General features: G+C 39.9%; 1 protein-coding gene across 6 annotated transcripts; it reads left to right on the top strand.

Annotated features, from left to right (window-relative positions):
- Positions 1–8,800: 8,800 nt before the first annotated feature.
- Positions 8,801–58,788, top strand: zbtb44 (zinc finger and BTB domain containing 44). Of its 6 annotated transcripts, none has more exons than XM_061918775.1 (8): positions 8,830–9,168; positions 10,096–10,161; positions 28,207–28,302; positions 30,824–31,924; positions 33,436–33,520; positions 50,767–50,918; positions 55,223–55,523; positions 57,466–58,778. In XM_061918775.1, exons 4-8 carry the CDS (start codon positions 30,862–30,864, stop codon positions 57,866–57,868), a joined length of 2,004 nt encoding a protein of 667 aa, XP_061774759.1. In that variant the 5' UTR covers positions 8,830–9,168; positions 10,096–10,161; positions 28,207–28,302; positions 30,824–30,861; the 3' UTR covers positions 57,869–58,778. The 6 variants fall into 6 exon arrangements, with proteins under 6 accessions (XP_061774764.1, XP_061774759.1, XP_061774760.1 ...); XM_061918778.1 differs by having other exon boundaries at positions 8,842–9,168; positions 55,223–55,306; positions 57,466–57,629; XM_061918776.1 differs by lacking the exon at positions 10,096–10,161.
- Positions 58,789–60,948: the final 2,160 nt, after the last annotated feature.

Below are 60,948 nucleotides of genomic sequence, written 5' to 3'. Positions count from 1 at the left end.
ACATGCGGAAGGCTGGCTGGATCAGGCCTGCAAATAGGTTCAATCCGGTCCACAAGATGAGTTTGCTAAGTGTAAAATCGTGCTGTATTTTTAAATTAAAGAAACTGCTGTACTAAATGTGTCCACTGGATGTCGCAATAGCAATTCTGTCAGGAAAGCAAAATACCGGGGCGAGCAAATATACCAAGCAAAAGTTATATGTTAATGCGGTGCTGCGACTACTACTGCTTGACCCAATGTAAAATAAACAATTGGTTACCCCACTTATGATGCTGCTTTAGACACTGCACATTGATGTAGTTCTGTGAAAATGATTGTCTTCTGTGCAAATTTAAAGAAAGCAAACAGTGTGTGATTAACTGCAATACAGTCAGTCTTTTAAGTTTTTATTTTTGGTTTGTTGAAATTGTTCACACATTGCACAGCTTTTATTTTTCTATCAATACACAGTGATGCATAGAAGTCAGGGAGTACTTCAACCCTCTTGAATAATTTGTACCTCAATTTGTATGTTTTTTTTTTGTTATTTAGTACAGGATTAATATGTGGAAATGATAAATGAGGTAGTTGATACATAAAATAGTTTTTATTTATACTTTATTTATTTTTGTTCAATCCTAGATGGGCTGTGACTTTATTTGCTTTGTAGATACACTGAGATTAACTCTAAATTCATTGTGTTCGTCATGGGGTTTCTGAAACTGCACCAATTTACTAACTCCATTATTACAATCACTGCGGATTACTACTCACTGCAGACTTCATGAAAGCCAACAAGCATAACAAAAAAATACTTACTGCACAAGGTCTGCTCTCACTAGAATGCCCACTGATAGGATGTTGTTATATTGCAGTTTAAATGAAGAATGACACATAATCCTCGTGATGAAAGGGAAGGGGGTGAAACCACTAAACTGGATGCCAAAGTTACCAACTTGTCAGATTACGCCCTCATCCTTTTACTATCAAGGTGAGAGGCATGATTTATGATCTAGAATAAACTTTCACGAGTACCTAGGCGAGTAAGCAGCTCACCAGCCACAGATGTCAACATAGACACATATGTTTGTGATCACGATGCTGCTATAAGTAGTTTGTCTGTTTTAGCATTCTAATACAAATACCACTAATACTTGGTTAATATTCAAGTTGTGAAATGTAAATGGAGTATTGTGGGCGGAATAGAGGACCTCCCTTTAGCTCCATTGTAAATTGTGTTAGACGTAAATATAAACGGAATACAATGATTTGCTAATTATTTTCAACCCATTTTTAATTGAATATGCTACAAAGACAACATATTTGATGTTCAAACAGATGAACATTTTTTTTTGCAAATAATCCCGATTGTAGCTGAGATAGGCACCAGCGCCCCCCGCGACCCCAAAGGGAATAAGCGGTAGAAAATGGATGGATGGATGGCATTAACTTTAGAATTTGATACCAGCAACACGTGACAAAGAAGTTGAGAAAGGTGGCAATAAATACTGATAAAGTAGAGGGATGCTCATCAAACACTTATTTGGAACATCCCACAGGTGTGCAAGCTAATTGGGAAAAGTTGGGTGCCATGATTGGGTATTAAAGCAGCTTCCATGAAATGCTAAGTAATTCACAAACAAGGATGGGGTGTGGGTCACCACTTTGTAAGCAAATTGTCGAACAGTTTTAGAACAACATTTCTCAACGGGCTATTGCAAGGAATTTAGAGATTTTTCCATCTATGGTCTTTAAAATCATCAAAAAGTTCAGAGAATCTGCAGAAATCACTGCACGTAAGCGATGATATTACGGACTTTTGATCCCTCAGGCGGTACCGCATCAAAAAGCCACATCAGTGTGTAAAGGATATCACCACATGGGCTCGGAAACACTTCATAAAACCACTGTCAGTAACTACAGTTGGTCGCTACGTCTGTAAGTGCAAGTTAAAACTCTACTATGCAAAGCCAAACCCATTTATCAGCAATATCCTGAAACGCCGCCGGCTTGGCTGGGCCCGAGCTCACCTAAGATGGACTGATGAATAGTGGAAAGGTGTTCTGTGGTCTGACGAGTCCACATTTCAAATTATATTTGGAAACAGAGGATGTGGTGTCCTCCAGAACAAAGAGGTAAATAACCATTCGGATTGTAATAGGTGCAAAGTTCAAAAGCCAGCATCTGTGATGGTATGGGGGTGTATTAGTGCCCAAGGCATGGGTAACTTACACATCTGTGAAGGCACCATTAATGCTGAAAGGTCCATACAGGTTTTGGAGCAACATATGTTGTCATCCAAGCAATGTTATCATGGACGCCCCTGCTTATTTCAGCAAGACAAGTGTTACAACAGCGTGGCTTCATAAAGAAGAGTGCGGGTACTTTCCTGGCCCGCCTGCATTCCAGACCTGTCTCCCATTGAAAATGTGTGGCACATTATGAAGCGTAAAATATGACAGCGGAGACCCCGGACTGTTGAACGACTGAAGCGTTACATAAATTAATAATGGGAAAGAATTCCACTTTCAAAGCTTCAACAATTAGTTTCCTCAGTTCCCAAACGTTTATTGAGTGTTGTTAAAAGAAAAGGTGATGTAACACAGTGGTGAACAAGCCCTTTCCCAAAAAAAAAAAAGTTTATGAGTTTGAACTTAAAATATATTGTCTTTGTAGTGCATTCAATTGAATAAGGGTTGAAAAGGATTTGCAAATCATTGTATTCCGTTTATATTTACATCCAACACAATTTCCCAACTCATATGGAAACAGGGTTTGTACTTACATTTTTAATTAGCCTAACTTAAGCTTAGGCTGGTTAAACTTAAATTTGAGAATATTCTCAATGATTAACATGTGGTTTCATATCTTTGACATGGTTTATCCTGTTAAACTGTAAGTAGGTTAGATATTATTATTGACTAGGATTAAAATCAAGAGTAAGAATACTATCCATCCATCCATCCATTTTCTACCGCTTATTCTCTTTCAGGGTCACGGGGGGCGCTGGCGCCTATCTCAGCTACAATCGGGCGGAACTATTTCAGTGTTAATATTTGATTGGACACCAAGGCACTCTTTAGTAGAAAAGTTGGGCATCGAGGTCAAAAAGGTTAAGAAAGCTTGCTGTTTTTAAGGAACATCTTGCTTCACAGACCTTTACCATTGTTGTCTTACACCAAATAAATAGATAACAAATATCGCCAATACTTACACAGTACTGAAGCATTTTCAAGATCATTAAAGGATTGTGTAGTTTTGCCTTAAATTTGTTGATCATAATTACATAGGGAATGACAAAAAACATATTCTTATTAACAAACGTATATGTGAACAATTAAATAACATACAGTATAAACACAACAATAGGAAATATTGTAATAATATCAACGAAATAATAACTACAATATTTCCATTTTATTACCTACAATTGTTGGATCAAAAATAAATATATATATTTTTTGCTATTTGGTGCTTTTTTGTGAACTTTTGGCTCGGCTTGTGGGGAATCCTTTTGGCGATGGCCATTTTGGCACCGAAGACCAGCTGCTGTCTCTCTGCCTCACCAGAGTCCACGTGGAGAGACCGGGGGAGATGTGGCGGAAGAGACGGGGCTGCAGAGCTAGTGTTATGCAAGTGGATGGACGAGCTTCACGCAGCCCTGGCTGAATGAGCATGTACCAAACACTGTGATCTCCCTTGACGAATTTTCGCTCATCCTCGCGGTCCGGACATTGGTCGAAAGCTAGTGGGCAGCCTAGGACATCTGCGGTCCCCTCCAAGGTTTCTCATTGTGATCCCATTGGATTGAGTTTTTTCTTGCCCTGATGTGGAATCTGAGCCAAGGATGTCGTTGTGGCTTGTGCAGCCCTTTGAGACACTCGTGATGTAGGGCTATATGTATAAACTTTGATTGATTGATTGATATCTGCTTTGTGGGATATATAAAATCCATCCATTCAATAAGATCGACATTTTTACAATTAGCAAACATTAGATAAATCTATAATAAAATTGTTATTGCAAAAAAATAGTTAAACCACCTTTCACTATTATTAAAACAAACCAAAAACAACCAATAAGCATACAATGCATTAGTAATTATTAAATCAATCTAAACTAGAAAGGGCAATTCCTGAAGGACAGATTGTAGTATGAATGTAAGAATAGTTAGAATGTTGGAATTGTTTGAATGTTGTAGAGTTTGAATTTTCAGGAAAACAGTAATTTGATTTGGAACTTAGAAAATTGTCCCATTCATTTCAATGGGAATTTCATTGAAATGTGTGAATTTTGGGAAAGGAGGGATTTTTTTCTGAAAATGCTAAAAAAATTATGAATGTTCTGAATGAGTTGAAATGATGGGTGTTGGAATTTTTCAAATCGGTCGAGAAAAGTTGAAGTAGTGACATGTTGTATTGAGAAATTGTATTACGGAATTCCTGGAACTTTGGGGAAACCGGGAGTTTTTCCTGTTTAAAAAACAACTTTGTTTTTGTCCTAATTAAGAAGAATGTTTTTATTGTGGAACGGTTGAAATGTGTTGGAAAATGTGGAAGGAGTAGTCACCAGAAAAAAGGTGGAAAGAGGGCTTTGGAAAACTAGGAATTATGGAAAATCCTGGAAAAATGTTTAACTTGGAAATACATTAGTTTGAAATTCTAGAATGGTGGAATGTGTGGAAGGTGGAATGGTTTGAATGTTGAAGAGTTTGAATTTCAAGGAAAACCGTAATTTGGTTTGGAACTTAGAAAAATGTCCCATTCATTTCAATGGGAATTTCATGGAAATGTGTGTGTGAATTTTGGGAAAGGAAGGATTTTTTTGTTGAAAATGCTGAAAAAATATGAATGTTCTGAATGAGTTGAAATGATTGGTGTTGGAATTTTTCAAATCGGTAGAGAAAAGTTGAAGCAGTGACATGTTGTGTTGAGAAATGGTATTACGGAATTCCTGGAATTTTGGGAAAACCGGGAATTTTTCCTGTTTACAAAACAACTTTGTTTTTTGTCCTAATTAAGAGGAATGTTTTTACTGTGGAACGGTTGAAATGCGTTGGAAAATGTGGAAGGAGTAGTCACCAGAAAAAAGGTGGCAAAAGGGCTTTGGAAAACTAAGAATTATGGAAAATCCTTGAATTTTTTTTAAAACTTGGAAATAAATTAGTTTGAATTTCTAGAATAGTGGAATGTGTGGAATGTGGAATGGTTTGAATGTTGAAGAGTTTGAATTTCCAGGAAAACTGTAATTTGGTTGAAATGCGTTGGATAACGTGGAAGGAGTAGTCACCAGAAAAAAAGGGGGCAAGAGGGTTTTGGAAAACTAGGGATTATGGAAAATCCTGGAATTTTTTTTTAACTTGGAAATAAATTAGTTTGAATTTCTAGAATGGTGGAATGTGTGGAATGGTTTAAATCAGTGGTCCCCAACCTTTTTGTATCCGCGGACCGGTCAACGCTTGATAATTTGTCCCGGGGCCCGGGTGGAGGGGCAGGATGGGGTGTCCTTTTTTTTTTTTTTTTTTTTTCTTTGTCATGAAAAAGGGACGTTTTTGTCATGAAAAAGGGAGGTTTTTGTGGTTGGTGCACTAATTGTAAGTGTATATTGTTTTTTCATGTTGATTTAATGAAAAAAAAAAATATATATATATATATATATTTTTTTTTTTAATAAAAATTAATAAAAAATTATTCTGCGGCCCGGTACCAATCGGGCCACGGCCCGCGGCCCAGTGGTTGGGGACCACTGGTTTAAATGTTGAAGAGTTTGAATTTCCAGGAAAACCGTAATTTGGTTTGGAACTTAGAATAATGTCCCATTCATTTCAATGGGAATTTCATGGAAATGTGTGAATTTTGGGAAAGGAGCGATTTTTTTGGAAAATGCTGAAAGAAATTTGAACTTTCTGAATGAGTTGAAATGATTGGTGTTGGAATTTTTCAAATCGGTCGAGAAAAGTTGAAGCAGTGACATGTTGTATTGAGAAATGGTATTACGGAATTCCTGGAATTTTGGGGACAATTGGGAATTTTTCCTGTTTAAAAAACAACTTAGTTTTTTGTCCTAATTAAGAGGAATGTTTTTATTGTAGAACGGTTGAAATGCGTTGGAAAATGTGGAAGGAGTAGTCACCAGAAAAAAGGTGGAAAGAGGGCTTTGGAAAACTAGGAATTATGGAAAATCCTGGAATTGTTTTTAACTTGGAAATAAATTAGTTTGAATTTCTAGAATGGTGGAATGTGTGGAAGATGGAATGGTTTGAATGGTGAAGAGTTTGAATTTCCAGGAAAACCGTAATTTTGTTTGGAACTTAAAAAAATGTCCCATTCGTTTCAATGGAAATTTCATGGAAATGTGTGAATTTTGGTAAAGGAGGGTTTTTTTTGAAAATGCTGAAAAAATGTGAATTTTCTGAATGAGTTGAAATGATTGGTGTTGGAATTTTTCAAATCGGTAGAGAAAAGTTGAAGCAGTGACATGTTGTGTTGAGAAATGGTATTACAGAATTCCTGGAATTTTGGGAAAACCGGGAATTTTTCCTGTTTAAAAAACAACTTTGTTTTTTGTCTTAATGAAGAGGAATGTTTTTATTGTGGAACGGTTGAAATGCGTTGGAAAATGTGGAAGGAGTAGTCACCAGAAAAAAGGTGGCAAGAGGGCTTTTGAAAACTCGGAATTCTGGAAAATCCTGTAATTTGTTTTTAACTTGGAAATAAATTAGTCTGAATTTCTAGAATGGTGGAATGTGTGGAAGGTGGAATGGTTTGAATGTTGAAGAGTTTGAATTTCCAGGAAAACCGTAATTTGGTTTGGAACTTAAAAAAATGTCCCATTCATTTCAATGGAAATTTCATGGAAATGTGTGAATTTTGGGAAAGGAGGGATTTTTTTTGAAAATGCTAAAAAAAAAAAGTGAATGTTCTGAATGAGTTGAGATGATTGTTGGTGGAATTTTTCAAATCGGTCGAGAAAAGTTGAAGCAGTGACATGTCGTATTGAGAAATGGTATTACGGAATTCCTGGAACTTTGGGAAAACCGGGAGTTTTTCCTGTTTAAAAAACAACTTTGTTTTTGTCCTAATTAAGAAGAATGTTTTTATTGTGGAACGGTTGAAATGTGTTGGAAAATGTGGAAGGAGTAGTCACCAGAAAAAAGGTGGAAAGAGGGCTTTGGAAAATTAGGAATTCTGGAAAATCCTGTAATTTTTTTTTTACTTGGAAAGAAATTAGTTTGAATTTCTAGAATGGTGGAATGTGTGGAAGGTGGTATATTTGGAATGTTGAAGAGTTTGAATTTCCAGGAAAACCGTAATTTGGTTTGAACTTAGAAAAATGTCCCATTCAATTCAATTGGAATTTCATGGAAATGTGTGAATTTTGGGAAAGGAGGGATTTTTTTTTAAATACTGAAAAAATGTGAATGTTCTGAATGAGTTGAAATGATTGGTATTGGAATTTTTCAAATCGGTCGAGAAAAGTTGAAGCAGTGACATGTTGTATTGAGAAATGGTATTACGGAATTCCTGGAACTTTGGGAAAACCAGGAGTTTTTCCTGTTTAAAAGACAACTTCGTTTTTGTCCTAATTAAGAGGAATGTTTTTATTGAGGAATGGTTGAAATGCGTCGGAAAATGTGGAAGGAGTAGTCACCAGAAAAAAGGTGGAAAGAGGACTTTGGAAAACTAGGAATTCTGGAAAATCCTGGAATTTTTTTTTTAACTTGGAAAGAAATTAGTTTGAATTTCTAGAATGGTGGAATGTGTGGAAGGTTTGTATGTTGAAGAGTTTGAATTTCCAGGAAAACCGTAATGTGGTTTGAACTTAGAAAAATGTCCCATTCAATTCAATTGGAATTTCATGGAAATGTGTGAATTTTGGGAAAGGAGGGATTTTTTTTTTTAAATACTGAAAAAATGTGAATGTTCTGAATGAGTTGAAATGATTGGTATTGGAATTTTTCAAATCGGTCGAGAAAAGTTAAAGCAGTGACATGATGTATTGAGAAATGGTATTACGGAATTCCTGGAATTTTGGGAAAACCGTGAATTTTTCCTGTTTAAAAAACAACTTCGATTTTTGTCCCAATTAAGAGGAATGTTTTTATTGTGGAACGGTGGAAATGCGTTGGAAAATGTGGAAGGAGTAGTCACCAGAAAAAAGGTGGAAAGAGGGCTTTGGAAAACTAAGAATTATGGAACATCATGGAATTTTTTAAAACTTGGAAATAAATGAGATGAGGTGGTTTGGGCATCTGGTCAGGATGCGACCCGAACGTCTCCCGAGGGAGGTGTTTAGGGCAAGCCCAACCGGTAGGAGGCCACGGGGTAAGACCCAGGACACGTTGGGAAGACTATGTCTCCCGGTTGGCCTGGTAACGCCTCGGGATCCCCCGGGAAGAGCTAGACGAAGTGGCTGGGGAGAGGGAAGTCCGGGCTTCCCTACTTAGGCTGCTACCCCCGCGACCCGACCACGGATAAGCGGAATTATAGGTGGAAGGATGGAAATAAACTAGTTTGAATTTCTAGAATGGTGGAATGTGTGGAATGTAGAATGATTTGAATAGGTTGAAAAATGGCCAATTGATTTTGAATGGGAAAAATGTCCCGGAAAACCTAAAATTTTGGGAATTTTAAAAATTTGTCAAGGAAAAGCCCGCGATTCCCGAATGGGCTGAACAGTTTGAAGTTGGAACTGTTTGAATCGGGTGAAAAATGTGGAAGGTAGAGCGCTAAAATCTGGAGAAGAATAAGTTGTTTAATAATTATAATAAATACATGAATTTTGGCGTAGAAATCTATATGTGTAAATGTTTTGGAGCATTCGAACAATTATACAAATAAACAGAAGAAAAAAGGGAATTCCACGGCATGGCATAGTGGTGGTTGTTGTGTTGTTGGACACTTCCTGCTTCTTCGTCTAGTAAAGTGACAGATCCGCAGCGCACTGCATTGTGGGGAAACAAATAAGAGCGCCGAAAGGCTACCTGACAGCACAAAGAAAACGCAACAGCCAAAGTGACTTTTAATATGATAAAGTGATGAGATGTAAGTGCGTGGCCATCCTTGTCAGAGCTCCGAGTGTGCCTGGCTAAGTATGCTCGCCAGGACACGACGCTGCCTCGCCGAATAGCTTTGGCTCAGCGCAACTGTTTGCAGGCCCAGCAACTGGTAGCGACCTCGGTCTAAGAAGGTAAATATCTATCCTCCAGTTTGTGTGCCAGCGGCTGTCTCTCTGTATCTGCCTCGGTCCGACTACGGTGCCTGGCAGGCATTGTTTTCCAGTGTCGGTAGTCGTCTGATAGCCGGTAAGGTACCGGTAGCGTTCGGCTAATGCTAGCATCTTTCCGTCCGCTGAGGTAGTCATGGTTAAACACGGTCAAACCGGAAACTCAATCGAGACATACTTCAAAATTAAAGCTTTTGTCTTAAATTGTATTTAAAAAAAAACAAGTTCAGGTCAAGACTCCGAGTTCATTATTAAATATGGTTGATGACAGTATACAACAGGGGGGTCAAAGTCATTTTAGATCGGGGGCCACATGGAGAATAATCTACTCCCAAGTGGGGCGGACTAGAGTTAAAAGTTAAAGGCCTACTGAAACCAACTACTACCAACTACGCAGTCTGATAGTTTATATATCAATGATGAAATATTAACATTGCAACACATGCCAATACGGCCTTTTTAGTTTACTAAATTAAAATTTAAAATTTCCCGGGAGTTTCGTCTTCGAAACGTGTGTAATGATGACGTATACGCAGACGTCACGGGTTTTTAGGAAGTATGAGCGCTGTGCACATACACAGCTAAATGTCATCTGCTTTAACGGCATAATTATACAGTTTTTTTAGACATCTGTGTTGCTGAATCTTTTGCAATTTGTTCAATTAATATTGGAGAAGTCACAGTAGAAAAATGGAGTTGGGAAGCTTTAGCCACACAAACACGGTGATTCCTTGTTTAAAATTCCTGGAGGTGAAAATTTACTATGGATCAGAGTGCGGTCAAGCGGACATGGATCTCTACCAAATGTCAACCAGCAGGTTTCAGTGTGAAAATTGTGATTAAAAAGTCGCCACTCACCTGATATCAGCTGAGCTTGTGCCGTCCATACAGCTGCCGTCGACTCCCCTGAGACACTGCACGTCAACACACCTGTGGACGTACACCTCCGACTATCAGGTACTATTTAACTCACTAAAACACTAGCAACACATTAGAAAGATTAGGGATTTCCCAGAATTATCCTAGTAAATGTGTCTAAAAAAAGTCCGGAATCCGTCCCAATGCAGTCGCGTTTATTATATTTTTTAAATTATTTTTATTTTTTTTCCCAGTCCGTCGCTATAAATATCCTCAAACACGAATCTTTCATCCTCGCTCAAATTAATCGGGAAATTGTCGTTTTCTTGGTCTGAATAGAACTTTTTGTTGGAGGCTCCCATTAAAAACAATGTGAATATGTGAGGAACCGTCAACATGTGACGTCATCTTCTGCGACTTCCGGTAGAGGCAGGGCATTTCTCTTAGCACCGAAAGTTGTGAACTTTATCGTGGATGTTTTCTACTAAATCCTTTCTGCAAAAATATGGCAATATCGCGAAATGATCAAGTATGACACATAGAATGGAGCTGCTCTCCCCGTTTAAATAAGAAAAACTCATTTCAGTAGGCCATTAATGCTGAGTGCCACGCAGTGAGGTAATGGGTCCCATTTTTATAGTCTTTGGTATGACCTGGCTGGGATTTGATCTCACAATCTACTGATTTCAAGGTGGACACTCTAACCACTAGGCCACTGACTACGAAAATGACAACACAATAACTTTTGATTGATTGATTGATTGATTGATACTTTTATTAGTAGATTGCACAGTACAGTACATATTCCGTACAATTGACCACTAAATGGTAACACCCGAATAAGTTTTTCAACTTGTTTAAGTCGGGGTCCACGTTAATCAATTCATGGTACAAATATATACTATCAACATAATACAGTCATCACACAAGTTAATCATCATTGTATGTACATTGAATTATTTACATTATTTACAATCCGGGGGGTGGGATGAGGAGCTTTGGTTGATATCAGAACTTCGGTCATCAACAATTGTATCAACAGAGAAATGTGGACATTGAAACAGTGTAGGTCTTACAGTAGGATATGTACAGCCGGCAGAGAACATAGTGAGTTCAGATAGCATAAGAACAAGTATATACATTAGAAGTACATTTGAGTTGTTTATAATCCGGGGAGATGGGATGTGAATGGAGGAGGGTATTAGTAAAGTGTTGAAGTTGCCTGGAGGTGTTGTTTTAGAGCGGTTTTGAAGGAATATAGAGATGCACTTACTTTTATACCTGTTGGGAGTGCATTCCACATTGATGTGGCATAGAAAGAGAATGAGTTAAGACCTTTGTTAGATCGAAATCTGGGTTTAACGTGGTTTGTGGAGCTCCCCCTGGTGTTGTGGTTATGGCGGTCATTTACGTTAAGGAAGTAGTTTGACATGTACTTCGGTATCAAGGAGGTGTAGCGGATTTTATAGACTAGGCTCAGTGCAAGTTGTTTTACTCTGTCCTCCACCCTGAGCCAGCCCACTTTGGAGAAGTGGGTTGGATTGAGGTGTGATCTGGGGTGGAGGTCTAAAAGTAACCGGATTAGCTTATTCTGGGATGTTTGGAGTCTAGATTTGAGGGTTTTGGAGGTGCTGGGGTACCAGGAGGTGCAAGCGTAATCGAAGAAGGGTTGAATGAGAGTTCCCGCTAGAATCCTCAAGGTGTATTTGTTGACCAGAGAGGAGATTCTGTAGAGGAATCTTGTTCTTTGGTTGGCCTTTTTGATTACCTTGGTTGCCATTTTATCACAGGAAAGATTAGCCTCTAGAATGGAACCTAGGTAGGTGAGCTCATCCTTCCTGGTGATAACAATGTCACCCACTTTTATAGAGAAGTCACTGACTTTCTTAAGTTTGATATGGGACCCAAATAGGATGGATTCCGTTTTACCTAAGTGTATGGATAGCTTGTTGTCAGCGAGCCAGGTGCAAATATTGAGGAGTTCAGCACTGAGGATTTGTTCCACCTGTGACTTGTCCTTGCCGGATACCAGCAGGGCCGAGTCATCCGCAAACAGGAACAATTCACAGTGGCATGCTGATGGCATGTCATTCACGTATATTAGGAACAGTAAAGGTCCTAGTATACTGCCTTGGGGGACTCCACAGCTTACTGAGAGGGGAGGGGACATGGTGCCGTTCACCTCTACCACCTGTTTCCTCCCCTCCAAGTAAGATTGCATCCAGCTTGATGAGGTTTCGTCGAATCCGATTGCTCGGAGCTTATCCAACAGTATAGCATGGTTAACGGTGTCAAAGGCCTTCTGAATGTCCAGCATGACCATGCCGCAGTATTTGCCCGCGTCCACCTCATGTTTGATGTGGTCGGTCAGATAGAGAAGGCATGTGTCAGTGGAGTGGTTAGTTCTGAAGCCGGAATGGAATTTGTACATTAGTTTATTAGTAGCAAGGTATCTATCAACCAGTTCATAAACTATTTTCTCCATTACTTTCGAAATGGAACTGAGAATAGAAACAGGTCGGTAGTTACCAGGTTCTAATTTGCTTCCTTTTTTATAAAGGGGGGTTACTCTTGATACTATAGACAAACATCAGATTGTTTTCTTTGTTTAAAAACAGGAGTGCACATTCTGAAAATGTACAAATGATAATGCTTTTTTGTTTTACACTTACATGTTGTGGTTAATAGTATTCTACCTTTTATTTTTGTTTTTTCATACGATCAGAATTGATAAAATGGGACCCATTACCTCACTGCTTGGGACTCAGCATCAAAGGTTGGAATTGGGGTTCAAATCACGAAAAAGGATTCCCGGGGACAGCACTGCTGCTGCTATTGGAGGCACAATACCAATGTGAGCAATTTGCACAATGCGCAACCGCATTTTGCAAATTTGTATAATGCGCAATCTTTTTGCAAATTGCTTCCAGCTATATATTTGAATAATGTGTGGTGCACATTTTGCAAATCAATGGGCGCAATTTGTATAATGCACAATTTGTATAATGCACAACCTTTTTGGCAATTTTGGAAATCGCTTCCAGCTATATATTGATTGTGTTGGAAGTTCTGGCTACTAACCCTAACCCTAACCCTTGATGCCATCTACGCAGTGTTGGAGACTCTTTTGCTGTTCTTCTTCTGTTCGATGTAGCTTTCTGTGCAGAATTACGCAATTATTCTTCAGCTGTCCTCAAACCATCCATTTGTACGGTCGCGCCATTTTCAAACAAATCTCGTCTTGCGATATGCAAATTGCTTGCGCATAATGGAAATGACGTATCATTTGCAAAGTGCGCGAGATTGGTGAAATGCTTACAACACTGCCCACTGCTCCCTGCACCTCCCAGCGGGTGAACAAGGGTATTAGTCAAATGCAGAGGACAAATTTCACCACACCTCGTGTGTGTGTGTGACAATCATTGGTACTTTAACTTTATGTGATCATGTTCATCAGTCAACTCATTGGCATTAATTTTCAATCTACAAAGATAAAAAAATAATATCAAAATCAAATAACAGTACGTTGTTTATGTAGTTTGTTCATTTTTAATATTTTATATTTGTAGCTCATCTGCAAAGATATGAAGAATTGCCATTGCAACATCTAGTGGACACATTTAGAACAGCGGTTTAATTCATTAAAACATTTTGGCTCATTATTGTACTTGGCAAACTCATCCAGTGGGCCAGATAAAACCTGTTTGCGGGCCTGATCTGGCCCGCGGGCCGTACGTTTGACACCCCTGGTATACAACATCGCATTTGATAATAACGCAACGTCAATTTATATGATATATATTTAAGTAATGATCTCTCTTATTATTGTAATCACATAAGTGCATAAACAAAATGCATTACACATTATGGGAGGTGATTCAACATGTTGATGAGTCTTGCAAAAACATCATGTGATTGATAGCCAATAGTCATCAGAGTACAAATTATATTTTAAGCTGTATACACTTTCCACCAGCAGAACAGAAAGGAGGAAATCATGTGATCAATCATCTCAACTATCATGTTTATTTTTTGTCCACAAACTATTATTCTTCACATCTTGACTGAAAATAAACCGGAATAGCTGACCACACAATGGTTTTTTTTATTTTGCCAGCCAAAATGGGAAAGTCTTGTGTTTAATCTCCACCTTGATTAGAACTTGACACTGTTGTAGGCACAATACCAATGTGAGCAATTTGCAAAATGTTGCAAATTTGTATAATGCGCAATCTTTTTGCAAATTGCTTCCAGCTATATATTTGAATAATGTGTGGTGCACATATTGCAAATCAATGGGCGGAAATACATGTTTTTGGTGTCAAAATAATTTATTAAATACTTATGTAAATCTATTCATTTGTAGTCAAGACAATATAACTGAGTATTGCCCTCTAATCAGTCCAACCCTAACCACTATACAGTGTACATCCACGACTAAACTACTGACTAAACTACTACCACAACTTGGTTTACTATTTATAAAATATAATAATGTAGGGTTACTGACTAAACCATCCACAAAATATCATCTTAAAATCTCGTCTTGCGATGTGCAAATTGCTTGCGCACTATGGAAATGACGTATAATTTGCAAAGTGTGTGAGATTGGTGAAATGCTTACAACACTTCGTTGATATTTGCTAAACTGTATGGTTGGCAATATATATTTATTAGTTGAGTTAATTTGGAAAATGTATGTCTTCGTTGTCTTACATTTTACTTTAATTACTTTTCCTTTCTGTTCACTAGTGTGAAGCCCAGAGGTGTTTTGACAATTGTGTGTGGTTATAGTTAAAACAGTGACATGAAATGAGCAGGTTGTAACCTGGACGTCTCCATTGCAAGCAATTGAGAGGTGTAATGAAGACTGACTTTTGTTTTGTAATGTTGTTTCAGTGACCTAAGGTGGTTGTTGATCTAAAATGATATGTCAAGAAGCATCTACTGCAGGTATATTAATGTGCTCTATTTTGTCAACAAATAGATGTGCAGATGAAAATATCCTAAATGCACCACAATAGAAAATTAGTTAATCTATTCCATTGACTCAGGTTGTTTTATGCTCTTACAACTTTACCGTAAACCACACATTTAACTGCATTTCTTTCTTAATTTAAAATGATGGATTAGCACTATGATAGTATTTTCTATTCTTGTTTTCAGAGTCTATAATTCACTTTGCTTTTATTAGGCCATTACAGTCCAGAAGTACTTTTTTGAGTCTGTAATGCATGCTTTTCCCTGTGAGAGCCCCTTCACTCAAGCTTTTGTTTGATGGAAAATCTCATGGCTCTGAAAGTCCTCATGTCTCACAGACAGCTGCTAAGCATCCTGTAGTTCACTGGCCTCCACATGAATCTGGCTTTCCTCACTGTACATCTGCTTTGATTGCAGTTACATAACTTTGCATTTGGTCCTCTGTGAGCCTTTCAGCCTTTCACCCTCTCCTTCTCTATTATCTTACTTTCAGTCCTTAATGTTCCTGTTTCTGTCAACAATACACTGTTATCTCTGCAACCTTCTAAAGTTACCGCTAATTATTGCAGATTCCTTTGTAACATAATTACATCTTATTTAATTTTTTTTGTTTACGCAAACACCATTTTCGCCATTATCTATAATAATTTCAAGTATTGTTCTGATCAACCTTGTGGTTATGTTAACGTTATTTTGTGTCATGTCAGTATAAGAAGAAGTGAACTACTGTATAATGCAACTTCAACACAACAGTTTTGAGGTCTCACCCTTAATTTTGATGACGCAGGATGGCTTCGTAGCATATAGGGAGGGGCATAGATAGGATTATTGATGGCCAGGTAACATGGGTTAGCGCAGTACTTTATTTTAGGGCATCTGGAGGCGCCAACTTTTGGCTTTTGGAGGGTGAAACCGTTACATTTTGACTCTCAAATGTGCTGTATTGACCCGCATGTAAGAATACTTTTTCCCGAGAAAACAAACTGAAAAAATGCCATCCATCCATTTTCTACCGCTTATTCCCTTTTGGGGTCGCGGGGGGCGCTGGCGCCTATCTCAGCTACAAACGGGCGGAAGGCGGGGTACACCCTGGACAAGTCGCCACCTCATCACAGGGCCAACACAGATAGACAGACAACATTCACACTCACATTCACACACTAGGGCCAATTTTAGTGTTGCCAATCAACCTAAAAATGGTTTTCCTACAATCTTTGGTCTAGAGGTTTATAAATGAAAACCAGCAAGCTGACGGGACACGCAATGACTGACAGTGTGCACATGAACGGTGCATCTTGTCACACACAAACACACGCACAGAGAAGAGCACAGCAGAAAGACAGAATCTGATTTTCAAAGACATGTTAGACATACCCATTACAAAAAGGAAATTGGTCATTAGTTCTTCATTAAAAACAACAAATGTAACAAACTTAAAACATACATTTGGAAATCTTTCAGATACATCTCCGATCGGCGTTGGAAACATAACTGTTTGATAGAAAATGTCAGATTAAAATTTTACATTGTTGACATTGGTTGAAAATGTTCTTTCTTCGAAGTAGGTCCCCCACAGATCGCAGGGCCCTATGCATGGTGTGTGATCTGCGTATAGCAAGTAAAGATATGCATTAAAAAGTCAAAAAGAGGACTATGTCTGTTGGATCTGTCTACACAAGCCCACAGTGTGTGCATACAACTGCCATGCTTAGGCCCCAGAAGCAACCCAAGCTTTTTTACTACCATGAGTGCATATAAATCGGCCCTCAAATAGAGCTTAGAGACACGATTCTTTCCTTTGGCAATCATTAGTTGTCGTTTGGGGTACATTTCAGCTTTTCAAAGGGTACTTCAACACGTAAACAGTACACCAGTGGTTCTCAAATAGGGGTACGCGTACCCCTGGGGGTACTTGAAGGTATGCCAAGCGGTACATACGATTTTTTAAAAAAATATTCTAAAAATAGCAACAATTCAAAAATCTTTTATAAATATATTTATTGAATAATACGTCAACAAAATATGGATGTAAGTTCATAAACTGTGAAAAGAAATGCAACAATGCAATATTCAGTGTTGACAGCTGCATTTTTTGTGGACATGTTCCATGAATATTGATGTTAAAGATTTCTTTTTTTGTGAAGAAATGTTTAGAATTAAGTTCATGAATCCAAATGGATCTCTATTACAATCCCCAAAGAGGGCACTTTAAGTTGATGAATACTTCTATGTGTAGAAGTCTTTATTTATAATTGAATCACTTGTTTATTTTTCAACAAGTTTTTAGTTATTGTTATATCTTTTTTTCCTAATAGTTCAAGAAAGAACTCTACCAATGAGCAATATTTTGTACTGTTATGCAATTTAATAAATCAGAAACTGATGACATAGTGCTGTATTGTACTTCTTTATCTCTTTTTTTCAACCAAAAATGCTTTGCTTTGATTAGGGGGTACCTGAATTAAAAAAATGTTCACAGGGAGTACATCACTGAAAAAAGATTGAGAACCACTGCAGTCCATCCATCCATCCATCTTCTTCCGCTTATCTGAGGTCGGGTCGCGGGGGCAGCAGCCTAAGCAGGGAAGCCCAGAATTCCCTCTCCCCAGCCACTTCGTCTAGCTCTTCCCGGGGGATCCCGAGGCGTTCCCAGGCCAGCCGGGAGACATAGTCTTCCCAACGTGTCCTGGGTCTTCCCCGTGGCCTCCTACCGGTTGGACGTGCTCTAAACACCTCCCTCGGGAGGCGTTCGGGTGGCATCCTGACCAGATGCCCGAACCATCTCATCTGGCTCCTCTTGATGTGGAGGAGCAGCGGCTTTACTTTGAGTTCCTCCCGGATGACAGAGCTTCTCACCCTATCTCTAAGGGAGGGCCCCGCCACACGGCGGAGGAAACTCATTTCGGCCGCTTGTACCCTTGATCTTATCCTTTTGGTCATGACCCAAAGCTCATGGCCATAGGTGAGGATGGGAACGTAGATCGACCGGTAAATTGAGAGCTTTGCCTTCCGGCTCAGCTCCTTCTTCACCACAACAGATCGGTACAACGTCCGCATTACTGAAGACGCCGCACCGATCCGCCTGTCGATGTCACGATCCACTCTTCCCCCACTCGTGAACAAGAGTCCTAGGTACTTGAACTCCTCCACTTGGGGCAGGGTCTCCTCCCCAACCCGGAGATGGCACTCCACCCTTTTCCGGGAGAGAACCATGGACTCGGATTTGGAGGTGCTGATTCTCATTCCGGCCGCTTCACACTCGGCTGCGAACCGATCCAGTGAGAGCTGAAGATCCCGGCCAGATGAAGCCAACAGGACCACATCGTCTGCAAAAAGCAGAGACCTAATCCCGCGGCCACCAAACCGGAACCCCTCAATGCCTTGACTGCGCCTAGAAATTCTGTCCATAAAAGTTATGAACAGAATCGGTGACAAAGGACAGCCTTGGCGGAGTTCAACCCTCACTGGAAACGTGTCCGACTTACTGCCAGCAATGCGGACCAAGCTCTGACACTGATCGTACAGGGATCGGACTGCCATAATAAGACAGTCCGATACCCCATACTCTCTGAGCACTCCCCACAGGACTTCCCGAGGGACACGGTCGAATGCCTTCTCCAAGTCCACAAAGCAATGTAGACTGGTTTGGCAAACTCCCATGCACCCTCAAGAACCCTGCCGAGAGTATAGAGCTGGTCCACAGTTCCACGACCAGGAGGAAAACCACACTGTTCCTCCTGAATCCGAGGTTCGACTATCCGGCGTAGCCTCCTCTCCAGTACACCTGAATAAACCTTACCGGGAAGGCTGAGGAGTGTGATCCCACGATAGTTGGAACACACCCCCCGGGTCCCCCTTCTTAAAGAGAGGGACCACCGCCCCGGTCTGCCAACCCAGAGGTACCGCCCCCGAAGTCCACGCGATGCTGCAGAGTCTTGTCAACCAAGACAGCCCCACAGCATCCAGAGCCTTAAGGAACTCTGGGCGGGTCTCATCCACCCCTGGGGCCTTGCCACCGAGGAGCTTTTTAACTACCTCAGCAACCTCAGCCCCAGAAATAGGAGAGTCCATCACAGATTCCCCAGGCACTGCTTCCTCATAGGAAGACGTGTTGGTGGGATTGAGGAGGTCTTCGAAGTATTCCTTCCACCTATCCACAATATCTGCAGTTGAGGTCTGCAGAACACCATCCGCACCATACACGGTGTTGACAGTGCACTGCTTCCCCTTCCTGAGGCGGCGGATGCTGGTCCAGAATCGCTTCGAAGCCATCCGGAAGTCATTTTCCATGGCTTCCCCAAACTTTTCCCATGTCCGAGTTTTTGCCTCTGTGACCGCTGAAGCTGCACACCGCTTGGCCAGTCGGTACCTGTCCACTGGAGTCCTATGAGCCAAAAGAACCCGATAGGACTCCTTCTTCAGCTTGACGGCATCCCTCACCGCTGGTGTCCACCAGCGGTTTTCTAGGATTACCGCCACGACAAGCACCAACTACCTTGCGGCCACAGCTCCGATCAGCCGCCTCGACAATAGAGGTGCGGAACATGCTCCACTCGGACTCAATGTCCAGCACCTCCCTCGTGACATGTTCAAAGTCCCTCCGGAGGTGGGAATTGAAAACAGGAGACTCTGCCAGACGTTCCCAGCAAACCCTCACAATGTGTTTGGGCCTGCCAGGTCTGTCCGGCATCCTCCCCCACCATCGCAGCCAACTCACCACCAGGTGGTGATCGGTAGAAAGCTCCGCCCCTCTCTTTACCCGAGTGTCCAAAACATGAGGCCGCAAATCCGATGACACAACTACAAAGTCGATCATGGAACTGCGGCCTAGGGTGTCCTGGTGCCAAGTGCACATTTGGACACCCTTATGTTTGAACATGGTGTTTGTTATGGACAAACTGTGACGAGCACAGAAGTCCAATAACAAAACACCACTCGGGTTCAGATCCGGGCGGCCATTCTTCCCAATCACGCCTCTCCAGGTTTCACTGTCGTTACCAACATGAGCGTTGAAGTCCCCCAGCAGAACAAGGGAATCACCCGGAGGAGCACTCTCCAGTACTCCCTCGAGTGTACCCAAAAAGGATGGGTACTCTGAACTGTTGTTTGGTGCGTTAGCGCAAACAACAGTCAGGACCGTCCCCCCACCCGAAGGTGGAGGGAGGCTACCCTTTCGTCCACTGGGTTGAACTCCAACGTGCAGGCTTTAAGCCGGGGGGCAACCAGAATTGCAACCCCAGCCCGTCGTCTCTCACTGCCGGCCACGCCAGAGTGAAAGAGAGTCCAGCCCCTTTCAAGAGAAGTGGTTCCAGAGCCCTTGCTGTGCGTCGAAGTGAGTCCGACTACATCCATTCGGAACTTCTCTACTTCGCGTACTAGCTCAGGCTCCTTTCCTCCCAGTGAGGTGACGTTCCACGTCCCAAGAGCGAGCTTATGTAGCCGAGGATCGGACCGCCAAGTGCCCTGCCTTTGGCTGCCACCCAGCTGACATTGCACCCGACCTCTATGGCCCCTGCTATGGGTGGTGAGCTCATTGGAGGGGGGACCCACGTTGCCTCTTCGGGCTGTGCCCGGCCGGGCCCCATGGGTACAGGCCCGGCCACCAGGCGCTCGCCATCGTGGCCCAACTCCGGGCCCGCGTCCGGGCGAGGGAAATCTGGGTCTTTTGTTTTTACTTTTCATAGAGGTTTTCGAGCTGCTCTTTGTCTGATCCCTCACCTAGGACCAATTTGCCTTGGGAGACCCTACCAGGGGGCTTAAAGCCCCCGGACAACATAGCTCCTAGGATCATTGGGACACGCAAACTTCTCTACCACGGTAAGGTGGCAGCTCAGAGAGGAGAACCACTGCAGTACTATGTAATTTATTATCATCTATGTAACTCTCTGAAGGGTAATCAAATAATTTATGTAATATCAAAATATTCAGTTGAATACTTTTTGGCAACCAAGAAAATGTTGATTTAATGAATACATCCAAACACACTATTAATATTTAATATGTGCATGAACAAATAACAGATAATATCGTATGTAGCTTCTAAATAAGAAATAGGTTTCAGCACTTCAACATAGGATCAACAACTGTCCTCTTTAATCACATTAGTACCATAGATCTTTCATTTTTCGGACAAGATAAAGGCTTAAATAATTTCAAACACATATCTTTACAATAACCACAAATCTAAGTGTTTGTCTTGTTACATGTAGTAATCAGTAATGATGGTAAACCTGATTCTTTTTACTAACTCAGGTACCCATGAGTCACTCACCAAAGTGGATCGATTCACTTGATTCAATTATCACAAAGCGCATGCGCAAGAGCTCACACATGGCTAGTGACGCGATTCACTTGATTCAATTATCACAAAGCGCATGCGCAAGAGCTCACACATGGCTAGTGACTCGATTCACATGACTTACTCAGCACAGAGTGCATGTGTAGAACATTGCACATGACTGCCGACTACACAAGTCTCGCCGTCAACAGTTAGAAGGCGCATGCGTATTGACTCACACATACGTAACACTTAATCCCATTTAATAACACCAGCAAAAGAAGTAACAGTATTTATTCTACAATTTTGAAACCAATTTAAAAAAAGAACTTCACTTCGTCTTGATGAACTGCAGCCTTTATTCAATTATATCCACAGTTGCAACAGTTAACGGCGTTGTATTAGTGAGTGTCACTGAATAATCGTTTATTTTGTAGTTATTTCACTCAGGTTCGGCAGGGCGCAGTCAAAAAATGTATACTGTACATACATTTAAAACAAATTAGTATTAACATTTTTAATTTTTTTTTTTTTTATCATTTTGCCAAACGTTCAATTGTTGCTTTTTGTACAATGTACTTGTTTTACAGACTTTTAATGACTTAAACATTTTTTAAAAACAACTAGCAACACATCTATCATGATCTTCTGGTGTTAATATAAACTGTACTCTACTTTAGAGACTCTACTTCTGACCCTCAATGTCCCTAACAAAAGAGGCTAGCTGCAGCAAGCATGACGTTACATTTGCTTGGCAATGTTACCCGAGTCTTCTTAAAAGCCACCACTGTCCTCTTAATATTTGCACACTTTTGTAGATGGCTCTCCACGGATATATCTCTTCTATACATATTTGAAAATCACGTCCACATCGCAGACATGCTGAACGCTCCAGACAAGGGCGTGCATTTTATTCACATCCGGTAGCACAGTTTTTAGTGATCAAAGTCTTTTTTCGGTACATCTCTTGTCAATAATGCGCAAATAATAGGAGATATATACACACACACATACAATTATACGTGTGTGTGTGCACAAATAATAGGCTATATATATATATATACATATATATATAATAGGATATATATATATATATACACATACAATTATACGTGTGTGTGTGTGTGTGTGTGTGTGTGTGCGTGTGCGCAAATAATAGGCTATATATATATATATATATATATATATATATATATATATATATATATATATACACAGTCAAGAAAATAGATTTTTGAACACCCTGCTATTTTGCAAGTTCTCCCACTTAGAAATCATGGAGGGGTCTGAAATGTTCACGGTAGGTGCATGTCCACTGTATGAGAGATAACCTAAAAAGAAAAATCCAGAAATCACAATCTATGATTTTTTTTAACAATTTTTTTGTGTGATACAGCTGAAAATAAGTATTTGAACACCTGTCTATCAGCTAGAATTCTGACCCTCAAAGACCTGTTAGTCCGCTTTTAAAAGTCCTTCTCCACTCCACTGTATTATCCTGAATCAGATGCACCTCTGTGAGGTCGTTAGCTGCATAAAGACACCTGTCCACCCCATAAAATCATTAAGACCCAAACATTCAGCATGGCTAAGAGCATAGAGCTGTCCAAAGACACCAGAGATGAAATTGTACAACTCCACAAGGATGGAAAGGCCTACTGAGAAATTGCCAAGCAGGTTGGTGAAAAAAGGTCCACTCTTGGAGCAATCATTAGAAAATTAGAAAATGGAAGAAGCTAAACATGACTGTCAATCTCAATGGGAGTGGAGCCCCATGCAAGATATCACCTCGTGGGGTCTCAATGATGCTAAGAAAGGTGAGGAATCAGCCCAGGACTACACGGCAGGACTTGGTCAATGACCTGAAAAGAGCCGGGACCACTGTTTCCATGGTCACTGTTGGTAATACACTAAGACGTCATGGTTTGAAAGCATGAATGGCACGGAAAGTTCCCCTGCTTAAACCAGCACATGTTAAGGCCCGTTTTAAGTTTGCCAATGACCATTTGGATGATCCAGAGGAGTCATGGGAGAAAGTTTTGTGGACAGATGAGACCATAATTGCCCTTTTTGGTCATAATTCCACTATGCGTGTTTTGAGGAAGAACAATGATGCGTACAATCCCAAGAACACCATCCACACTGTGAAGCATGGGGGTGGTAGCATCATGCTTTGGGGGTGTTTTTCTGCTCATGGGACAGGACGACTGTACTGTATTAAGGAGAGGATGACTGCAGCCATGTATTGTGAGATTTTGGCCAAAAACCTCCTTCCCTCAGTCAGATCATTGAAGATGAGTCGTGGCTGGATCTTCCAACATGACAATGACCCAAAGCACACAGCCAGGAAAACCAAGAAGTGGCTTTGTAAGAACAATATCAAGGTTCTGGAGTGGCCTAGCCAGTCTCCAGACCTAAATCCAATTGAAAATCTTTGGAGGGAGCTGAAAGTCTGTCTTACTCAGCGACAGCCCAGACCCCTTGACTGATCTACAGAAGATCTGTGTAGAGGAGTGGGCGAAAAATCCCTCCTGCAGTCTGTGAGAACCTGCCGAAGTACTACAGGAAACGTTTGACCTCTGTAAATGCAAACAAAGGCTACTCTACAAACTATTAATGTTGGGGTTGAAATGCTTATTTTCAGTTGCATCACACAAATAAATTGTTAAAAAATCATTGATTGTGATTTCTGGATTTTTTTTTAGGTTATCTCTCATACAGTGGACGTGTACCTTCCATGAAAATTTCAGACCCCTCCATGATTTCTAAGTGGGAGAACTTGCAAAATAGCAAGGTGTTCAAATACAAACCCTGTTTCCATATGAGTTGGGAAATCGTGTTAGATGTAAATATAAACAGAATACAATGATTTGCAAATAATTTTCAACCCATATTCAGTTGAATATGCTACAAAGACAATATATATTTGATTTTCAAACTGATAATCTTTTTTTTTTTTGCTTTATAGTTTGATGCCAGTAACACGTGACAAAGAAGTTGGGAAAGGTGGCAATAAATACTGATAAAGTTGAGGAATGCTCATCAAACACTTATATGGAACATCTCACAGGTGTGCAGGCTAATTGGGAACAGTTGGATGCCATGATTGGGTATAAAAGAAGCTTCCATGAAATTCTAGGTAATTCACAAACAAGGATGGGGTGAGGGTCAGCGCTTTGTGAGCAAATTGTCGAACAGTTTTAGAACATTTCTCAATGAGCTATTGCAAGGAATTTAGGGATTTTACCTTTTACAGTCCGTAAAATCATCAAAAAGTTCAGAGAATATGGAGAAATTACTGCACGTAAGTGATGATATTACAGACTTTTGATCCCTCAGGCATGCATCATCAAAAACCGACATCAGTGTGTGAAGGATATCACCACATGGGCTGAGGAACACTTCATAAAACCACTGTCAGTAACTACAGTTGGTCGCTACATCTGTAAGTGCAAGTTAAAACTTGCACTTACTTGCACTTACTTGCACTTTGGCCACAAAGCCAAACCCATTTATCAACAATATCCTGAAACGCCGCCGGGTTGGCTGGGCCCGAGCTCACCTAAGATGGACTGATGCAAAGTGGAAAGGTGTTCTGTGGTCTGACGAGTTCACATTATAAATTATATTTGGAAACAGGGCGTGGTGTCCTCCAGAACAAAGAGGAAAATAACTATTTGGATTGTTATAGGCGCAAAGTTGGAAAGCCAGCATCTGTGATGGTATGGGGGTGCATTAGTGCCTAAGGCATGGGTAACTTACACATCTGTGAAGGCACCATTAATGCTGAAAGGTCCATACAGGTTTTGGAGCAACATATGTTGTCATCCAAGCAACGTTATCATGGACGCCCCTGCTTATTTCAGCAAGACAATGCCACACCACGTGTTACAGCAGCGTGGCGTCATAGTTAAAGAGTCCGGGTACTACACTGGCGTGCCTGCAGTCCAGACCTGTCTCCCACTGAAAATTTTGAAGCCTAAAATACGAAAACAGAGACCCCGGACTGTTGAACATCTTAAGCTGTACATCAAGCAAGAATGGGAAATAATTCCACCTGAAAAGCTTAAAAAATGTGTCTCTTCAGTTCCCAAATGTTTTATGAGTGTTGTTAAAAGAAAAGGTGATGTAACACAGTGGTGAACATGTCCTTTCCCAACTACTTTGGCACGTGTTGCAGCCATGAAATTCCAAGTTAATTATTATTTGCAAAAAAAAAAAAAAAAGTTTGTTTGAAAATCAAATATCTTGTCTTTGTAGTGCATTCAATTGAATATGGGTTGAAAGGGATTTGCAAATCATTGTATTCCGTTAATATTTACATCTAACACAATTTCCCAACTCCTATGGAAACGGGGTGTTTACTTATTTTCTTCACTGTATATATATATCGGTTATTATTCGCGCACATATATATGTATGTCTATATATATATATATATATATATATATATATATATATGTATATGTATATATATATATATATATATATATATGTATATATATATATATATATATATATGTATATATATATATATATATATATATATATATATGTATATATATATATAGACATACATACATCTTCTTCCGGTTGACCGAGGTCAGGTCGCGGGGACAGCAGCCTAAGCAGGGAAGCCCAGACCTCCCTCTCCCCAGCCACTTCGTCCATATATATATATATATATATATATATATATATATATATATATATATATACTGTAATGACAAATTAATGTTTTATGCCCGTGTGGTTAAATAAATAAATGGATTGTACTTGTATAGCGCTTTTCTACCTTCAAGGTACTCAAAGCGCTTTGACACTACTTCCACATTTACCCATTCACACACACATTCACACACTGATGGAGGGAGCTGCCATGCAAGGCGCCAACCAGCACCCATCAGGAGCAAGGGTGAAGTGTCTTGCTCAGGACACAATGGACGTGACGAGGTTGGTACTAGGTGGGATTTGAACCAGGGACCCTCGGGTTGCGCACGGCCACTCCTCCACTGCGCCACGCCGTCCCACGCGGTTTGAATTTGATGTCAGTTTTTCCCATGTTCGCAAACACACCGTCCATGCCTGAAAGGTGATTGGCGGAGAATGAGGAAGTGTTGTTTGTCTGGGGAAGCGCGGACTCTCGAGACGAAAGTGTTTGCACAGGAGGTCAAATTAATTGGAATCGTGCCGTTTGTTATCATAAGTTTGGTTATAAAAGTTAAAATTAGTGTCAGACTTTGTGTAATTTCTTCTGGGGTCAACATTATATTGTATTATTTCGATTTGTTTTCAAGTAAAAAAAAAAACAACCTTATTTTGAAGCTGTGGCGGTAATAATGTTTTGGCGTCGCACCACATTCAATTCCATTAAAACGGAAACCCTGGTCAGTCATCCTCTGTCTTTATGTCTGTGTAGGCCAGGGTTCGGCAACCTTTACCACTCAAACAGCCATTTTGACCCGTTTCACAAAATAAAGAAAACAATGGGAGCCACAAAACTGTTTTGAAATTTAAAATGAAATAACAATGCATACAGAGTTTTTTTTACTTGGTGCTATGTATAAACCAGGGGTCTCAGACACGTAGCCCGGACCTTAATATGAACATTTTATTATAGTGGGGGCCGCAAGTTTTATATGAATGCCGCTTGACAGCATCACATTTGCCAACCCTCCCGAAAATTCTGAGAGACTACCGAATGTTAGATCAACCATACTCGCGAAGGTTTGTAGAATTTCCCTCGATTAACAATAATAAGGGCATCCTATGAAGGTGCTGCCTTCAACGCTCTCAACAACACGTTCAATCAGCTTGCCATCCCAGTCACATGTCTTATGAGGGTTCTACAGACACACGCCAAAGATTGCAAGGCATACTTGTTCAACAGTCGTACAGGTTACACTGAGGGTTGTGATATAAACAACTTTAACACTCTTACTAATATGCGCCACACTGTGAACCCACACCAAACAAGAATGACAAACACATTTTGGGAGAACATCGACACTGCAACACAACATAAACACAAAATAACAAATACCCAGAATCCCATCCATCCCACTCTTCCGGGCTACATACACCCCGCTACCACTAAATCCCCCCACCCCCTTCGTGCGTCGGTTGAGGTGGGCGGGGTTGGGTGGGACGGGGTTTTGTGCTAGTGGGGGTGTATCATGTAGCCTGGAAGAGTAGGGATGCATGGGATTCTGGGTATTTGTTCTTTTGTGTTTATGTTGTGTTACAGTGTCGATGTTCTCCCAAAATGTGTTTGTCATTCTTGTTTGGTGTGGGTTCACAGTGTGGTGCATATTAGTAAGAGTATTAAAGTTGTTTATATTACAACCCTCAGTGTAACCTGTATGGCTGTTGACTAAGTATGCGTTGCAGTCTTTCTCATGCGTTAGCAGAGGCTGAATATGAGATAGGCCCGGTCGACACACAGATCGCGTGATGTATAAGCGGGCGCGATGACTTGTTGCAGAGGAGGTTAAAGGCATTGCCATCACTGTACACCCTCAGTATTGAAGTCCAGGTGAAAATTTGAAAATGTTATCCCCGGGTGATTTCTGAGAGGCACTAAAATCCGGAAACCTCACGGAATAATCGTTAGGGTTGGCAATTAAGCAGCTGAGCCACATCAGAGTGATCAAAGAGCCACATGCGGCTCCAGAGCCGCGGGTTGCCGCCCCCTGGTGTAGGTGATGCCGCTAACACACACACACACACACGCGCACGCACACAAGTTGAAGCTTGTAATGTAAACGTATGGTAACGTAGTACAAATGAACTGGATAAGCCTGCCCCCTCACCCATTGTTGCAAGTCTTAAGTTGTCCTAATATGTATATGTGCGTTGTTATGTTTTTTTTTTTTTCCTCATTCCAGATTTGGCCCACCTTCACCGGAGCCCAGTCTGAAATCAACTTTTTTTTTTACTCATCTTCCCCCAGCCTCTCCCTTTTTCCAATGTTACAGAACGCAGTAAGTGGCATCCCATCATCATTCTTGTTCGATGTTTGCCTAATAATGAAAGGGTTTAGGGTGAAAATGAAATGTTGTACTTGTACAATGACAATAAAGACCAAACAATATCGAAATGTAATGAGTTTTTGTCCCATTTTAGACATTTCCTGAAAAGAAATGAAAATACCCTAGTAACTTTTTGAGCTACCTGGACCAATAACAAATTTTGCTTGACGATATATTGACCGATGAATTAAATTATTGCCGATAAATATTATTACCAGTATTTTTATGGGTCAATGTCGATAACACTTAATGATAATACGTAATAATAATAATACATGTATATCTCTTCAAATGCGATAAACGTTGTGTGTTTTTAACATTGGAATGAAAGTTAAATAAAACAAACAAATAATAATAAAATATACTTTGTCTGTTAGCAAAATGTTGCACTTGAATAAAAATTACAACCAAAACCAATAAAATATCTTGAGGGGTTGGGCTAAGGGGCTCAAATATACACAACCTTAACAATAAATAAATTAGATAAATAAGGCATTGACAAACAAAGATGCACTTCAATATTTAACATACGGGCAGTGGAAGAGTTGTATATTACTAAACTGACAATCAAGAATTTTTTCAACAAAAGTGCAGAGTAACATTATAAACACAACAGCAGAAAGTTCTAAACAGATGTATTAACAGGTCATACGCAAAACCAAATTACGTTTGGCAGATTCCGAGTCAGGAACACCAACATGACATGACAACATGACAGCACTTAAAAAAAAATGCTATGTTTATAACAGTATTAAATGACATGATTTGTTCAACCACATTTTCTCTGAGTGCACACCATTTTGCACTGTTTTGTTAACACTGACCTGGCTTGTTCACCAAACTTGAAATGACAAGGTAGTGTGGACTGTGGAGTGCTTGTGTTTCAAGTAGGCTTGCAAGCTTGTTGTAGTCGCGCAAATCCAGCAAGCTGGCTTCTCGGTGTTGATAGGTACATCTTTTGTCAAAGGTTTTAATGAAAATATTCCCATACTGATGCGGTGGCATTTGGTTTGTGATCATTTTGTCCTTGTGAGCTGCTACATGCTAACGAGTGGCACTGTGTGTCGCTCGCGGGTCAGCGGCCCCACGTAGCTGCACAAAGAGTCAAAAACACTTAATGAGGACAAGATAATTCACCCCCTTCTTTTCATTCCGCTATGGTACAAATGAGCTTAGCTGCTAAAAGCGGCAAAATGCGTGAATGCTCTTATGGCGATTTATCAATGCTTTAAAACTTTTCGGCTTTAATTTTCATTTATTGTCGGTCAATTGACGTATCGAATTTTGGCCTAACCTCAAGCACAATGTAAGAAACAATGAAAGTGCACAAGCCTGCTTGTCTGTCTCTGCAAGGCTGCGAGCATACACACAAACACAAAGAAGTATAAACACAAGTAAGCATAGTACAGATGATCCCGATAAGACCCACAATTTAATCATCCATCCATCCATTTCTACCGCTTGTCCCGTTCTGGGTCATGGGGGGTGCTGGAGCCTATCTCATCTGCATTTGGGCGGAAGGCAATTACACCCTGGACATGTCGCCATCTCACCATGAATTGATTAACGTGGACCCCGACTTAAACAAGTTGAAAAACTTATTCGGGTGTTACCATTTAGTGGTCAATTGTACGGAATATGTACTGAACTGTGCAATCTACTAATAAAAGTATCAATCAATCAATCAATCACAGGGCCAACACAGATAGACAGACAACATTCACAATTTAGTGTTGCAAATCAACTTATCCCCGTATGCATGTCTTTGGAGATGGGAGGAAGCCCGAGTGCTGCTGTCGAAGTGGAGGGACGTAAATAATTTATTCAGGTTTTCCTTATTCAATTTGGGATATTTTTTAAATGTTTCATAAAAATCTGCTAAAACGTTTTTGGGGTAATTTGCAAACTAACTCACAAATCAACCCCAATATTTACATAACATCCTGGCAGAGGTTTAAAAATGTTTTGAAAAAAGGAATACTTTAAAATAACAATTAATAATAAAGCGTAAATATGTTTTTAATATTGTTATATCAGTGTTATTTTTTTGTAGTTTGATATTTTTCATGTAGTTTTTTCTAAAAAAAATTTTGTCAACCCATTGCCTCTTTAAATGTACAGTACTGTATTGAGCAGCCAGTCCAGCAATTTTTGGTTCTATGGATTTTATTACACCTATCCCTTCAGTGGAGTCATCACGAACACACTCTCACCAGAAGAAAATAGTTAACCATGTGACATTGCTTTATTTTCATTCTGCTGCCTTACAATATTTGCTGAGGGGTACTCATGTATGAGTGTGGCTCAACTCTAAATTTGTTATTAAATCAGACGTTGTTTACTTATTACTTCAGTAAATATTGTTAGTTATTCAACATATGATTATGAAAAGTAGCTAAGAAAAGATAAAAACAGATAAAGATGACAATTATGATCTCTCTTTATAAAAGTATGTTTTTCCCCTTCTTTGTAGGGCACAACTTAGCCACATGGTCAGAGCCTGACTCTATCATGGGAGTCAAAACCTTCACCCATAACTCGACCTCCCACAGCCAGGAGATGCTTGAGAAGCTCAACGCTTTGCGCAACCAAGGTCACTTGTGTGATGTTACCATCAGGGTACAAGACAAACATTTCCTGGCTCATAAAGTGGTCTTGGCTTGCTGCAGTGAATTTTTCCGTTCGAAACTAGTTGGTCGGCCAGAGGATGAGGACAAGTTTGTGTTGGACCTTCACCATGTGACAGTGAGTGGCTTTGCTCCTCTGCTGGAATATGCCTACACGTCCACGCTCTCCATTAGCACCGAGAATATTATTGATGTCCTTGCAGCTGCAAGTTATATGCAAATGTTCGCTGTGGCAAGTACATGTTCAGAGTTCATGAAGTCCAGTATTCTGTGGAACCCAAGTAACAATAGTAATGACACAATGGCAGCAGACAAACCCTGTGAATCAGCACCAGAGAGTGCTTCATCAAACTGTGTCCTTACGCCGCTTGACGGCAGCGTGTCACCTGTGTCGTCTGACTGTAGCATAATGGAGAGAAATGTTCCTGTTTGCCGCGAATCACGCCGGAAACGGAAAAGCTTTGTAACCATGGCGTCGCCTGAGAGTCCTCTCAAATGCGCCACACAGATGATCACGACCTCCCCCCAGGTCCCGAATCCTTCCCCGTCCTTCTCAGACAACACAGCCCAGCCTGTGGAGTCCTCCCTGGCCTTCCCATGGACGTTCCCATTTGGTATTGACAGGAGATTCCACTCAGACAAATCAAAGCTCCAAGAAAGCCCACGTTGCCAAGAGCAGACAGCCGCAGTTACTTCTGAAGTGGTGGTTGGTCGTCGACTCAGTGACTTTCTAACGTGTGAAAGTTCCAAGGCGGTGTCGCCACCTGTGCAAGCAGAGGAAGATGACGTGAGGGTAAAAGTGGAGCGCCTAAGTGACGAGGAGGTCCAAGATGCATCCTCACACCCTGTCAACGCCCCACAAAGCTCGCTGAATGATCAACAGACGGTGCCAGGAAGTGACCAGGTTCAGGAAGACCTCCTCATCAGCCCACAGTCATCCTCCATAGGTTGGTTTATTTTGGCTACAACATCGGTGGAACCTGCTTAATAGGTCAGGCTTACGTAGGCCACACTGTTCGTCATGTTACTAAGAATTCCTGTTTATGTCGGCATACTGTACATGATCAACCACTCTAGCCCAGGGATGTCCCAACTGATCTGTCACAATCAGTATCGGACAATTTTCTTGAAAAAGTACCTAACCGCAGTTGCCGTTTTAATGCAGATCACAAACGTCAATCTGACACTATATGTTATTTTCCGTTTCCCGGCTGACAAGCTGCTAGTGTTTCTATTAGGGATGTTACGATAAACCGTAATAATGATAACCACAATAAATCTTCACACTGCTACATGTAGCAGTGGTAAACATGCTACACACCAAGAGCAAGTCAAGAGCAGACCTGCTAACCTGCTAAGCTAGCTTTTAACAACAGCAAGAAATAAGTGCCTAGTAAACATTTAGAAGTGTAGCTGGAACCGCATTGTAGCAGAAAGTACACAACTATCAAAGGGAAATCAACAAGTAGACTAATGAAATGAAATGTTGGAATTGTCACAGCCAGTACACAACACATAAGGGAAGGGCAGATTTATCCATAAATTGGTGATGTCAGTACAAAGGTAGTATGATTGATTCCAGAGTGATTAGGTCAGTATTTGTATATTGTCAAAATGATTGTTTTTGTTCTTTTAGTTAATGTTAACAGTAGACCGAATAGTCCCAACCCTGGACACCGTAGGATTTTGGGGGAAGAAACTAAAGGATTTAAATGAGTAACATAATGATAGTTTTCCCATGTGTTTAGTTAGTGTGTGACATGGATTTGGTTTCACTCACACTATTGTATATAATTAAAGCAAATAATAGGAACTAGTATAATTATTGTGTTATTTTAAAATCTTAGTCGCATTTACCATAAATAAATTGACGAATGTATAGTCAATACAACATCGGTCGATCTCGCTCACGAATATTTGAAATCGGCAGCATAAAATCCTGATAAGAGCATCCATACTCTTGTAAGCATAATTTGAGATCCACAAGGTTCCGTTCTATGTTAATGCCGGTGTGCTGTATTATTGTAAACTTCATTAATATCGCTAAGCAGTGTGAAATGACAGTTATGAGGACTGCCTAACACATTATTAAAACGTGTGGCTAAAAACTTGACTTGCCTTTTGTTGCAAAGTAAGATTCAAAATAAGAACATGGCAGTATCAGGTTTCCAGCCTGCAATCCACTACAGCAACTAACCAAACAAAGTTCACCATTTTTTAAAAATGTTTTGTTGTTGTTAACCACTGGAAGAAATAGTTTTACATGTATGAGAGCTTTATTACCATTGTCGTCAAGACATGCAACTAAATTACCGCAACAGCTCTGTTCTTTAACAGTATAAAATATCACATTAAACAGAAATCTCAAAATTAAAATATGACAATTGGAGAAAAGCCTGGTCAAGTTTAAAATATTTTTTTTGCTCATTCTTCTATACATAATTTTTTATTCTTTCAGGATCCCTGGATGAAGGAGTGTCGGAGGGCTTGCCATCTCTGCAGGGTACATCTAATGCTGGAGGACATGCAGAGGATGATGAAAGGTATCATTTAAATTTGTTTAGACTTGCAGTAAAGGAAGTCACAAGCAGAACAGAACGTGAAACATGACGTAAAACCTGTAACTGCATGTAGAAAGCACAATCATTTCAACGTGCTGCTGAATTTGCAACAGCATGATTCATAGCAGTGGACCAAGGCAAGATCTACTTAGTGATGCATTAAAAAAATATAATAATAATGCAATGATTATTGTTTGAATTTATTTTGAACATGCATGCAATTACAACATGATATATCACAATTCCCAGTTTCTCATTTCAACATGTTTGAAAAGGAGGAGGAAGAAGCATAGCGTATTTAATCCTACATTACATAGCAATTGCTAAAGCTTTTGTTCACTTCCTGTTCTCAATTTATTCACGATATACTCCATGAATTATAACATAAATAAATAGTAAATAGTTAAGTAAATTGGATTTCATATAGTGAGATGAATAATACTATCAGTAAGTCAAGAATGTTTATCTTGGTTCTTCTTTTTTGTAGTTTGTGTTTACAGAGTTTGAATAGTTTCTTAAATTGGATCATAGTAGTACACTGTTTGATTTCTTTACTAATTCATTCCAGAATTTAACTCCACATTCGGATATATTAAATGTTTTAAGTGGTGTACATGCATACACATGTTGTATCTCTTTTAAAATGTATGCAAAATATCTTAACAAATTCCTAGAATATATTTTTTTATTTAGTCCTGGCCTGGTGGGCTGATCCAAGGGGGGTCTAGCTAATAGGGGTGCCCTATCCCACCCACATATTGGGGTGTGGGTGGTACAGGGGACAGCCTCCTTGGGGTTGGTGGCGGGCTCTCCCTCTGGCTTCAGGTCTCCTTAGGCTTCCTCCTTCCCCTGGGGCTGGGGGTTATTCTATTTTTTTATTTGTCTATTTTATGGGTTGGGCGATATATCGATATACTCTGTATATTGCGGGTTTGTCTCTGTGCGATATAGAAAATGACTATATCGTGATATTCGAGTATACATTCTCACGCAGTTACTCTTAGCCGTGGACATTACACTACAGGCTCTTTTCGCTCTTTGTTGTCTCTCCTCACAGAGACATAAAACAAACACACATTCTTACATATGTCGCATACTTACTGTATATGCCCTCACGGAACAGAGAAGTAGCGGCATGGGTAACGTTAGCTGTGATGCGAGTGGTAATAGGAGAAAAAGAAGGTGCGAATCTGGTAACAAATGAAGGAAGAATTAATTCCCAAGAAAAACAGCAAGGGGGCCGTCGTCTGGCTGTGGTTTCGCTTCAAGCGGGAATACAGGACTGTCTCAGATATTACAATATTGTGATAAAGTCTTTTATTTTCATTAATGCAACTAAAAACATGAAAATGCCATACATTCTGGATTCATTACACAACTGAAATATTGCAAGCCTTTTATTATGATAATATTGCTGATTATGGCATACAGCTTAAGAAAACTCAAAAATGTTATCTCAAAAAATTTGAATATTTCCTCAGACCAAGTAAAAAAAAAAAAGATTTATAACAGCAAAGCAAAATCAAACATTTGAAAATGTAAATTAATGCACTCAGTACTTGGTTGGGAATCCTTTTGCACGGATTACTGCATCAATGCGGTGTGGCATGGAGGCAATCGGCCTGTGGCATAGCTGAGGTGTTATGGTTTTTGATTGATTGATTGATTGATGGAGGCCCAGAATGCTTCAATAGCGGCCTTCAGCTCATTTGCATTATTGGGTCTGGTGTCTTTCAGCTTCTTCTTCACAATACCCCACAAATTCTCTATGGGGTTTAAGTCAGGAGAGTTGGCAGGCCAATCGAGGACAGTAATGCCATGGTCAGTACACCAGTTACTGGTGGTTTTGGCACTTTGGACAGGTGCCAGATCATGCTGAAAAATGAAATCATCATCTCCATAGAACTTTTCAACAGATACAGCTTCAATGGCCGTATTCCCATGGTCAAGCCACTCCTGAACTCTAGACAACGGAAGTTCCCTCAGTCAGCAATTTTTTTTGGGGCAGCAATGTCAGCTGCTGGTTTTGGTCCACTGTGTTTCATCAAGTCCAGAGTCAATGCAGCTGTGTACATGCTTCCATCTGTTGTAAAGCGCTATGGAGATGATGATTTAATTTTCCAGCATGATCTGGCACCTGCTCACAGTCACAAAACCAGCAGTAACTGGTGTACTGACCATGGCATTACTGTCCTCGATTGGCCTGCCAACTCTCCTGACCTAAACCCCATAGAGAATTTGTGGGGTATTGTGAAGAAAAAACTGAAAGACACCAGACCCAATAACCCAAATGAGCCGAACGCCGCTATTGAAGCATCCTGGGCATCCATAACACCTCAGCAATGCCACAGGCCGATTGCTTTCATGCCACGCCGCATTGATGCAGTAAAAGGATTCCCAACCAAGTACTGAGTGCAATAATTGACATTTTCAAATGTTTGATTTTGTTTTGCTGTCATAAATCTTTTTTTTTTACTTGGTCTGAGGAAATATTCAAATTTTTTGAGATAGGATTTTTGAGTTTTCTTAAGCTGTATGCCATAATCAGCAATATTAAAATAATAAAAGGCTTGCAATATTTCAGTTGATGTGTAATGAATCCACAATGTATGGCATTTTCATGTTTTTAGTTGCATTATGGAAAATAAAGGACTTTATCACAATATTCTAACTTTATGAGACAGTCCTGTATGTCGAACAGACAACAGTAATTTGTCAAGTGTGGGGCAAAAGCGTTGCTACAAAATGTAGCATTACTGCTAATATGTAGCATCATTTGAAAAGTCACCTGCGGGAGAATGAAGAGTGCTTACTCCGCATGTCAACATCTCCGTTGAGTGCCACACCAAAAAAATACCGAGGCAACCATTTCCACATCAAAACCGTACGAAAAGAATAGTCAACAAGAGAAGGAGATACCGTCCGCAGGAACCTACCAAATAGCGAAGGACATACATTATTTGATATTTCCTATTATGCAGCTCATTTTTATTTGACAGTTATTTAAATATCTTGTGTGACATCATGCACAAAAATGCATTTTATTTGTTTTAAACTATTGTAGTGACGTTCTGTACAAAAAGTGCACTTTAATTTAATGTTGTTTTGATATGTCATCTTAGTGACATCATGCACAAAAGTGCACTTATAGCTTGTTTTAAATGTCTCTGACAATTTTGCTCTTTCTGTGTTGAAATGACAGGAATGTTTGTGCCACTGCTTAATAACTTTAATAAATACAGTTTGGGTCAATTGCTGTAGTTGTGGTTTCCCTCTCTGCATGAAAGTTTAAAATGAGCATATTTTAATGCAATATGAAGAAGAATGTTCTAATGTAGATACATAGAAACATCATACTGCTGTGATTATATGCATCAAGTGTTAATTCAAAGCTAAGGCAAAATATCGAGATATATATCGTGTATAGTGACAAGGCCTAAAAAAATTTAGATATTAAAAAAAGACCATATCGCCCAGCCCTACCTAGTCTATTCATTAATAATTTTTTTATTATTTTTTTATTGTATGTATACAGTATGTGTGTTTGTATGTACTGGAATGTGTGTTTTAGGGTTAGGTCGATAATACGTTATCAATATATATCGCAATAGACAATTGATATCAATATAACGTTTTTTTAATGACATACAGACTTTACTAAATCAATAACGGAGCAGCATCTCCTCATCTGTGGCTCACTGGTGCAACAAAAATGCCGGAAATACGTCCCTTGAAAAACTGTCCAACTGGAACTCTCTAATAACTAAAGTTCCATGGGTGCATTAAGTAAACCCACTACACTGGTAGTTTTTAACGCTTCCAAAGTGAGTCTATTTACAGATATAATTTCTACTTTATATTAGAAATGGCAACAGCGGAGAATGAATGCCCCACAACAAGAAGATGGAGAAAAAGAAGAAGCTTATCGACTTCGGTGTCCGCACGAACTACAATGGCGGACTTGTGCAAATTTTCAGGACTTATGCAGATCCCAAATACGCATCAGCAGGTACAAATAGGAAAGAAACGTTGGTTTTGCATAATTTTGTGAAAAATGCCCGGTAATATGTCTGCTAATAGGTGCCATTTTGCGGTCCTTGGACATACACCATAATATTACTGTATGTTGAAGCAGAGTACGTCTGACTACAGTAGCCTTAATGCTTTGACAATCCATCAAGCAGAGCGGCTTCATAGCTTACCAAAGTTGTACTAAAAAAATGTTGATAGATTTTTGAGCGCTGTGTGTAATGTTCTATATACTCAATGGAACATTTAAAGTTTTGGTGGTGTTTACTGTTGTCATCTTGCAGTCTACACATCTCTTATGTGTGACTGCCATCTACTGGTCACAATTATCATTACACCATGTACCAAATAAAATACCTTCGGTAAGCACAAACAGAATTATTCTGTACATTAGGCGCACCATGGCAGTGAGTGGAATGGCTGGATGGAGTTGTTGTGTTAGGGATGGCCGCGGCTGACATTGTTGTCACGTTTTTTTTTTTTTTTTTTTGTGGCTAAGGAATGAATGTGCAGTTGTTTTGGCTTCCAGTTTGAAAGCCATCACGCAGGTTTCGCTTCGCGCTGTAGTGTTTGTGTCGGTGGCTTGGTGCAGGCGCAACGCAGCCCTTTGGTTTGGTGTGGGTGCTGTGGCTCGGTTGTTTTGGTGGTGGTGGTGTTTTTGGAGGTGTTTTAGTGGGTTGATTGTGTTGATGTCTCTTGTTTGCATTTGGACAGACTTGCGCTGGCTGGAGTCCATGGTCTTGTGCCCTCCCGTACCTTGTTTTCTGCTAGGCGCGTATGTCTATGGCCTGCCGCTGGCCTGCCGTTGGCCTGCCGCTGGCCTGCCGTTGGCCTGCCGTTGGCCTGCCGCTGGCCTGCCGCTGGCCTGCCGCTGGCCTGCCGCTGGCCTGCCGCTGGCCTGCCGCTGGCCTGCCGGGCGGCACGGTGGGCCTAGTTCTGGGGGTCCTGGCACTGGGCGATCTGACTGCGGGGGGCAAGTTGTCCCATGTTCCCTGGGCACCGCACCTGCTGTTATTGGTTGAGCTCTCTGAGTGGCTGGGGCTGTACTTTGGCTCCCACACATACTGGAAGACAAATATATTGTACATACAAACACATCTACATATGCACATACACACAATTATTCATACTAATAGACATACATACGTGCATTCATTAATACATAGACACGCACATACATAGGTACATACGCTCCCACATCCATACACAAATACAGTATATACATACACACCTACACGGTACATACATCCACATGCACATTCACTTGTCAAACATACATATACACTCATGCATATAATCTTGTTTCATCAAACACATATTAACGTTGTCCTCCCCAGGGGAAACTGGGTAAATCTCGGGACACTGATAAAACTTAACCTCTTTTTACTATGACAATCTTCAAGGTTTATATAATTCCATTCTCTTTCTTTTACTCCATTTATCTGCTTTCTTTACTAGTTCCAAGTTATCATTACATATATGTTTTGTTGCATTTGAAAAAATTGGATTGTTGATAATAAAGGTAATAATTATTATTATTCATTATCAATGGTGCTATTTCTATTGGTCTTTTTATTGCTACATTTGTAGTGCAATAATGTTCATTGTCATTTCTGTTTTTGATATTTATCTCACTAACTGCTTCTTTGCTAAACCTTTTCATATAATATTTGTACATATGTTTGCTGATGTTGTTCTGTTGTTGTTGTTTCTGTTTTTCTGTCTTATCCCTCTCTTGTAATCGCAATTTCCCCTTCATTCTTCTTTTTTTTCTTCTTTCTATCCCCTCGTGCCGCGGTCCGGCTGTACATTAAATAAATCCAAAAGGGAAAAGCGGTAGAAAATGGATGGATGGATTTAATAAAGTCAAATACAAGCCAACAAGAGAAGTATCCTACACTTCTCTTTTGTAAAGTCCATCTGTACAGCAGATGCTGGCATCTACATCAACAATATCATTTGCCTGAGTGCTGGACAGGACAAAAACAAACAAAAGTTATCAGTGCTATTTTGTTATGTTACCGGATTTATCGGTATTATGTATAATTATCAATCAATCAAAGTGTACTTATATAGCCCTTAATCACAAATGTCTCAAAGGGCTGCACAAGCCACAATGACATCCTCGGCTCAGATCCCACATCAGGGCAAGAAAAATTTCAACCCAAAAAGAACAACAACAAACCTTGAGAGGGACCGCTGATGTGGGAATTGACCGGTGCAATGGATGCCGAGTGGATACGGTTAATATTGTGAGAGTCCGGTCCATAGTGGGGCAAGCAAGGGATCCTCTTGTACGTAGACAAGTCGATGTGCAGCGACGTCACTGACTAATGCATAAGAAGTAGTCCAACCCGGGGCCCGATTTCACGTGAAAGTCCAGTCTGTTGGCAAGTCAGCAGGAGATCATCTTGAATGGAGAAAAGTCAGCAGTGCAGAGACGTCACCAACTGATACAAAGAAGAGTGGTCCATTCTGGGTCCCGACTTGGAACTTCGTGGAGGCTAATCCGTGGTCACTTTATAACCTTTCCACTCAGGAGAGGGGGGCAGAACAGAAAAGAGAGACTGCAGATCAACTGGTCTGAAAGGGGTCTTTTTAAAGGTTAGGAAGGAGAGAGACAAAGTAACTTGATGAACTTGCATAATAAAGTTTCAACATTTAATTTTTATCATATAAAATATTGATTAGCTGGCAGCCCTAAGCCTAGAAATGGGCCCCAATATTGAAGACTAACACATTAGTCCCATCCAAAATCATATCGCAGAGGAGAATTTTTTTAAATTTTAAAATATTTAACTGTCGTGCTTTTATTTTATGTGCATCAAGTCACTGCTTGCCGCTTTTTTTCCATCACCTCTGACCAGAGTGAGGGACAGCATGTGATCTTTAAACTGTGTTCGGAGCGTAACCATAAATGTGGCTTGTTTATTACGTCTTGCCTTTAGTTAAAATTGTTATTTATAAACCAAGTTTTTTGAGTGAAATCATCTTTATTGTGGGCTGGTCACTCATCAATATTTAATTGATAATTTTGTCAGTGTTCCCAACACTAGCTAAAATGTTTTGTCATCTCCCCAGCACAATACATTACCACAAAACAAATCTGAAACAGCAGCAGGACTAGGCTAATGTCAGTGTGAGTTATGGTTACACAACACAAAGACAACACCTAATTTTACTCAACCATTTGTCAATAGTATTGGTATTTATTATTATTAAAAAAAATATTATTGATTGTAATGGATCCGAAAAGTGGAGCGTGGGAAATAATGTTAAGTTACATTTTGAAAATTGTATTTTAATATTTCCACACTAAATCATAATTTGGTTGCAGCTATATTGTAATTTTCTTTCAGGTTTCCGATGTGTCCCCACCCAATGTTAAACTCTTTTCTTACGCCGTTGCTGGAAACAACTACCGTATTTAAACAAATTAAATACAGTTCTGCCGTTATACTGGATCACTTTTTACAGTCCAAAACAAAACACTTCTCCATTAAGCTCACTCCGGCTGTGACAGAATGCTCCTTTGCTACGATTTGATTATTTTGATGTGTAAATGTTTTCACAGCGATAAGTCAATCCAAAGTAGGTAGTCATTTTAGTGCACTCTCTCTGTTTATAAATCCTCAAAAGTCACTGTGTCCTGATCTGGCTTTTAGTTCATTGTTATTTTGCACATAAATTATCTCAACGACAACACAAGTTTGTACAGCAAGTATATGTTGGAATTTGACTGTCAACTACAGTATATCAAATGAGCTGAAAAGTAAGACAAAGGAGGCGCTAAGCTGGTGTGGTAACACTTGGTCTTTGTGAAATTCTCCGAAATGCTTATGGTTTAGAAATGAACATTTAATTCATGAGCGCAACAGCGCTGCTGGACATTGCTGCAGTCAGCATGTTGCCTTCCCTAACACTTGTGACATCTGTGGCATTGCCCTGTGTGATAAAACTACATTTTATAGTAGCCTGCCTAACGCACACCTGTGCAATAGTCGTGCAGTCTACTTAGCATCTTGATATCACACACCTGTTAGGTAGATGGATTATCGCGTCAAAAAAGAAGTGTTAAGTAAACAGACTATGACGGAATTTTAAACAATATATTAGAGAAATTGGCATTTTGTGTACATAGAAAACTACACTGTTTGAGCACAACTAATTAAAATGGGAGCTAAAACAAATTGCCCATCAATCTTCTAACACGTGTCCCTTTCGGGTTCGCGGGGGAGTTGGACCCTATACCAGCTGCACTCAGGCGGAAGGCAGGGTACATCCTGGACAAGTTGCCACGTCATCGCAGAGCCAACACAGATAGACTTGAGATGGTTTCCTGTGGACGGGACTCTCGCTGCTTTCTTGGATCCGCTTGAACTGAACTCTCGCGGCTGTGTTGGAGCCACTATGGATTGAACTTTCACAGTATCATGTTAGACCCGCTCGACATCCATTGCTTTCGGTCCCCTAGAGGGGGGGGGGGTTACCCACATCTGAGGTCCTCTCCAAGGTTTCTCATAGTCTGCATTGTCACTGGCGTCCCACTGGATGTGAATTCTCCCTGCCCACTGGGTGTGAGTCTTCCTTGCCCTTTTGTGGGTTCTTCCGAGGATGTTGTAGTCGTAATGATTTGTGCGGTCCTTTGAGACATTTGTGATTTGGGGCTATATAAATAAACATTGATTGATAGACAACATTCACACACTAGGGCCAAATTAGTGTTGCCAATCAGCCTATCTCCAGGTGCATGTCTTTGTAGGTGGGAGGAAACCAGAGTACCAGGAGGGAACCCATGCAGTCATGGGGAGAACATCCAAACTCCACACAGAAAGATCGAACCCAGGACCTTCGTATTGTGAGGCACATGCACTAACCCCTGCCCTACAACAAAGTGTTGCACTTTTATTTTTTTCTTGAGTGGAGTCGTTTTTCACACATGCTAGACCAGTGATAAAAAAAACAAAAAAACAAAGCAAGATCTACCAATGTGTCAAATATATATATATATATATATATATATATATATATATATATGTATATATATATATATATATATATATACACACACACACACACACACACACACACAGGACTGTCTCAGAAAATTATAATACTGTGATAAAAGTCCTTTATTTTCTGTATTGCAACTTAAAACATGAAAATGTCATACATTCTGGATTCATTACACAACTGAAATATTGCAAGGCTTATATTGCTGAAAGACACCAGACCCAATAATGCAAATGAGCTGAAGGCTGCTATTGAAGCATCCTGGGCATCCATAACACCTCAGCAATGCCACAGGCTGATTGCCTCCATGCCACGCCGCATTGATGCAGTAATCCGTGCAAAAGGATTCCCAACCAAGTACTGAGTGCATTAGTTGACATTTTCAAATGTTTGATTTTGTTTTGCTGTTATAAATCTTTTTTTTGCTTGTTTTTTGAGATAAGATTTTTAAGTTTTCTTAAACTGTATGCCATAATCAGCAATATTAAAATAATAAAATTCTTGCAATATTTCAGTTGATGTGTAATGAATCCAGAATGTATGACATTTTCATGTTTTTGGTTGCATTACAGAAAATAAAGGACTTTATCACAATATTCTAATTTTCTGAGAGAGTCCTGTATGTATGTATGTATGTATATATATATATATGTGTGTGTATAGATAGATAGATAGATAGATAGATAGATATATATATATATATATATATATATATATATATATATATATATACATACATGTATACACATCAGCAATGTGCGGTGAGGTTCATGGCTGGTGAGGCACTGACTTAATCACAGTCAGATTTATAAACATATGAACCCTAAAGAGTATCTTATTCACCATTTGATTGGCAGCAGTTAACTAAGAGCTCATACCAACATTCTTCACACATACAAACTGTAGCACACAAAAAAGCACATTTAATAAAAAAAAACGTTATTATGGTCTTACCTTTACTTATAAATGAAGTCCGTGCGTCGCTCCCTCTGAACAAAATCACCCATAACTTGTTTATATAAGTCTTCCTTATCTTTCTTCAGTTTAAAAAGTCTCTCTGTCTTGATAGAGATCACTGTCTGAAGCAAACCTTTTAGCTTCGGCGTTGGTCTTCCTTTAATTATTACCTCCGGCTTCGATTGAAAGTCCAATTTAGAAAATTGTTTTATCTTAGATATGTAATCATCCATGTTAAAAGTCCAAGGGAGAGGAAAAAATAAACGATCGCTGCCGCTGCACTTAAATTACAAACTGTAGCTTGTTGTCACTCATTCTGCAGCCGAGTAATCGCAAGAATGATCCCTGGGATCAATAGTGCCCTCTACCACCAGGAGGCGGGAGAACAGGTGCCTCACACAGTGCGCCTTCGCAGCCGTTTTATGATTGCTCAGCACAAGAAATACGTTACACACAGACAGTTGTTGACAAAATACACTGTACATTATATACTTCAGCTAACTAAACTATGGAAGTGTATAATATAATTCATATAGCATTACGGTCTCACTGCACAGCAGCCAGCAGTTAGCCGAGTAATTGCGCAATCCATGGTGAGGCTCAACTGGCTGCTGACTCACCGCAAGTCTCTTGTCAGTATTTGAACGGCAAATGTGAAAATTCAGTGATTTTGAATAAAAATAATCTAAAAACGATGAAGTTAAATGGAAAATAAGTTTATAATGTATAAACACTAGATACAAATAACAATTTAATTATTTTTTTTCTTTCCATGATGGCACGTGAGGCACTGCCTCACCTGCCTCCCCTGACTGCACGTCACTGATACACATACATACATATATCTATATCTATATATATATATATATATATATAGATATAGATATATATATATGCGTATATACATAAATATGCAGTATATGTATGTATAAAAATAATATATACAGTATAATGTATGTGTATATATATATGTATGTGTGTGTATATATATATATATATATATATGTACGTATGTGTGTGTGTGTGTGTGTATATATATATATATATATATATATATATATATATATACATACATACATACATACAGTATATGTCTATCAGAATCAGATATACGTTATTAATCCCCGAGGGGAAATTCAAATGTATATATATGTGTAGGGACATGTATATATATATATATATCAATCAATCAATCAATGTTTATTTATATAGCCCCAAATCACAAATGTCTCAAAGGACTGCACAAATCATTACGACTACAACATCCTCGGAAGAACCCACAAAAGGGCAAGGAAAACTCACACCCAGTGGGCAGGGAGAATTCACATTCAGTGGGACGCCAGTGACAATGCTGACTATGAGAAACCTTGGAGAGGACCTCAGATGTGGGCAACCCCCCCCCCTCTAGGGGACCGAAAGCAATGGATGTCGAGCGGGTCTAACATGATACTGTGAAAGTTCAATCCATAGTGGCTCCAAGACAGCAGTGAGAGTCCCGTCCACAGGAAACCATCTCAAGCGGATCAGCAGCGTAGAGATGTCCCCAACCGATACAGGCGAGCGGTCCATCCTGGGTCCCGACGAGCGGTCCATCCTGGGTCTCGACTCTGGACAGTCAGTCCATGGTCATCGGACCGGACCCCCTCCACATGGGAGGGGGGGACATAGGAGAAAGAAAAGAAGCGGCAGATCAACTGGTCCAAAAAGGAGGTCTATTTAAAGGCTAGAGTATACAGATGAGTTTTAAGATGAGACTTAAATGCTTCTACTGAGGTAGCATCTCGAACTGTTACCGGGAGGGCATTCCAGAGTACTGGAGCCCGAACGGAAAACGCTCTATAGCCCGCAGACTTTTTTTGAGCTCTAGGAATCACTAATAAGCCGGAGTCTTTTGAACGCAGATTTCTTGCCGGGACATACGGTACAATACAATCGGCAAGATAGGCTGGAGCTAGACCTTGTAGTATTTTATACGTAAGTAGTAAAACCTTAAAGTCACATCTTAAGTGCACAGGAAGCCAGTGCAGGTGAGCCAGTACAGGCGTAATATGATCAAACTTTCTTGTTCTTGTCAAAAGTCTAGCAGCCGCATTTTGTACCAACTGTAATCTTTTAATGCTAGACATGGGGAGACCCGAAAATAATACGTTACAGTAATCGAGACGAGACGTAACAAACGCATGGATAATGATCTCGGCGTCTTTAGTGGACAAAATGGAGCGAATTATATATATATATATATATATATATATATATATATATATATATATATATATATATATATATACACACATACATATACACTGGGGCAAAAAAGTATTTAGTCAGCCACCGATTGTGCAAGTTCTCCCACTTAAAATGATGACAGAGGTCTGTAGTTTTTATCATAGGTACACTTCAACTGTGAGAGACAGAATGTGAAAAAAAATCCAGGAATTCACATTGTAGGAATTTTAAAGAATTTATTTGTAAATTATGGTGGAAAATAAGTATTTGGTCACTTCAAACAAGGAAGATCTCTGGCTCTCACAGACCTGTAACTTCTTTTTTAAGAAGCTCTTCTGTCCTCCACTCGTTGCCTGTATTAATGGCACTTGTTTGAACTTGTTATCTGTATAAAAGACACCTGTCCACAGCCTCAAACAGTCAGACTCCAAACTCCACTGTGGCCAAGACCAAAGAGCTATCGAAGGACATCAGGAAAATAGTTGTAGACCTACACCAGACTGGGAAGAGTGATCCTACAATAGGCAAGCAGCTTGGTATGAAAAAGTCAACTGTGGGAGCAATTATCAGAAAATGGAAGACATACAAGACCACTTATAATCTCTCTCGATCTGGGGCTCCACGCAAGATCTCATCCCGTGGGGTCAAAATGATCATGAGAACAGTGAACAAAAATCCCAGAACCACACGGGGAACCTGGTGAATGACCTGCAGAGTGCTGGGACCCAAGTAACAAAGGTTACCATCAGTAACACACTACGCCGACAGGGAATCAAATCCTGCAATGCCAGACTTGTCCCCCTGCTTAAGCCAGTGCATGTCCAGGCCCGTCTGAAGTTTGCCAGAAAGCACATGGATGATACAGCAGAGGATTGGGAGAATGTCATGTGGTCAGATGAAACCAAAATAGAACTTTTTGGTACAAACTCAACTCGTCGTCTTTGGAGGAAGAAGAATACTGAGGTGCATACCAAGAGCACCATACCTACTGTGAAGCATGGGGGTGGAAACATCATGCATTGGGGCTGTTTTTCTGTTAAGGGGACAGGACGATTGATCTGTGTTAAGGAAAGAATGAATGGAGCCATGTATCGTGAGATTTTGAGCCAAAACCTCCTTCCATCAGTGAGAGTTTTGAATGGTTGACCAAATACTTGTTTTCCACCATAGTTTACAAATAAATTCTTTAAAATTCCTACAATGTGAATCCCTGGATTTTTTTTTCTTCATATATATGTATATATGTGTATTTATATATACAGTATGTGTATATCTATGTATATGTATCTGTGTGTGTGTGTGTGTGTGTGTGTGTGTGTGTGTGTGTGTGTGTGTGTGTGTGTGTGTGTGTGTGTGTGTGTGTGTGTGTGTGTGTGTGTGTGTGTGTGTGTGTGTGTGTGTGTGTGCGTGAAGTTTGGAGCTCTGTAGCAACTGACTTTGCAGAAAGTTGGCACCATTTGCACTACGCGCTTCAGCATCCGCTGACCCCTCTCTGTCAATTTACTTGGCCCACCACTTTGTGGCTGAGTTGTTGTTGTTCCCAAACTCTTTTATTTTTTTATAATAAAGCCGACAGTTGACGTTGGAATATTTAGGAGCGAGGACATTTCACGACTGGATTTGTCGTAGAGGTGGCATCCTATAACAGTTCCACACTGGAAATCATTTAGCTCCAGAGAGCGGCCCATTCTTTCACAAATGTTTGTAGAAACCGTCTCCATGCCTAAGTGCTTGATTTTATACACCTGTGGCCGGGCCAAGTGATTGGGACACCTTTTGCCAATATTGTGTATGTGTGGCTATATATATATATATATATATATATATATATAGATTTTTTTCGATTCAACGCGATTCTCGATTCAAAAACGATATTTTTCCGATTCAAAATGATTCTGTATTCATTCAATACATAGGATTTCAGTAGGTCCTACCCCAGTCTTCTGACATGCTAGCAGAGTAGTAGATTTTTCTGAAAAAGCTTTTATAATTATAAAGGACAATTTTTTATCAACTGATTGAAATAATGTAAATTTGTTTTAACTATTAAGCGAGCCAAAAATATGACTTATTTTATGTTTGTGAAAACATTGGACACAGTGTGTTGTCAAGCCTATGAGATGCGATGCAAGTGTAAGCCACTGTGACACTATTGTTCATTTTTTATTATTATAAATGTCTAATGATAATGTCAATAAGGGATTTTTAATCACAGCTATGCTGAAATTATAACTAATATTGATAGTGTTGTTGATAATATTCATTTTTGTTTCACTACTTTTGGTTTGTTCTGTGTCGTGTTTGTATATATATATATATGTATATGTATGTATATGTATATATATATATATATATATATATGTATATGTATGTATGTGTATATATACATATATGTATATATATACATACATTTACATATATGTATAGATATGTATATGTATGTATGTGTATATATATACATATATGTATATATATATACATACATATACATATAGATATGTATATATATACATACATACATATTTGTATATATATACATACATACATATTTGTATATATATACATACATACATCTCGTCTCTGAGCTGCTACCTTACCGTGGTAGAGGAGTTTGCGTGTCCCAATGATCCTAGGAGCTATGTTGTCTGGGGGCTTTCATGCCCCCTGGTAGGGTCTCCCAAGACAAACAGGTCCTAGGTGAGTGATCAGACAAAGAGCAGCTCAAAGACTTCTATGGAATTAGAACAAAATGAACCCAGATTTCCCTCGCCCGGATGTGGGTCACCGGGGCCCCGCTCTGGAGCCAGGCCCGGAGTTGGGGCACGATGGCGAGCGCCTGGTGGTCGGGCCTGTCCCCATGGGGCCCGGCCGGGCACAGCCCGAAGAGGCAACGTGGGTCATCCCTCCAATGGGCTCACCACTCATAAGAGGGGCCATAGAGGTCGGGTGCATTGTGAGCTGGGCGGCAGCCGAAGGCAGGGCACTTGGCGGTCCGATCCTCGGCTACAGAAGCTAGCTCTTGGGACGTGGAACGTCACCTCACTGGGGGGGAAGGAGCCTGAGCTAGTGCGCGAGGTAGAGAAGTTCCGGCTGGATATAGTCGGACTCACCTCGACGCACAGCAAGGGCTCTGGAACCAGTTCTCTCGAGAGGGACTGGACCCTCTTCCACTCTGGCGTTGCCGGCAGTGAGAGGCGACGGGCTGGGGTGGCAATTCTCGTTGCCCCCCGGCTCAAAGCCTGCACGTTTGAGTTCAACCCAGTGGACGAGAGGGTAGCTTCCCTTCGCCTTCGGGTGGGGGGACAGGTCCTGACTGTTGTTTGTGCTTACGCACCAAACAGCATTTCAGAATACCCACCCTTTTTGGGTACACTCGAGGGAGTACTGGAAAGTGCTCCTCCGGGTGATTCCCTTGTCCTACTGGGAGACTTCAACGCTCATGTTGGCAACGACAGTGAAACCTGGAGAGGCGTGATTGGGAAGAATGGTCGCCCGGATCTAAACCCGAGTGGTGTTTTGTTATTGGACTTTTGTGCTCGTCACGGATTGTCCATAACAAACACCATGTTCAAACATAAGGGTGTCCATATGTGCACTTGGCACCAGGACACCCTAGGCCGCAGTTCCATGATCGACTTTGTAGTTGTGTCATCGGATATGCGGCCTTATGTTCTGGACACTCGGGTGAAGAGAGGGGCGGAGCTTTCAACCGATCACCACCTGGTGGTGAGTTAGCTGCGATGGTGGGGGAGGATGCCGGACAGACCTGGCAGGCCCAAGCGCATTGTGAGGGTCTGCTGGGAACGTCTGGCAGAGTCTCCTGGGAACACACCCTGTCGGCAGAGAATGAACAAGCGTTGTGTGTCTAGAAGAGAAGCACGAAGGCAGACGTGTTTGCATGGAGGAAATACAGTGTACTTGTTGGAATTGGGCCCATTGTTAGCATAAAATTTGCAATAAAAGCTCAAAAGAAAGTCAGGCTTTGTTTTCTTCTGGCTTTATATTACTTTATTACGTATATAAAGCCAAGCTTCATATTGGTGGCCAATATGAAGCCATGCATTAAGGAGAAACCCTAAATGTGGTTAAACCGGATTTATAGCGTAGCACTTTTATTTTGGAGCTGGAAAAGTGTGTGATTGTTTTGAGAAAATGTGTCGACAGTGTGTGATTGTTTTGAGAAAATGTGTCGACGTGTTTTAATGTCGGATCGACTGTTTGCAAAAAAAAAAAAGAAGTCATTTTTTGACATTCTGTCGACTGTCTTTCATTTCTGTTGAGCTTCTATGCCATCTTACTTACTAAATCAATCACAGTAACAATCAAATTGTTTGGTTATCACTGCACCTTATACGTAATCTTAACACAAAAGTGAAGCATCACCCACCCTCTAGAACGACATGCACAGCAGGCTTTTGCGGCAGGGATGTCGCGTCTTCTCATGGCGAAAAATAGTCCTTTTTTGTCGGGAGAAAAACTTGCTATGGCTTTGAACCTGATATTTACAAAAGGTAGACTTTCAAGTACTGTGTGCTTGGAGCCTATCAGTAGCAAGTGAACTGCAGCCAGGTTGCCCCCGCTACGACGCGGCCCGAGTGTCAAAAAGGAAGTGTTAAAAAAAAATTGTGCTATTATGGAAATGTATAGTAACTTGTTATCGTGTTAACTTGGACAGGCCTAACAGCGGACGTGTTCAGAGGTTAAAATGCGTGCCTGTTTGCAGGTCTGTTATTCACTTTATTGGTGTGGGTGTCACTGATATCATATTAATACATTAAATGTTTTTTAATATTTTCGTGAGGGTCCCAAAGATAGACTGGTCGATCACGATGAACGGGTTGGCGACCCCTGTGCTAGACTATCACAGAAATGTTCTAAGAGAAATAATTTCATCAGGCAGCGACTTGCTGTTTTTTAAGTACTTTAACATTTACAACTTAGTTTTATTGCTGTTGTGAAACTTTTGGAACTTAAATCTGTTTTTCTATTCTTTGCTCTTTCAGGCTAGAAGGCATTCAGTATCCATATCACCTTTATATCAGCCCATCAGCCCGGCCTGGCACTAATGGCCCTGACAGGCCCTTCCAGTGTCCAACCTGTGGAGTTCGATTCACACGCATTCAAAACCTGAAGCAGCACATGCTTATACACTCCGGTATGTAAACAAGTGAACAAAAATGTTATAGATTCAAGAAAACGTTAGAAAGTGACATGTTATTCAGACAACGTCAAGACGAAGTGGGGTCACATTTACTGGGCGCTTGTAAATTTGTAAAAATAAATAATAGTGGACATATTTACTTTGCTGCAACAAATGTGTGCATTTTGTTATCTGCTCTAATAGAATGCAGATTAATACTGTCATGCTTTTATTTGAATCTTAATTTGCACTGAACAGGAATTTATTGTGTGCACATTTTAATGCTGTGTAACTGGACAGTAGTTACAGTGGGGGAAAAAAGTATTTAGTCAGCCACCGATTAAAATTATGAAAGAGGTCTGTAATTTTCATCCTAGGTCCTTCAACTGTGAGAGATAGAATGTGGGGGAAAAAAATCCAGGAATTCACATTGTAGGAATTTTAAAGAATTTATTTGTAAATTATGGTGGAAAATAAGTATTTGGTCAACCATTCAAAGCTTTCACTGATGAAAGGAGGTTTTGGCTCAATATCTCATGATACATGGCCCCATTCATTCTTTCCTTAACACGGATCAATCGTCCTGTCCCCTTAGCAGAAAAACAGCCACAAAGAATGATGTTTCCACCCTTATACTTCACAGTAGGTATGGTGTTCTTGGGATGCAACTCAGTATTCTTCTTCTTCCAAACACGACGAGTTGAGTTTATACCAAAAAGTTCTATTTTGGTTTCATCTGACCACATGACATTCTCTCATGTGCTCTCTGACAAACTTCAGATGGGCCTGGACATGCACTGGCTTAAGCAGGGGGACACGTCTGGCACCGCAGGTTTTGATTCCCTGTCGGCGTAGTGTGTTACTGATGGTAACCTTTGTTACTTTGATCCCAGCTCTCTGCAGGTCGTTCACCAGGTCCCACCGTGTGGTTCTGGGATTTTTGTTCACCGTTCTCATGATTATTTTGACCCCACGGGATGAGACCTTGCGTAGAGCCCCAGATCGAGGGAGATCATCAGTGGTCTTGTATGTCTTCCATTTTCTGATAATTGCTCCCACAGTTGATTTTTTCACACAAAGCTGCTTGCCTATTGTAGATTCACTCTTCCCAGTCTGGTGCAGGTATACAATTATTTTCCTGGTGTCCTTCGACAGCTCCTTGGTCTTGGCCATAGTGGAGTTTGGAGTCTGACTGTTTGAGGCTGTGGACAGGTGTCTTTTATACAGAGTTCAAACAAGTGCCATTAATACAGGTAACGAGTGGATGACAGAAGAGCTTCTTAAAGAAGAAGCTACAGGTCTGTGAGAGCCAGAGATCTTTCTTGTTTGAAGTGACCAAATACTTATTTTCCACCATAATTTACAAATAAATTCTTTAAAATTCCCACAATGTGAATTCCTGGATTTTTTTCCACATTCTGTCTCTCACAGTTGAAGTGTACCTATGATGAAAATTACAGACCTCTCATCATTTTAAGTGGGTGAACCTGCACAATCTAACTAAATACTTTTTTGCCCCACTGTATGTTGCTTTTGGCGTTTCACGCTGTTTTGTGATGATAAAGTTAATACTACAACACTTGTAGGCAAATTTTGCTCAAAAATAACCCCTCTGTTTCTCAAAATTTATGTGAGCAGTGTAACGTGTCTGTTGACCTTGACTAAAGCAGGGACTTGTCATTAGAACATGGTAGACTGATTATCACCACCACTGTATTATACGGTATTTGGTTTTATCATTCGCTATAGTTTAGACTTGAAAACAAATATGAATGATAGAGTATTATTGAAATTGACAGAATATTATAAGTCCTTTCAGTGAAAATAAGATTGCGACGTAATAGGAAGAAAAAAACAAATAGGCCATTATTTTGGACGTGGGAAACATTTGTTTAGAAAAACATTCAGCCATAATTCCTACAGTATCACCTCGGGCTGCACAATTAATAATATTTTAATCACAATTATGGCTGTCACAATTAAATGAGGGTGATTGTCTGCGATATTAACCTTAACCCAAGCACTTCAAGAACCGCAGTTGCAGAGAAAAGCCCTGTGAAGTGCGTGCTTGTCCACACAGGAGACCTTTGTGTATGAGCAGAAAACTCCATCACAATGCCAAATTGAAACATTGACATTATTAACAACTCATTTTTACGGGGGTTGCTGAAGCTGATCGCTTTGTTTGACTTCAATTCACTCGCTTCACTTCCGTGGAATCACAGTGCGTTTGAGACCGCACTGCTATTATATGGCGACAACCGTGGACAATATTTAAGACAGACGTATTGTCCCACCCAAAAAGTATATCACGGAGTATAAAATGTTTGATTTTACTTTCATTTTGAAAGTGCAACACAGCGTTGTGTCACTGGTCACTCTTTCACTCAACTGCTGTGACTGAGAGTGTCATGAACAGTAGGAAACATGCAGCAGGCGGTCTATAAAACCATATGTAAGGAGCGTTGCCACAAGTTGCTTGTTTAATGGGATGGTCCCTCATTCATTATTTAATTGCTAACTTTGTTAGTGATTCCAATAACATTGACTCTAGCTAAAATGTTTTGTCATCTCATAGACTTGAATACAGGCTGTAAAGTGACAGCACGCTGAGTTGTCAGTGAGGCATGAAGTTTGTGTACAAGATGTGAAAGGTATCACTCCTATTTGTTTGTGTTGGCCAAACTGATCCACATGGTGTTGTTAGAGAAGAACAAGACTTGTTTATCAGACTTTAAACTGATTTGTGTTTTAAATTGATATTAAAAACTCAGCACCATGTTTTTGTACAATATTGGTAGAGGTGTGAATCTTTTTGTCGCATCACGATTCGATTGGTTTCCAATTCTTTGAGTAACGATTCGATTCAAAATCTATTCTAGATTCAAAACAATTCTCCTAATATATTATTTGGTAAATCAATTGTAATAGAACCTTTCCAAAACATGTTACAGGTTACAAAAGCTCCTCTTTGATGCTGTTGTTCGACTTATTTTTTACACGCAGTGTATAAAATAAATAAAAAAACATAATTTTGAAATAATTTTTTTAATCTTTTTTGATACAAAAATCACAGAATGTTAATCAATTTAATACAAGAAAATAGAGCAATCACAACTCTAACCCAATTCCAGCTTTACAATACTTTGGATTCAAATTTAAAAAAGCAATTGAGAAGACATTCAAACACATTACTAAATAAATGGAAAATTAAGAAAAGCAACACTTTCAATAATAATAATATTAATATCAATACATTTTGTTTAATACTTTTAATTCAAAAAGTGATTATTTAAAAAAATATGTTTTTCTCATGTTCTCAAAAATTATGAATTGATTTTGAATCGGAATAAAAAAATCATGATTTTGATGTGAATTAGGACTGCATGATTTTGAGAAGAAACCTAATTGCGATTTTTGTCTCCCAAAGTGCAGTGGCAATTTGATTTGCAATGTTTATATTTTATACAAAGTTTGAGACTGGTCTATATCATACTCTCAAAATGAAGAAATATATATAATAATGCAAGTAACCATTTAAAATTATATAAGTGTTTTTTTTTTTCATTACTGTAGAACTGTTTTAGCATTGTACTGTAATTGGAAGGCACATTTTAGAAAAAATAACCAAAAAAATAAAATGGACTCATCTCTGTAAGCAAAAATTTAACCTAAATAGACATTAAAATAAAAAACTACATCCGGTTGTTGTTTTTTTGTTATCACTTGATCGTGACATTCTCACTCATTCGTCCATGTTGGTAGGCTCATATTGCCCATATGGGTTGAAACAGTCGAGACAGTTGGCTTTGTAATCATATTTTCTCCTCCTAATGTGTGTTACTTTGCGGAGCGTCTCACTAGTGAGTTGATAAGCAATGTCCGTGTGCTTCATGTGAGTGTAAGCAAGCAGTCGTGCTCTATGCCAACCAAGACAAAGATTGTGAATAACTGAAAAGAAGGCTCACTCAACTGAATACACGCAAGCCACCCATGGTGCCGAAAGAAAGAGTTTAAAATTGAAATATGGAGCTAAAGGGAAAAGCGTGCCTGGTTGATTCAATGAACAAAAACACACATATTGTTTCTTTAAATGTATGGATAACGTCTATCTAGCCCTTTTACTAGACAGTCTCATTAAAAATTACATGATGGCGTCGCAACACAACACAGTTTTACCTAACTTAATAAAGAATTGTGATTATTATTTTGGACCATAATTGAGCAACTGTAGTATTACCCACACACAAATATTAAACATACCCATTGACACGCAAGATAAGTGTTGATTTTTTTTAATTTTTTTTTTATTCCACCAGGCATTAAGCCTTTCCAGTGTGACCGCTGTGGAAAAAAGTTCACACGAGCCTACTCCCTAAAGATGCATCGGCTGAAGCACGAAGGTAAACGCTGTTTCCGGTGCCAGATTTGTAGTGCCACATTCACGTCCTTCGGTGAATATAAGCACCACATGAGAGTCTCCCGACACATAATCCGCAAGCCACGGATTTATGAGTGCAAAACGTGCGGCGCCATGTTCACCAACTCTGGCAATTTAATTGTACACCTGAGGAGTCTGAACCATGAGGCATCCGAACTAGCAAACTACTTCCAGAGCAGGTGAGGAGTCAAGGGGCGCTGACCCCATCATTCACTCAGATCGCACCGGGGGTCAGAAATCACACAAAGGTCATATGTCATAAATCAGAGGTTAGATCATATAGATTTGTATCTGTGTTGTTAATATAATAATTCATATTACATAGCTTTACGTATAGAGAATTGGTTTGAATGTATACACTTTAGTCAAAACTACTATTATTTGGAATTATTTGGCTGTGTGTGTGATATATTCAATTTTAACATGAAATTAAATGCATCAGAGGGCTTTTTTTTTTTTTTTTTTTTTTTTACAAAAGTCCATGAAATAATAATATGAAATTGGCGAAAGGGAGGTCACACAACAAAACCAAAACACCCAATATTCTGAATGTAATCATATATTGGGTATTTGCTCCATTATTTAGCAGGTTTTTGACATAAAGGAAGCACTTGGTCTATTTTTGATATTTTTAAGTTGTTGCTATCAACCATCCACCTCCTCTTCCTATACCTTTTGGACATGTTGAACGTGAACTATTAAAGTTGTGATTATTATAATATGCTTGTAAATGTTTTAAGTGATCAAAATAAAATGGACTGATTGACCGAGAACAGGTGCATTTGAATACGTTTTGAACATAGCGCAACAGTTACTTGATTTCTTGTTTTCAATATAAAGAGGCTCAGGATATTTTTGCAGTCCGACACCAGTAGTTTTGTGAGACACTCAATGTGAGTTTTTTTTTTTTTTTTTTTTGCTGTAAACTATTATCCTCAGAATTAACAAATTAGGAGATATTTCACTCAATGTCGTGAATCTGTAGAATAAAAGTTACACTTATTCAATTGAATTACTGAAAAAATACACTTTTTTTAATTAAAAAAAAGTAATTGGAGAATGAATTAAATTGCCATGTCCGTGTATGTTTGTTTTGTTTGTCTGTTGCTTCAAAATATGCTGCAAGAGGGTTCACTCTTTGCTGTTATATTGCGAAATGAAATGAATAGAGAAGCCCCTTGTCAGTCACTCACTATCTTTGTCTCTGTGGGTGGAGGCGAGGCCGCTTTCATACAGACACAGAAGTTTAGCCACATAAACCTACAACAGGACAAGCGGTAAAAAAAGGATGGATAGAACTACTTACTTGTTTTTCTGTGGTTGGTTTGCACACTGGAAGGGGTGTTGCAAGAGAGAGAGCGAGAGAAACAGGGTAATTGGGATGAGGAAGTCCCAATAATGAGACCACTACGCTGCTTGATTATCCCTTTATTTCATATGAACAGATTCTTTCTCATGTTTAAGAAGTCCATCTTTATCCCTGACAATAGTCATGGTATTTGAGTGGCTTGGACCAGGCATACAGCTGAAATTAGTCGGCATTACTCTCTTTTCATATTCTTCCGCATATCTGTAGTTATTTTTAAACTGTTTACATCGTTAATAATTTATTGGTGTATTTGTATTGATTGCGAAGGAGTAATCACATTAAGTGGATGTTCTTTATTTTGACTGTGGATTATTCTTGAGTGTTTCTAGTTCTTTCTAAAACGGAAGGTGGTGCTTAGCAAATGTAACTGTGGAAGCGATTGCAATACCACCTGCCCAGCTGCGCCCGTGCATGCGTGGACTTGTTTCTTTCAGTTATTGTCACCACAACCTCAAACGCATACACGCACATTTTTGAATCACTTTTAACTAAAGAGGAATGAGCTCATTACAATATGTGCTTGCATGTTTGCACGGCCACCTGCCTTCCCAAAATTGTAAACCTAAGGGAAACAGTGTATTGTATTTACTTTCAATCAATTATGAAAATGTTGTATTAGGAATGCCATATTTTAAAAAGTAACTAACTCTATTTTTCTATGCACTACTAGTCTGAACAGTACTAACTCAATGTGTAATATATACTTGACTGTGAACTGTGAACCCAATATGTTTTGTTTTTTGTTCTAATAGTGATTTCCTCGTGCCCGACTACCTGAGCCAGGTGCAGGAGGAGGAGGAGGCTCTGGGAGTCCAGTATGATCTGGAAGAATCCCAACATCACCCTGTCTATGCAGGTGGAAGCTCTACTGTCATTGCCACCTCGTCCTCCTCCTCAGTCCAGCTACCTGTCATATCCCAGGTCTCCTCTTCTACCCAGAATTGTGAGAGCTCAACTGGCCTCCTTTCACCTGATTCCCTCGATCCCCTTGAAAACCACTCCTTCAAGATGGATACCGGCCATACTGTAGCCCTGGCAGAGGACACAAAGACTAACAACGGCGAAGAAGGGAGTTCACCAGAGGTGTTGGAACAACAGCACCATCGGCGGCATAACGCCGAGCCCGTTGAGTTGGCCTCTATCACCATCGAATGATTCAGTTTATTTGATGACACCAAAAAGAAATGTATTTGTACATCAATGACTGCATCAAGACAAGTTGTCCCCAAACTTGAGTTGGCCTGGTGAGGTTTTCCACTTTTAACAAGGTAAAGCATTACTTTGTATTTTTTTCCTGAACAAGTTGAAAAATTATTTCAATTTTTCCCATTTGATGTGAGTACTTTTCTGCTGGAGGTATGTGAAATTCAAGCCTTGTCCTTTTGGAAAGGGCTTGAGAGTAACTGGTAACTTGTGATTGACGAGCACTTGAATTAACCACCAATAACAAATCAAGTCCCATCAAACTGGGTTTCAAAACACAAAATGTCCTTTACGGTGATAATGCCAATTTATTGGTTACAGTGTTATTCTTTCACGGCTGTCACTGTAGGCATACAAATCAATGTCATTGATGTCTATGTTGCAAGATTCTGATGTAGTTTGCTGTCTGAATGCAGTTTATGTTGGTTAATGGAACAATATGTGTATAAGTATTTATCCAATACAACACTTACAGTACATTTCGTTTATATTCACTGTTTTTGAGCAAAATACTACTGTCAAATGTCCAAATTATTATGGTCACTGACAAGTATTTAACTCTCAATCATACAGTTGTGGTCAGAAGTTGTGGATTGCTTCAAAAATTGTTTAGAAAAACTGAAACTTTTTGGCATGAACAAGAAAACAGATGCTGAACCAGCAAGCCCTCTCTTAGGTCAACGATCAGTGACTTCTGACCTAATCCCGAATAAATACCTCTCGGATTTAAAGTGAAGTGAATCATATTTAAATAGCACTTTTCTCTAGTGCAGGGGTCGGCAACCTTTGCCACCCAAAGAGCCATTTTGACCCGTTTCACAAAATAAAGAAGACAAAGGGAGCCGCAACCATTCTCGCGAATATCTGCTGATGGTGTCCCAGACAACAAGAATAAGGGCGTGCTATGAAGCCATTGCCTTTGACGCCTTCTATAACATACAAACTGCTTGCCAGTCCAGCAACATGTTGAATGTGGCTTCCGCAGATACACGTACAAGATTGAAAGGCATACTGGGTGATACAGAGTACACTAAAGGTTGTGATACGAACAAGTTTAACACTCTTACTAATTTGCGCCACACTGTGATTCCACACCAAACAAGAATGACAAACACATTTGGCAGAACATCCCCACAGTAACACAACATAAACGCAAGACAACAAATACCCCAAATCCTTTGCATCCATGACTCTGCCTGACTATATTATACACCCCGCTAGCACCAACCCCCCACTCCCCCCTATCCGTGCGTCGGTTGAGGTAGGCGGGGTTGGAGGTGCGGGGTCAGGAAGAGTCATGGATGCAAAGGATTCTGGGTTTTTGTTGTGTTGCGTTTATGTTGTGTTACTGTGAGGATGTTCTCCCGAAATGTGTTTGTCATTCTTGTTTGGTGTGGATTCACAGTGTGGTGCATATTAGTAAGAGTGTTAAACTTGTTTATATCACAACTTTTAGTGTACTCCGTATCACCCAGTATGCCTTGCAGTCATATACGTGTATCTGCGAAAGCAACATACAACATGTTACTTAACTGGCAAGCTGGCTGTACATGTTGTAGAAGGCTTCAAAGGCAGTGGTTTAATACCATGCCCTTATTCTTGTTATTTGGGTGACCACCAGCGGATATTCACGAGAATGGTTGCGGCTCCCATTGTCTTCTTTATTTTGTGAAACGGGACAAAATGTAGAGGGCACTAAAAGTAAAGCCATCACGGCACGCCCTCATTATTGTTGTCCGAGTGAAAATCAAAGAATGTTGACCCCGGGTGATGTTCGGAAGAGGCTCCGAGAACCGGAATCATCCCATAAAAATCGGGGGGGTCGGCGATTGTGCAGCTGAGCCACATCAGATTGGCCAAAGAGCCGCGGGTTGCCGACCCCCTGCTCTAGTGACTCAAAGCACTTTACACAGTGAAACCCATTATCTAAGCTACATTTAAACCAGTGTGGATGGGCACTGGGAGCGAGTGGGTAAAGTGTCTTGCCCAAGTACACAACGACAGTGACTAGGATCGCGGAAGCGGGGATCGAACCTGCAACCCTCAAGTTGCTGGCACAGCCGCTGTACCAACCGCGCCACGCCGTTCACAAGACACATTTAGGGTGAAGGAACAAAATGCAAAACATAAAACTTGGCTTTTGGCAGGCAATTCTGTAATAAATGAAATTCTCAAATACAAAATGAAATAGTGGTTTATATACAGGCCGCATGGTGGCCTGGTGGTGATTATTTAGGCTGACGACTCAAATCTGCCAATAGGTATGAATATGAGTGAGAATGGTTGTTTGTCTATATGTGCCCTGTGATTGGTTGGTGACCAGTCTGGAGTGTAGCCCGGCTTTCGCCCAAAGTCAGCAGGGATAGGCACCACCTTACTCGTAACCCGAGTGCAAATAAGCGGTGTAGAAAATGTACAGAAGTTAAGCCACATAAAGTAAATGTTAGGTATCATAGTAAAAATGCATTAAATGCATTAAATTCTATTTGCATTCAGACAAATAGAAGAATGTGGGCTCTACTTTGTTTCAGTGCATTAAATATTCCAAAAGGCTAAAAAGTCAAACATTCACCATTGTCAATGTGAATTATTATCAAATTTTTATTATGAAGTTCCTTTGTATAAAATGCAGCTTTAATAGTTTCAGCTTCTAGTTCCGTACCCCTTCTCTGCTGAAAAATTGCGGCACACTGCTTTTCCTATTAATAATTTACCCATATTCCTATTTCTCGGTTTACGTATTTCATCGGAAGGCCAAGTATTAAAGTCTTTTATCATGGAAACTTAATTGACCGAAGTGGTTCTCGAGTATTGCTAAACATAGGCTGAGCTACATTTGGTTTATTCACAAAGTAGGCTACACTCAGGGGTGCAACGATTAGTCGACATTGTTGACAAATGTCAACAAAAAAATTTATCGTCAACAATAGTCGTGATGTCATAACTCGTGTTCCACGAGAAAAAAAATTAGTGCTGTCACATCTCTACTTCAGTATGAATAGACAATTTGCAAAGACAAACTCAAACATTTT

The sequence above is a fragment of the Nerophis ophidion genome, linkage group LG13 (genome assembly GCF_033978795.1).
Source record: "Nerophis ophidion isolate RoL-2023_Sa linkage group LG13, RoL_Noph_v1.0, whole genome shotgun sequence".
NCBI classification, from domain to species: Eukaryota; Metazoa; Chordata; class Actinopteri; order Syngnathiformes; family Syngnathidae; genus Nerophis; species Nerophis ophidion.
Note: the sequence above shows the minus strand (reverse complement) of the source record. Positions and strands in the feature narration are given on the sequence as shown.

What these genes read in the sequence shown, in the direction of transcription:
- zbtb44 (XM_061918776.1), top strand. Translation starts at nt 30,862, where the DNA reads ATGGGAGTCAAAACCTTCACCCATAACTCGACCTCCCACAGCCAGGAG. An exon ending in CATGCAGAGGATGATGAAAG is followed by an intron (nt 33,521 to 50,766) that starts GTATCATTTAAA and finishes TTGCTCTTTCAG; the next exon opens with GCTAGAAGGCATTCAGTATC. An exon ending in GCAAACTACTTCCAGAGCAG is followed by an intron (nt 55,524 to 57,465) that starts GTGAGGAGTCAA and finishes TTGTTCTAATAG; the next exon opens with TGATTTCCTCGTGCCCGACT.